At 36.3% G+C, this 72,089-nt stretch overlaps 2 protein-coding genes across 8 annotated transcripts; one reads left to right on the top strand and one right to left on the bottom strand.

Annotated features, from left to right (window-relative positions):
* The first annotated feature begins 32,271 nt into the window (after positions 1–32,271).
* LOC127134781 (uncharacterized) lies at positions 32,272–52,558 on the top strand. 2 transcript variants are annotated; one of them, XM_051061826.1, is made up of 2 exons: positions 32,272–32,924; positions 52,516–52,558. In XM_051061826.1, exons 1-2 carry the CDS (start codon positions 32,465–32,467, stop codon positions 52,533–52,535), a joined length of 480 nt encoding a protein of 159 aa, XP_050917783.1. In that variant the 5' UTR covers positions 32,272–32,464; the 3' UTR covers positions 52,536–52,558. The 2 variants fall into 2 exon arrangements, with proteins under 2 accessions (XP_050917783.1, XP_050917782.1); XM_051061825.1 differs by lacking the exon at positions 52,516–52,558 and adding an exon at positions 44,324–44,366.
* A 1,138-nt stretch (positions 52,559–53,696) lies between these two features.
* On the bottom strand, positions 53,697–59,549 carry LOC127134715 (uncharacterized). Of its 6 annotated transcripts, none has more exons than XM_051061821.1 (13): positions 59,284–59,549; positions 58,203–58,391; positions 57,935–58,004; positions 57,199–57,395; positions 56,134–56,209; positions 55,959–56,042; positions 55,791–55,870; positions 55,558–55,684; positions 55,024–55,083; positions 54,863–54,913; positions 54,600–54,758; positions 54,367–54,499; positions 53,697–54,182 (listed from the first exon to the last, which is right to left on the bottom strand). In XM_051061821.1, exons 2-13 carry the CDS (start codon positions 58,358–58,360, stop codon positions 54,019–54,021), a joined length of 1,359 nt encoding a protein of 452 aa, XP_050917778.1. In that variant the 5' UTR covers positions 58,361–58,391; positions 59,284–59,549; the 3' UTR covers positions 53,697–54,018. The 6 variants fall into 6 exon arrangements, with proteins under 6 accessions (XP_050917778.1, XP_050917780.1, XP_050917779.1 ...); XM_051061823.1 differs by having other exon boundaries at positions 58,203–58,367; XM_051061822.1 differs by lacking the exon at positions 59,284–59,549 and adding an exon at positions 59,155–59,268 and having other exon boundaries at positions 58,203–58,367.
* Positions 59,550–72,089: the final 12,540 nt, after the last annotated feature.

Genomic DNA, 72,089 nt, shown 5'->3' with positions numbered 1-72,089 from the left:
TCCATTGTGGATTGTTGTCGATGTTGCATTGCTAGATGATTAGTGTGCATAGCATAGCCCTTGGGGTTGTAGCTAATTCCCATGGTGAGGAATTAGTGAGTGAATCATTGTGGATTTGTTGTTGATGTTTGCATGCTAGGTGATTAGTGTGCATAGCATAGCCTTTGGGGTTGTAGCTAATTCCCATGGTGAGGAATTAGTGAGTGAGTCACTAGATCTCAAATGAGTGGGACTAGTGAGCTTAGTAGCCGTATCTGGATTGATCGGTGAGGTTGAACTATATGTTCAAGAATAGTCGGTACCGCATGTGTGGAGTCTCATTGCATAATGTATGTATGGCATATAATATGAATGGATGTATTCCAATATTATACGTGTGGTTGTGTTGACATTGAGTATGAGTATGATAATTGGGTTGATGTGCCGTTACTGAACGTGTGATATGATTAGGGTGATTAATGTGTTAAATTACTTAACATGACATGATATTTTATAATGCTTATTATATCGATTGAGGAACTCACCCTTACAACTATTTTTCAGGTAACGAGCTGTGATTGAGTAGAAGCTAGTGCTTGGAGTCTAGTGTAGTCTCCTTAGTGGGTCATGCTCTGATAGATGTAACATCGGGACGGGATGTTTTAAATGTTTTATTGTTGGTTGTGAACCATTTTACATGTAATGTGTTACATGTTTTGAATGATCGATTTGATCTCTATCCGCTGCGTATTGTGCAACTGTTTTATTTGATAAATAAATGAGCATGACAAGCTATTTTGATGAATAGTGTGAAATATTGTGTGACACCCTTAATTGCATATTTACTCTGATATATACATATTTGTTGTTTTAATTAAATATTTGGGGTATTTTAGAAGGGTGTTACAAAGGTCGTCATGTTTCTGAAATTGATCACACCTCTTGATAAAGGTGATGTCATCTTTCATCAAGGTAGGCCAATAATACCCCGCTCTTAACAGTTTGTGTGTGAGACCTTTTTTTTTGCCTATTTGGCTACTACATGCACCCATGTGTACCTCTACAAGAACTAGAGCAGTTTCATGCTCACCCAGACACCGTAACATGGGGAAGACCCTCCCATTTTATATAGTTTTCTAGATAGCAAAGTGTCCTTAGCCTTAACCCTGTTTTTGGATGCGTCTTGCCTCTCCCTTGTCTAAGGGGAGTTCTCTAATCCGTAGAGAGAGCAGTATAAGCGACATTCAACTAGGTTTTGGGATAACCTCTAGGGAGTACACCTTGTCTACCTCTATGATGAGGGAGGCAAAGGTTTCCTAGATAACTATTCTATTGAACCCTGCTATTTTTTATGTGGCTAGCTTGGACAGAAGGCCTGCCCTGATGTTTTGTTCATTGAGGAAGTGTTCCATTTTAAAAGAGGAGAAGCTAGAAGGTAAGTTCCGTACCTTTTGTAGATATCTGTAAGACCCCAATTTTGACCCTAAGATCCCTCATGTAATTTCATCATAAGCACTGGCATTGGGATCACACCTTGGCATCCTCCTTACCCTTCCTTCATTGGGTTTGTTTTGGGAGAAATCACCAAGCACTTTGTAATTATATCATACTTGTATTTTATCATTTCATTAACCAAAATACCAAAAATATGTCTTTGCATTTGTCTAACTCTTTTGTAGGAAGGGCATGATTCCATTGATTCATCAAGTTCACATCTAGGGTTTGAGACCCTCATGGACAAAGAGCACAACCAAGAATTGATTCAATAATGGTTATGAACATCATATATGAGTCCCAATGTTCTCTACATATTATATTGATCAAGTTTTCTTCAAGAGTTTGAGGGTGATTTGCCTTGGAAACCCTAGTTTGACTAGGTATCTTGAGTAACTTCTCCAACAAGCTATCTCACCAATTGATCAAATTTCTCAAGGGAATCTTCAAAATTCACCATCTTATGCATATATTATCTACCATGAGCCAAGAAAGTCAAGAGAATTGGAAGTTAGCAAGTTGGTTGATGGTGGTTGGCCAGATGAATTCATTTGATCAAAACTGGGTCTCCCTAGACCCTATCTCCTACAATTTCCCCATATTAAAATGATTCCAAGAGAAAACTTACTCAAAATGACATTCCAAACAACTTTCATGTTGATATCTAGAGCTAGTTTTTCCTGGAAAATCATTTTCTATGTTGAAACATTATAGGTCATTTTGTCTAAACCCTAATTTGAAAGTCAACTTCCCAAGGCCATAACTTGCTCAATTTTTATGAGATGAAAGATTTATAAGTTACACAATCAAATTCAATGTGTCTACTTTAACTTTGATGTTTTGAGTGGGAGCTAATTCAACTTTTTGAGCATGTGATATGAGGTTACATTATAGGTTACTTTTGACCTATACCATTGACCAAGTGATTTTTCCAAACTTCAAAAATGTATAACTATATCATTTCAAATCCAAATGACATTAAATTTGTGACCATTTGAAGGTCTTTGAAAGAGATACAAATTTTATAAAGACACTTTTCTCATTTTAAGCTCATATAAAAAGTTAAGCAAGGAGGAACATTGAGACATATGACTTGACACTTAGAAAATTTTTGATATGTCAAAATTTTTCAAACTTCCACCTCGAATTTCTCCAAGTTCCAAGATCCAAATGAAAAAGTGTTGAAAATGAAATTTGTTCCTCTTGATCTCACCTTTCTAAAGAGCTCAAATTCATTCATTTTGGACAAGGAATGCATGGGCTGCACATGGCATGAACATGGTGTCATCACTTGGCAAAGATCAAACTTCAAATCCAAATGCACACTTGCCTTGCAATCCAAGCTGAATTCAGACTATCTAACATTCATTTGTGGACTTATGGCAATGATTTTATGGGCCTATGCGCGCCCATGCACCCATGCATCATCAATGACCAAATTTGGAAAGTGATTTCAAGTGTGCCAATATCAATGGTTTCAGCTATAAATAGAGCCTCATATGCTCAGCAATCAAGACACATTCGCGTCAGCTTTGACCCCCCATCTCTAACCCTCACTTTGTAAAGGATAAACCTGAGAAATTCATTTGAATTTGAGGTTGAATTTCCACTATTTTGAAATTCAAATCTCCAGGAATCCACAGCCTTGTAAGCATTCAATCCTTCTTCTGCAAGCAAGTGGAGTGAGATCAAGCACAAGTAAGATCAAGAATAGTTGAATCCAGACCTCCATTGAAGGTATTTTCCAGAAATTTTGATCTCTTTGATTCTCTCAAATTCTTGCTCAATTCTATTGATTCTTTGGTTATCTGAAGTCCTACCAGTGTAGGCAAGAATATTGAGTTGCTTTGAGGTCAAATCGAAGCAACTCAGTTCATGTACCTCAAATTTCAACTCCATGTATCTCTCAATATACTTGGAGTTAGAGTGAATTGAGGCCAAATTCGAGCTCAGTGCCATTTTTACTTTGAAATCATGCCCTTGTTTTTAATTTTAGTGATGGTTGATGGTGTACCAGTCCGATGAGGTCCACCGGAGAAGAAGACTAGAGCTACAACTCCGACCATGCGCTGGCATGTCTCACAACCACATGATCCTCTTGTTTTGTTTTAATCACGATTGTCCCTTTTAAATACCAATGCTATGGCACGCTGACTCATGTGCACGGTGGAACGCGTGTTTCTGGCCACTTGATCTGCCACCTCAATTAATGAGGGAGATCAAGTGGTCCACGTTTTTTCTGATATTTTAATTTTCATCTTAATTGCATTATTTTCAATAATTCATATTAAATTCAATATTGATCCAAAAAAAATATGGGACTTTCACCAAATATTTTCAAATATTTTTCTCTTTCATATTCTGAATTAAAATTATTTTTTAGATCATTATTAACATTTTTCATGAATTAATTGATTTTGCATTTGTTTTTAATTGTTTAAAAATATTTTTAAATGTCCAAAAATTATGAAACTTTTTCTCCAAGGTCCTTTGACCTTGTTTGACCTATGATAAATCTCATGGCCATTTCTTTGGTGTTTTGATGAGATTTTAGGAATTGGACAAACCATATTTAATTTAAATGCACTATTTTAGTATTTTAATTTGAATAAAATGCCAAATAAATTTGTTGACCAATTGTGATGACTTGTTTATGTTTGACTCTTGTTGTTGGGCCTTGGTCAAAGTTTATTTGACTTTGTCAAATTAATATCATTGGATTTAGGGGATTGATGGAATGTACATTCCATCTCCCAAAATGAATGGATGATATTAATTTGGTAAAAGTCCTCCTTTGACCCATTTGTGTTTTGATCCATTCCCCTCCCAATTCATCTTATTCCCCTTCTTCATTCATTCATCTCCTTTGGCCTATGATATCTCAAAGTCATAGTGCTAGTTGATTGAAAAATTGACATGAGTATGGATGAGATTAGGCCACACCTTTTGCATATTCTTTTTGTGTGTGGTATGTTTCATGAGCATAGTCCATTATACTATGTCTCTAACATGCATTAACACCAAAATTCTATTGCCCGACCTCAAATAGTTGTGACTTCTACATAAGTCCAACTACGATTTCTTAACATAGCGCTAAATTTGTGACATAAAAGGCATAAGCATTCTAGTTATTGAGATTGTAAGTCTCCCCTCTTTCACGGTATTGTATGGAAACTTGGCCTTCTTTCCTTCCTTTAGAAGATGTTTTTGGCACAAGGATTCATGCTTGTGATAAGTGGGTTGAGTGTTCTCCAAAGAATGTCTTGAAATGAAAAGCAAAAGCAAAACAATACTAACTTCTAACCAATTAACTACTAACCTTTAATTTCAAGCTTTTACTTTAATGCAATTTGCTTTTAGCACTATATTTCATTTGCCATTGTTCATATCATTCTAATTTTTTATGTTAATGCAATTTTCACTTTGTCCATTTGGACCATATTGTGTGATATATTTTTTTGTGTATACTTTGCTTGTTTGTGTGGTCTTTGACCATTAATGTACATAATAATAACAAAAACCCTAAAAAATGTTTAAGTGGACTGTTGGCTTAATCTTGGACAAATGGACTTAGAATCTAGGCAACCTTCCTATGCTAAAGGACTTGGCCAATGCCAACTTGCTGAGAAATCAAGTGCTTGCAATTTGAACTTCATCTGATACATCTTTGAAGATATCTCTAAGTTCATCTGCAACATGATTATTGTGAAGCTGTTATTTTGAACCTGTGACTTGTGGAATTCATCTCTTACATGGGCTATTTTGAAGAAGATCATGGAATGGATAAGCTTGGATGTGGCCATCTTTATTTGATGCCTTTCTCTTCAAGATAATATAATTGTGCATTTGTGTGTTTCTTGATTCTAAAAGTCCAAGGGAATTCTGGGTTTCTATTGACATTCTTGTCTATTGGATTGCTACCCACTTGGTTAGATCTTTTCAACTTTTAACTTTTAATTTAGTGCATAGGATAGTCTCTTCATCTTCTCCCCATCTCTTTAATTTAAAAATCTCTTCCTCCATTTTTCAAAATCTTCTTTGTGTGAACTACTTTTATTCTAAACTTTGACCACTTTTGCAAAAAGATAGAAACTTTGGCCTTATGCCATTTTATTTTCAAACTTCTTTTCTTAAATCAAACTTGTAAATAAACTTAACTATAATTGACTTAAACTTTCAAAAAGTCAAAAAGAACTAACTCATTCAAACCATTTTAGGCCTTTGTGTCTTTCAAACTTAATTTTTGTTAAAAGTAATGCATCCATTTTGAAATTTGTATCACGAACTACGAGGTTTTGATCCCTCATTTATATGTTGGTACGTAGGCACAAGACCGAAGGTCTTGTCAAACACAAAAATATAATTAATGAAATCTTTTCTCATCCCCCCATTCTATTTGTTTGTAAACATCACTTTATACCAAGTACATATGCACACAAAAAGGGCTCCCTAGGAGTACCTAGGACACTTTGGGTGCTAACACCTTCCCTCTGTGTAACCAACCCCCTTACCTGTGATCTCTGACTTTTTATTAGTTTTGATTTGAAAACTTCTTACTTTTGGGTTTTGTTCGTACTTTTTCCCTTTTCCCTTGGAAACAATAAAAGCGCTGTGGCGACTCTTGTTATTTGATCTCTAGCTTGTCAATAACTTGATGATCATGAATTTCCCGCTACAATATCATATCAACTAAGGCTCATTTGCTTGATATTTCCCAGAGACTTGGTTGGCGACCAATTGGGAATCAATTTTGGCCTTCAATTTGAAGGCTCTCATTTCTAAGGCGAGGATCATTTCGGTGATGAGAGTTTCAAACTCTGTGTGGTTATTCCTGGAAGTGAACTTGAATTTTAAGGCTTTCTCAATGAGTATATCTCCAGGTCCTTCTAGGTATATTCTGGAACCACTCCCTTTTATGTTGGAGGTCCTATCTAAAGATATCACCTATTCATATGGCGTTTCTTCATCCACTGGCGAGCTGAATTATGCCCCAAAAATTTCTAGAGCTTATGACTTGATACTTCCCCTCAAAATGTATTGGATGTCGTACTCCAAGAGCTCCACCACCCAGAATACCATTCTTTATGCTAGATCATGCTTCTTCAAGACTTATCGAACATGATAGTTGGTTTTTACTAGGATTTTGTGACCTTGAAAATATGGTCTCAATTTCCACTCCGCTATGACGACGACTAGCACCAGTTTCTCAATATCCTGGTAGCGCTCTTCGGCGCCTCTGAACACTTTTCTTACAAAATAAATAGGTTTCTCCGCTCTATCTATTTCTTGGGCGAGGACTAAGCTCATTGCCCGATCAGTGACCGAGATATAGAAATGGCATTATAATTGAAAAATGACAAAATGGAAAATTGTCGTTAATACAGTCATACAAAAACAAAATAAGAAGTCAAAAAATTAAAGAGGAAATTTAACCTTAATTCTTTCAAGATGTTGCCTTGCTAGTTTGAGTTTAGTGTCATTTATGGTATCTTCAAACTTCAATGTTTGCTCTTCCTTATCCAACATACAAACAACAACATGTCGAAGACCAAAGTTGACTTCCTGAACTATCTTTTTGTCAATAAGGGCCAACCTTGTGGTTTCTATTTCAATTTTCTTTCGTCTCTCTTCTTCAATTTTCAATTGTAACTCTTCCACCTGTTTTGTCCAAATGGAAATATTTGCATTGCAAAGAGCCACCCGATCTTTTTCCTGTTTGGCATGTTCCTCCACCTTATTGATTAGACTCTGAGACTGAGTGATTATGGTCCATTTTCGAGACATGGAATCAACCTATAGTTTGATTTTGTTAGCATAGTCATTCTTCAGTTTGATATTCTAAGAGATTTTCTCAAGAAATGGATCAAACTTAAGGATAAAGCCGACAATAGAATCAGGAGTGTTTGGACTATTAAGTTGTTTCAACAAAGTCTTCATATCATAGATAGCGACAAAGTTTTTTTCAATGGACTAAAATAGGCCCACATTGGAAACCTTCGCTTTTAGTTGTTGAAACAACATAGCAGAAGAGTCACTAGAAGTCTTATGTCCTAAATCAATTGAAGAGCTACGTTATTTGTCAACTGAAATCTCTTGATTGCTCATGAACTTCTTTAGTGCCTCTACAGTTTTTCTCTCTCTCTGATAGCCTTCAATTGTTCTCGACTGAGAGGAGTTTCAGAAATGTTACATGAAGAATCCTGAGTTAGAGGATGGAAAATATTCACTGTAGTCGAGAAAGGATTATCATTGGTTGCTAGCAAGATTGTTGAAGTATGATCCACTTATGGTTGATTTTATTTGACAATAGAAAATTGAGGTTCCTTTTGGACTTGGTCTTTTTGGATTCGACCAACATTTGCCCCCTCTTGTGTTTGAGTGACATTTTGGTCCTCTTGTAGTTGATCACTGTGCTCTGGGTTTTATGGTATTGGAATGGTGCTGCCTGGACTATCTGATTGAGGGTCATGGTTATAAGCCTCTCAAACAACTTATTTTTGTCCATGATTTGGGGTCCCTGGAAGTGATTGGTGCTTAGAACTCTAGTTTAATGGGTTGGACAGTTGGGAAAGATTTTTTCATTCAACCACTTTTTATGGTTGTTCAACAACTATTTCCTTGACTGGGGTGCCAGTAGTTGGTTGTGGTGTTGGAAATATAACAAAAATAGGTTGTTGTTATAAAGAAGAGAAAGGTTGAATGATACAATAAAATTGTGAGATGTGAATTGAGAAATAGAGGAAAAGAAACTCAAAATACCTCCATTGTCTAGAACCCAGGGCTTGAATCTTCACTTTCTGAGCTTTCATCAGGAATGGATGGCTTTGGACGATTTGTTATCTTATTTAGTGGATTGCTTTCTTCTTCTTCTTCTTTGCCATCATCCTCAATAGTGACAACATGTTCCTTCCTTGGTTTCTTTGAACTGGCCCCATGAGCTTGGTGTTTTGTTTTCTTTTTCTTCTTGATTTGTCGAAGTGTTAAAGTTTCAGCAACAACTTTTTTATTTTTTGCTAAGGCTTCAGCATCCTCTTGCAAGCTACTATGATACTTGGGAGGCATAGGTTTATGGGCGACCTCACTTTAATTACTTTCATTAGTGACTTTGACTTCTTTACTTTTTTCTTAAATTCTTGGGTCAGACTAAATCATTTATAATTATTAGTATAATAAACAATGAATGTGAATACATAAAAGGGAGTCATAAAGTAAATTAGACATGTGTTCCTTCACTATCAGGAACAAGTGCCTCTTTGTATTTCCTTGCCTTCTTTTAAGTATATATGGCATTGGTAGAGCCACTTCCTATTTTCCGGCCCTGGAAAAAGAGTAAAACTAAGTAAGGGAGAAAGCCCGACCTATTGGCAAAAGAAAAAGCAAAGTTTCAGAGAATCAAACTATTTTACTTCTTTGGGTTGGCTAGGTTCTTCATTGTCGACCGATTTAGCTTCTATCCTTTTCTTCGACCCTTTTGGGACAAGAGGTAGAGTTGCAGGATTCTGATACAGATAAATAAGGTGAAAATATAAAGTGGAGTTAGTGAGTTCTGCGAGTCCTTTTGTTTCACCTTTTTGGATGTGTTGAGGATTTGAACGTGATCAAGATCAATTTGTTAAGATTGTGGAAAGTTGTGTATATTGCACTTCTTAGAAACTACTCTTTAGATATGTTTTTTCAATTCATTGTTTAAAGATGACAAAGACCCATAAGTGAACCAGTTTGGAATTGGCGGTCGAAAAGCTAAGCCAAATTTGCAAGTTGGTAATGGTGGGTACTTGGAAAAATAAAATTTTAAAGCAAAATGATACCTATCTTTTATGTAAGGAGGAAATTTAAGTGTATGGAATTTGTCAGTAATTTTTTGTTTCAAAGTAGAAGTCGCGTCATAGATAGTTTCACTATGTTGGCAAGGATTATACATGGTTTCAAAATAACATTGAAAAACTTTAATTTCCTTGACGTGCGTACCTCGACTTTTCTTTCATTTATTATGCAGAGAGGAAAAATCATATATCAAATGTTGTAAGAGAGTCGAGTGATCCATAGAAACTTCAAAAAGATAAGCTGACCACCATTCTTCAAATTGTTATGCGCATAAATAAGAAGCTTGAAATTCAAAAGAGGTTAGAGTAATGACTTTTTTGGCATGAGAGTTTAAACATGTTTGATAACTTTCCTCCAATAGTACACTGTTGGCCAAACATATATCATCTTTATGATATAAAGAGACTTTGTTAAAAAATTGTCTAAAGCCCAATTGTCTAGTTACCAAGTTTGGTTGATAACCAACATGTCCCAGACCAGCATTTCCTGTTGAAATTTTCGTGGATAGGATAGTATGTTTGAGGAAAGTTGTCCAAATGTCGAGGGCTTTAGAATGGTGTTAAGATGAAAGAGTAGGAAATTTTATCTTAAACCAATCTGGCCCATGACTTTGACTAACGAATGAGGCCATGGAATAAACAAATGTAGCATAGTTTACGTACATGAAGAAATAGTTTTTGAAGGATTTTTCGGTCGAACAATTGGTAAATTGTGGAGCAAGCATAATGAGCCTAGTGCCTTCAACACGTCTATCTTCGATCTATCCTGTTAAGTCAGATGGGATGGTAACCTTCGGAGAAGGTTCGAAGGTGACAATAAGCCAAAGTTGCAGGAACCACATAGGAGTAGACATCAAAAGTTTATGTTCAAAATTGGTTATAGATTTTAGGTCAAAAGAAACAAGTCGTATAGATTCATAAAGAGAACCTAAAATTAGCTTGTTGAGACAAATGTTTCATCCCTTATGGATCTGAGTTGCTAAAGTTATGAACTTATTGGCTATCTGTAGAGAACTTGAGAAAAAAATGAAATGGGGTAGCCAAAGGTGTAAGACCCCAATTTTGTCCCTAAGATCCCTCATGGCCCATATCATATCATATCATGGCCTCAAGGATCATTGCATACCCTAGCTGCCCTCCTAGTGGGTGGGATACCTTGTGAGTGTGGTTCCTGATCACCAAGCATGTATTGCATTTGTATATCATTGCCTTTCATATGTTTACTAACCAAAAGTACAAAAATATTGTCATCTAACCATGTTTCTTGCAGATGAAGCAAATTAGGTCAAACAGTCAAAATCAGGCCTTGAGCAATAGATGGTGGCCATTCTTGAAGAATTTGGGCACCATGATCATTCATAAAGAGTTCATATAACTTGTGATATCATTTGGAATCAAGATCTCAATTGAAAGAGGCTTGGAATTCATCAGAACATGGCCCAGTCCACCAAAACCCTAGAAAAGTCAACAAAAGTCAACTGTGGTCAACTGTGCATTTAATCAGGGATTGGAAGGTGTGAGATGGTTAGAAAGACCTCATTCATGTCCATACAAGTCTCATTTGACATTTCAAAGATCAAGGTTGAAGGATTTGAAGTCAGACAAAAAGTTTCCAAAAATGGAAATGACCTGTAATTCTCACCTGCCAAAAATGGAAAGTTTTTCTCCCCAAAATTACTTCATCATAAAAGCTTCAAATGAAATGTTGTCCAACATGAAAGTTGAAGATCTTGTTCTCACCTTTTCAAAAAGTCTAAGAACATTCAATTCCCATGTGTGGTTGACAAGATATGGTCAAATCATTTTCAGAAAATGCCCGAATTCAAAGTGGCATAACTTTCACATGGAATGGCCAAATTGGATGGTTCTTCTTTGATCAAACCACATTTGATATGTACTTTCACAATCCATCATCACATTTTGCCAAAAAGCTTCACATAAAAAGGTCATTTTTCAAGTGTACTAATTAAAAACCAAAGGCAAAATGGTCCAAATCTCAAAGTACATGGAATTTTGACATGGGACCAATTCCAATAGCTTCCAAATGAAATTTGTGACTTGTTCAAAGTGATAAATCACTGTTACATTGCTTCTAATGATCCAAGGGCAAAAAGGCCAAATTGCACAAAAGAAGCTTCATTTCACTAATCACCAATTTTTGCTAATCATGATTAAAGCTGTGATTAAGAGCACATATAAAAGCTTAATTCTAACAGAAAAAAGGAGAATAATCATTTTTTCAGATTCATCCAAAAAACTCTCAAATTCTCTCACTTTTTCTCCAATTTCCACATACACTTTTTCATCAATTCTTCAATAATTCACTATTGTTTCTGCGAATTCTTGGTTGAATCTTCATTTGCAGGTAATCTTAGAGTTCTCTTTGTAGCAAATTGAAGCAAAAACCGTCCAAAACTCCAACTGTGCAAAGCTTCTTCTTCAATGGCCGTTGGCAAGATCCATTGATTCGTGCGTTCTTGAGCTGAGAGATCATCACCATACACCTTCCTAAGCAACATACTTCATTTGTTTTCATCATTTAGAGTCAAACTCACGCGGATTTCACAGTTGGTTCATCAAGAGGTAAGATTTCAATGTCTTCGATTCTTGCAATTCCTATATGGATCTTGTAGATCATGGCATGTAGGTCACGTTAAACTTCGAATCGCGCGATTCCGTTAAGTATGGAGCTAGATATGTTGATCTGAATATTTGTGTGTGGATTTTCTTTCAATCGGTTCTTTGCGTGCGTTAACCTTTAGACAAAAGCGTTGCCATATCCGTAATCTACATGGAGAGACGGTCACGACGGTATGTAGTTTGTTCATTTTGGTGGAGAAACGGTCCTAACCGAAGCTGGAAGTGGTGAGCTTGAAGAACGCGGACGAAGCGTTCAGTTTTCTGGAAAAAATCCCGCGGTGGATCCATTCCCGTGCCTGGCGATTTTCAAATCGCGTTTACCGCCAAATTGGACCAATAGGAAGCCGCCACGCCATTAAATGCTGCTGTGCGTTTTGGCTAGGCTGGTGGTAATTACGTTAATGCCACTCGCTGCATAATTAAATTCATTAATCCATAATTCCACTTAAATAAATATTTCAACATATTAACAAATCTTCTAAAAATCATAGAAAATTCAATATTAATCCAAATTAGGTGGGAGTTTTTTTGTTAGATCCCAAATTTTCTCTAGAATTTTTTAGGCATAATAGTTCATGTTGTGCTTGGTAGAATTTTGGAATGGTATATTGATCTTTATCATGTGTGCAATATTCATATGTTTTACCATTTTAATCACCAAATAATCATGCCTTATCCAAATTTAATGAAATTTCATATGATGATTCTTGACTCATGCCTAGAGATTTTGATGTATAATTTGTAATTTTTGGATCTCTGGATTGGTAGATATAATTTATTCAATTTGAGTGTGACAATATGTGTCACACTAGGCTATGCTGTGTTCATGATTTAATTTTCCATGCTTTCACTAGGCCTATGGCTCTGATTTTTTGCATGAATGACTTTTATATATTAGGTTTCACCATGATTTTTTGTGGATTTAATTGATCCATTTTCTAATTGATTGACATTTTTGATTGCTGTATAGCATTTTTGGATTGTTTCTTGAGTAGCAAACTTACATGTCTTGTTAAATACTCATCCCTTATCCTATGAATATGAAATTTGGTGGAGTGCTTCCTAACATGTTTAGCTTTAATTTGGCTTTGGTCCCATTCATTTCCCATGTGATATAACTGTTTTACAATTGATTGAAGTTGGCACTTGTTTTGTGACCTAGTTTAGGTTGATTTTTGCATACCATGACATGTTGAATTTAATTTCCCTACTTCCACTAGTCCAAATGGCATGAAAATTGACATGTAGCTCATTGAATATGTTCTGTTTAGAATAAAATTTTTGTGGAATTTATTGAGCTGTTTTGATATTTGTTTGGTTGTGATCTTGCTGGTTACTCATTTGTGATTCATACTTGCTTATATTGTCTTAAATTGTGCATGAAATGAAATTAGTGCATAGTTTGGATGTGAGACCAATTGGTCCCTCTTCTTATTTGACTTATATTGATTTTGATCATGTTTTACTTGCTGTTTTAAGATTTTTCCATCCTTTGGACCCTAGGCTTGTCCTAGTGGTCTTATTACTCATGTTTGAGTTTGACTTTGACTTTTCAGGTTAAGAAGCAAAGTGCTTAAAAGGAACTAATGCAAGTTGAATTGTTTCATTTGACTATTGTGAACTAACCTATTTGTGTTGTAGGGGGCTTGGTTCACTTGAGCTTTGTGCTATGCACATCATTGTTTGATTGTACATTGTTTGTTGATCATTATGTTGTTGTTTTGTTTATGTTGGGATGCTGATTATATTTGATTGATTTCAGGTACCCATAGTTGCTCAGTTCTCTTAAGAACTTGCATTGCTTTGCTTGTATAGCATTTGCATTGAGGTAGACTCTCTTGTCTCCATGTAGTCTGGAAGACCTGGCTTGTTATTTAGCCAGGCAACTGTCTGAAGTCCTCCTTAAGAGGTGATGTTTGTGATTGTTTATGTTTGTCCTAAGCAGGAAAAGTCCTTTAAATAAGGCAATTGGTGGATATAAGAGATATGTAGCCTATCTCCCACTATTCTGTGAGTCTTCTCCTTGCTCCCATTACATGGTTGTAGCATTGAGATCCTAACCCAAGATCTATCGAGTCAATAAAATGTGGAGAGAGTTCCATCTTTCTGAACTCCCACACCTTCTAATATTCAATACTCTCCCTGACCAGGGATAAGAGTGATGAGGCACATCCCTCATATCCTTTCATCTGCTTCACCTTAGCCCCTCAATGGCAAGGTTAAGAGCAACATTAACCCTATTCCAGTTGGCTTTAATGCCTTACCTTTGATTGAGCCTCCTTGTTTGGTTATTAGTGGGTGCTAAATGACTTTGTTTGCTTGACATTGATTGTTGCATTTGTACATGCTTACTTGCCATTGTGCATTCATCATTATTGATTGTTAATTCTTGTATGATCATTATTGTATACCCTTTGTGGTTTGTTTGTTTGCCCATTGAGGACCATTGTAAGACCATGTTGATTGGCTTTTGCTCCCATGATATGGAAGGATAGAGTGTAAGACCTCATTGGTCACTCATATCTCCTTTGCTCTTGTTTGTTGTATGAGAGGATGCAATTGTAAGTCCCTGTGATGTGGCATTTGTATTCCTATGACCATACTTTGGAGGTTGGTTTAAGTCCAAATAGATTGGCACCCGACTTCCAAGTTTTGTTTTACTTTAGGAGGTTGGTGTAAACCCAGTTATTGGTATCCGACATCCGCTTTTTGCTTTTGTGAGATTGGTATAAGACCATTGATGGCATCCGGTATCATTGTTTTGTTTTAGGAGGTTGGTGTAAACCCAGTTATTGGTATCCGACATCCGCTTTTGCTTTTATGAGATTGGTATAAGACCATTGATGGCATCCGGTATCACCTTGCTTTTATTTTGTTTTGCTTACTTATTTTGTTGCCTCATTCCTAAGGACACCCTTGAATCATCTTCTATATGATTTCAAGAGGTGAACTTCTAGGAAGTTTTACACTTCATCCATACCCCTTTTTTTCAAACTCCTTTTCACTTGTTGACTTTTTTAAACTTGTAAATGCATGTTGTGCAAACATCTCACTCTTTTCAAGTTAGAAACTTGGACCCTAAGTCCATGACTTTTCAAACTTCTTTTCATAACACTTCTTTGAATCAATCTAACCATACTTTGACCATCCTTTTGTGAATAATCATAATCCATTAATCCAACTCACTCAATTGTTTTGTGGCTTTGTCCATGCTTGTTAAGTTTTCATACATTAGCCATAGGTTTGATTTATCCTAGTTGGTTGATGTTAACCTCACCTATTTGTCCTTAGTTGATCGAATTGTAAGTCTTCCTTGCTTATTATAGGGTTAACCCCTCACTAGCAAGTGGAAGCTTTTCTCACATGGTGGACTTGTTGTTTCATAAGGTTGAGTTTTCTCCCGTGGATAACGTAAAGCCTTAGTGCTATTGTTTTAAAATGAACTCACAAATATTTTGGAAATCTTTTAGCCGAACTACGGCGTTTTGATCCTTACCTTTGATGGAAGGTACGTAGGCAACGGGTTCATCCGTTCGAACACAAAAATAACTAACTTGTACATTCTTTTCTCATCATCCCATTCATGTTTGCACAATATGTCAAAACAAATAAACATTTTTATACAACAAGTGTGAAAAGGGCTCCCTAGGAGTACCTAGGACGCATTGGGTGCCTAACACCTTCCCTTTGCGTAATTTACCCCTTACCCAGACTCTCTGATCTTTTTATTAGTTTTCTACGTGTAAAACTTCTTAGGTTTTTGTTCGCTTTTTAACCAGTCCTTAGGATAAATAAAAGTGCGGTGGCGACTCGAATTCATTGTATACTTTGCTTATGGTTTAATCAATAAATCATATAGCGACGAATACACCGCTACAGAAAAGTGGCGACTCCACTGGGGATCTTTGCTGCTTGGCGGTATTGCCTACTTTTCACCCTTGTTGTGTGATATATTATTATTTGTTATTTGACATATTTTTGTACAATTTGGGATAACTGTATTGATTGTAATGTTTGAATTGCTTGATATACAAATGCTGTTTGCTTTGGTGATCTCTGTGAGATGAGTTCTATACTCGAACTCGAGTGCACTCTAGGATAGGAGAATGGCGTAGTCTTGTTGACTGGTGTGGAGTATTCCTTAGCCAGTTGACTCGCGAGTCCATTCACTTGGTGGAGGTCATGTTGGATTAATAATGTCACACAAGTCATTTGTGGTTAGGCATTATTCGTTCAATCATGTGCCTTAGAAGCCAAGGACCTTAGTTCACCAAACCCATCTTGGCCTATTTTTAGGACGTAGTGCGGAGGTCGTTCAGATGTAAGTTCTGATGCGATTGTCACGCGATACTACACTCATAAGAGTTTCTCTTGAGAATATTTTTGGAATACGAGTATTCGTTCCTCCGATAATATCCGAGAGATGGGACGATGATTATGGGAACCTCTGGTAGAACATGTCTGGCAGGTTTAAACCCTAGTACACTCCCTTTGGGTGGTTCTTAACCGAGACTCCATGCTCGTGACTCTCAGCAAACCCGTGATTCGTGGTTGAGTCGTTCAAACATCGTTAATATCAATGGAACTTGGGCGTTGATAAGGTGCAAACCTAAATCTACCAAGAAGGATGGTTGATATTAAGGATGTCAGAGCCGGTTCATGTACCGTTAATATCAATGGAACTTGGGTGTTGATAAGGTGAAAACCTAAATCCACCAAAATGGATGATTGATATTAGGGATACAATGAGCTTTCCCACGACCTTTGTTTGGTGTGCTTTGCTTGATCCTTGAGTGTGATTGTTGCATTCATGCATTCATACATTCATCTGCATCCATATCATCAGGTAAAAAGAAAATTTTCAGGGAACTCAAAGGAGTTTATTTGCAAAAATTTTCAAACATGGAAAAACCGGAAATTTTTTTCACCTGATATATCTGATGAGATATTCTCATATACGATTAAAATGCTTAAATATTTCGAAGTTTGCAAATAAAACCCTCGAGTTCCTTTGAAATAAAAAACAAGCATATGCACAAACACTTCATGCATCATTTTCATAAGCGGGTGTTTTGTTCCGGTCTCCCGTCCTGTGGTCTGACCCTGCGATCTTCATTTATTTTGAAGACGCACTTTGCCGGTACTACATTGGGTTATCTCTGCCAGAGTGATGGATCATCCTGAGTAAGAGAGTTGTGAACTCAGGGGAGGAATTTGCCAGACTAAGTACTGTTGATGGATTTATTCCTGGTTAATCGATCCCGGGCTGGCATTGGCTATTGTTCTGGGGCATATGATGATCAGCCAGAAGAGGAAGCTGTTGCTATCATTGAAGAAGATGCAGAGGATGTGAACAATTTCGTTATTCCTGGTGGTGTCTGCCACAATTGGGTCGCTGTAGATGTTCCAACAGTTATCCATAGATCAGAGTAATTGTTCACTTTGTCCAAAACCCTTCTCCCATGCCAAAAGGAGAAGTGATGACATTATTGGCAGCATTTAATACAATGATGTTTTCATTCAATTAATGCATTGCTAAAACATTCGTTTTTCCATTTGTTTTCACTTTTTGCCTTTGCATGAAATCAGTGATCACAAAAAACCCTGAAAAACAAAAACAACATTTTCATCTGCATAAATGATTTGCTTGTTTAAATTCAAAAAGCTTTTCATTATCCAGAATCGTTATGCAGGGATTTCTAAACCCATTGAACATAATGATCCAACGCCATCTCCCAATCTTGAATTCCTTGTATTTGAGGCAGAGGAAGATGATGTTGAAGGGGAATCCTGATGAGATCACCCGCCTTCTTGAGCACCAAAAGAGGCTCATTCATCTGTATCGTGAGAATCAGCAAAACAGTCAAATTGGGGCATTGCAAATGCAATCAAAAGCAAAAAAAAAAATGAATGAAAAAAAGAGAGAAGAGGGTGAAAAAGATGAAAAAAATCAAAAACCAGGAAATTTTTTTAAGATTTTCCAAAAGAAAAAAGAAAAATTATACCCTCAAGTCCCTAGTTGACTGATGCTGAATGGATTCAAGAGTCGTTATGACCAGCTGAATTTGATTGAAGAGAAACGATTAACTGCCATGTGTCATGGTCAGTTATATCAGCAGAGAATGAAGAAAGCATTCGATAAGAAGGTCAAGCCTCGTGTATTCCGAGAAGGTGACCTCGTGCTCAAGAAGGTTTTGTCTTTCGCGCCCGATTCCAGGGGCAAGTGGACTCCAAACTACGAGGGTCCATATGTTGTTAAGAGAGCCTTTTCAGGCGGAGCTTTGATGCTTACAACAATGGATGGGGAGGATTTCACTCGTCCTGTAAATTCAGATGCAGTCAAAAAATACTTTGCCTAAAAAAAAAAGGTATATGCAAATGAAAAACAGAATAGCTCGCTGAGTTGAAAACCCAAAAGGGCGGCTTAGGCAAAAATGAGCGTCTCGGTGGAGAACCCGCAAGGGTAATCCAGGCAAAAATTAGAGACTTGAAAAAAAAGTATATTTGCATCCCGCTAGATTGAGTACCTCACCCTGGGGCAATCTAGGCAAAAATTAGGGATTTGGCAAGTAACTGCATCCTGACAAGACTTTCTGTTCCATCAGCTGTCATTTCGTCAGAGGATTCTCGATTCGTCGCCGACTAAAGCTTCGCATACATCGAGATTCAAATTGGTAGAGAAAGGATCATTATGTTCAATGTAGCACTCTTCCAATATATATCACTGATTTCAAATTTGTACAGATCTATGGAGTCGTGCCATTTGCAGGCTACCATTCCATCAAATCAATTTGAGCTTTTTATCCAATTATTTACACTCTTATTTGTTTCAATTCAAAAAATGTTTTTGCATGTTTTAATTGATAAAAATATCATTGTTTTAAAAAACAATTTTTTTTTCAAAGATTATTGTTTTAAACAAAGTGAACATTCACAATGATAAAAGGATACTCGACGAATTTCTCAGTGCTCTCCCAAGGGTGGCATGGTTTCCAACAGGTAAGACGTTTGTTCATACTCCTGGTTTGGTTTGTATCCTTCTTCTCCAGATTTGGTTGTTGGGGTTGATCCCCAAACAGAGATTTGGTTGTTGGGGTTGTTCCCTAAGCAAGGCTTCTGTGGATTTTGACTCCCCGAAGCAGAGTGGTGTATTGAAGACTCAGTCTGTTCTCCAGCAGTAGTCTCTCCCCGGCTTGATTGCTCAGTTGTTCAGAAAATTTGTGGTTAGTGGGTTGGTATCCCCGTATCCCGTATTTCTCCCCGAGTGAGTTGCCAGCGTAGCCAGAGCAGAGTGTTGTTGAAGGCTCAGTTTTCTCCAGCAGCAGTTTTCCCCTCGCATGGATAATTTCCGTAGGGAAGATTCGGTGATTGATGGTTTGTCATCCTGGTGCCCTGTCACTTTCTCCAGTGGGTCGCTATGCCCAGACTTTATTTGTCTCCTCGGCACAGTCACAGTAGAGCTGTTATTGATATCCCCACCGAAGTCGCGAGCAGAGTTGTTGTCACTCCTCCCCAGCGCAGTCGCGAGCGGAGTTGTTTACTTTCTCTCTATCAGAATGGTTGTTATTCTCAGCAGAGCAGGATTTATTTTCCTACTCCGTGGTTGATTGGGTTGATATCCCAGTATTTTCATCCATCTCTCCCCAGCATTTGTCTGCAGAGCGGTTGTTGTGGCAGTATTGCCTGTTGAACCTCCTTCAATCCCCGGTATGGTCGGTTGATAGCTCCGTCATCCAGAGATTGTATTGATTTCCTGATTACTTTTCGATCCTCAGTAGAGCGGATTTTGTTGCAGAATCTGCTGATGTGATCCGTCAGATGTGTGTTCGCCCCGAGTAGAGTGGTTTGTTGCAGAATCTACTTGTTTGGTGCTTTCCTTCCTCAGTGGGTTGTTCCCCAAGAGAGTAGCTGACAGTATCCCCAGTAGAGTTGCTTGTGCAGCCAGACTCTAGCCGGGTGACCCTTTGCTCCCTCAGCGGGTTGTTCCCCCATGGAGTTATGTTGGATCCGTTCCCATAGCAGTGTTGCTAGGATCCCCTGTGGGACTTGGAGATTCTCTTGTTCCCCAACAGATTTGTCTTGGTGGCTGTTTTCCCGTTGTGACTTTCTGTGCCCTAGTTAGGGTGACCGCTGATCCATTGCTCAGATTTGGTATTCTCCTGATATCCCTGATTTGCTTCTGCTTCCCTAGCAGTGCCCGCAGATCTTTGCTTTATAACATATAGATCTCCAGCAGAATTGGCTTTCCAGTTGGTTTTCCCCTGGAAGTATAATACCGGGCGGTTGATTCCTGGGCCTGTTTGTGTCAGATATGTCTGTTTTGTCAGCATTCATCAAACATAAATCACGCATATTCATGCATATTCATAAAACATTCAGATATTCATGTTGCATTATTTGCCATATATCTTTTGTTTGTTGTGTCCTCCTGCTAATGGGTGATATAGATCTCTTTATAGATCTTCCTAAGCAGATGTCGGGTGTTTAAAATCTCTCCATATAGAGTCAGCCCGTAAGCAGAAAGTGTCTGTCTTTCCTTCTGCCGTTCCCCACTGAGATATACCCTCGTGGATGACGGTTTCTTCCGTTTCCTCCCAACATATATATTGGGATGGAGTTTTCCTATTGAGTTATATCCTCATAGGACGTGTCTTGATTCAGTCTGTCTTTTCGGAATATTCCCGAATTGGCGTTTTGTCAACTATATTGTGCTTCCCAGTGGGTTGTTCCCCAGCGGAGTTTTCGGGCTTCTACCCTCATACAGGTAGCTGTAAGTCCTATTTTCCTGGCTTTCTTGGCGGGATTTGTGGTTATACACCTTTTATTCCCCAGCCGGAGTTGTTGGTTTTCTACCCCATATTCGGTAGATGTAAACCCTAATTTGTGGTTATCTCCACCAGAGTATGGCTTCTACCCCGTATTCGGTAGTTGTGAGTCCTATCTTTTTCCCCCTAGCAGTGGTAACCTTCGCGGTTCGATCTGTTTGTTGGTGAATTCTTCTGTTGTTGTGGTTTTATTCCCTAACAGAGTTGGTATCTCCCTGTGGTGATTTCTATCCCCAGTTGAGTTTGTGGTCTTCTACCCCGTATTCGGTGGTTGTAAATCCTATGTCGCTGTGATTTTGTTACTCTCCAGCGGAGTGGTATCTTATGATACATGTGGATAATTGCCGGTTGCTAGCAATTCTATCCTCAGCTGAGTCTTTGGTTTCTTACCCAGTAGTCGGTATTGTTAAACCCCTCGTTTTCTCAGCCAGATTTTGGTCTTCTGCCCCGTATTCGATAGATGTAAACCCTAATTTCTCCGTCGTGGTTATCTTCATTCAATATTCGATGTTGATATTCCTCTTTGCTTCTGGGCAATTGCCGGATGCTAGCAATTGTTTCCTCAGCAAGTCAGTCTTCTGGATCATTGTCGGATGCTTGCAATGTTATCCTTCTGAAGTCGCCAGTGGGTCTTTTCACCGTTTGCTAGTGATTTGTTCCCCGGATCATTGATTATATATCAATGCATCCCCAACTTTTGCGGATAATTGCCGGATGCTTGCAATTCATTCTCAGCAGATCACCTTTCATTTACCAGTTGTTCGGTAATGATTGTTGCTCCTTTTGATTGGTCATCATTATATGCCTGTTGGGTATCCCGATGCCTTTCTTTTCGGTCGATTTATCCTTTGTTAACCCAATAACCGGTTGTGGATAATCTGCCATGCGAGTATACTATCCACGTTCTGACGGTAATGGATAATATATCTCATGCACTCTTCAGTTGAAGCCTTTTGTGTTTCCCTGGTCGAGTAAGATTCGTTATTTCCCTTTGCGGAATCGAATATTCTTTGTTGTTGGATAATTGCCGGATGCTTGCAATTTATCCTTTGAGTTGTCTTTCGTTTACCCGGATGCTTGGTATCGATTGTCTCTCTTTTGGTTAGGCACCTATTATATACTTCGGTATCTCTGGTGTCTTGTCCTTTCGAGGATGTTATTCACGGTCTGCCGGTAATGAATAATATGTCTCATGCGCTCTTTAGTTGGAATCCTTTGTTGACTTTCCCCAGCTGAGCAAGATTCGTATTCTTTGTAGAATCGAATATTTCATCCTTTAACCAGTTCGCGTTTCGGATGTGTGTTTTGGCATATATACCAATTCACGTTTTCGGTAGATCACCTATTATATACTTCGGTATCTCTGGTGTTCCTTACCATGCGAGTATATTATCTACGTTCTGACGGTAATAGATAATAGATCTCATGCGAGTATTCTTATCCACGGTCTGCCGGTAATGGATATTGTATCTCATGCACTCTTTGGGTTTGTGTCCCCAGTAGAGTAAGATTCGTTTTCCTGTTTGCGAATTCGAATATCCATCCTGTAAGTCGATTTGCTTTTTTAAGCCCTCCTTTCGGATGATGAGTGTTTTGGCATATATACCAATTCACGTTCCGGTCGGTCACCTATTATATACCTCGGTATCCCTGATGTCCCTTCCTTTATACTCCCTATTATGACCTTGGTCCCCTGTGGAGTCAGAGTTTCCTGAGTTTATGTACCCTTTGTTGGTTTTCTCAGATGTTGGTTGATTGATATCTCTCACCCTTATACCGGTTTTAGATATTCATTCTTCCCGAGTTTGTTACCCTTATACCGGTAACACCTCAATTCTTTCGTGCTTCCCCAGTGGAGTTTCCTGTTGCTTCCCCCCGGGAGTCAGCTTATGTCTTCCCAATGGATTTGTTTTCCTATGGAATTCTTTATTCCCCAGTGTGAGTCCTTTGCTCCCCCAGCAAGTTCTCCATCCCGATGTCTGTTATCCCCACTCAGGGTCGTGTCTGGTTCACGCCATGTCAGTTTTGTTTTCCCTAATTCAAAGTCGTGTCCTGCTCACGCATTCTTTTCCTTTACTATCCCCTAAAAGAGTCCCAATAAGAGTCTTGTTGGAATCTCTGTTCCTGGTGAGTGTATTACTCCGATGGATCGTCTTTTCTTCTGTGTGAATCATATATTCCCCACAGAATTTGCTTTTGCATGCATACATCTGCATCATGAGGTCTCTTAGGGACCAAAATTCGTCTCATTACTATTATTTAAGCCCATTCTACTGCGTCGAGATGAAGATTTCTAAACTTCACTTCTCCGGCTAGAATGACCTTAAATAGGGGCATCTGTAAGACCCCAATTTTGTCCCTAAGATCCCTCATGGCCCATATCATATCATATAATGGCCTCAAGGATCATTGCATACCCTAGCTGCCCTCCTAGTGGGTGGGATACCTTGTGAGTGTGGTTCCTGATCACCAAGCATGTATTGCATTTGTATATCATTGCCTTTCATATGTTTACTAACCAAAAGTACAAAAATATTGTCATCTAACCATGTTTCTTGCAGATGAAGCAAATTAGGTCAAACAGTCAAAATCAGGCCTTGAGCAATAGATGGTGGCCATTCTTGAAGAATTTGGGCACCATGATCATTCATGAAGAGTTCATATAACTTGTGATATCATTTGGAATCAAGATCTCAATTGAAAGAGGCTTGGAATTCATCAGAACATGGCCCAGTCCACCAAAACCCTAGAAAAGTCAACAAAAGTCAACTATGGTCAACTGTGCATTTAATCAGGGATTGGAAGGTGTGAGATGGTTAGAAAGACCTCATTCATGTCCATACAAGTCTCATTTGACATTTCAAATATCAAGGTTGAAGGATTTGAAGTCAGACAAAAAGTTTCCAAAAATGGAAATGACCTGTAATTCTCACCTGCCAAAAATGGAAAGTTTTTCTCCCCAAAATTACTTCATCATACAAGCTTCAAATAAAATGTTGTCCAACATGAAAGTTTAAGATCTTGTTCTCACCTTTCCAAAAAGTCCAAGAACACTCAATTCCCATGTGTGGTTGACAAGATATGGTCAAATCATTTTCAGAAAATGCCCGAATTCAAAGTGGCATAACTTTCACATGGAATGGCCAAATTGGATGGTTCTTCTTTGAGCAAACCACATTTGATATGTACTTTCACAATCCATCATCACATTTTGCCAAAAACCTTCACATAAAAAGATCATTTTTCAAGTGTACTAATTAAAAACCAAGGGCAAAATGGTCCAAATCTCAAAGTACATGGAATTTTGACATGGGACCAATTCCAATAGCTTCCAAATGAAATTTGTGACTTGTTAAAAGTGATAAATCACTGTTACATTGCTTCTAATGATCCAAGGGCAAAAAGGCCAAATTGCACAAAAGAAGCTTCATTTCACTAATCACCAATTTTTGCTAATCATGATTAAAGCTGTGATTAAGAGCACATATAAAAGCTTAATTCTAACAGAAAAAAGGAGAATAATCATTTTTTCAGATTCATCCAAAAAACTCTCAAATTCTCTCACTTTTTCTCCAATTTCCACATACACTTTTTCATCAATTCTTCAATAATTCACTATTGTTTCTGCGAATTCTTGGTTGAATCTTCATTTGTAGGTAATCTTAGAGTTCTCTTTGTAGCAAATTGAAGCAAAAACCGTCCAAAACTCCAACTGTGCAAAGCTTCTTCTTCAATGGCAGTTGGCAAGATCCATTGATTCGTGCGTTCTTGAGCTGAGAGATCATCACCATACACCTTCCTAAGCAACATACTTCATCTGTTTTCATCATTTAGAGTCAAACTCACGCGGATTTCACAGTTGGTTCATCAAGAGGTAAGATTTCAATGTCTTCGATTCTTGCAATTCCTATATGGATCTTGTAGATCATGGCATGTAGGTCACGTTAAACTTCGAATCGCGCGATTCCGTTAAGTATGGAGCTAGATATGTTGATCTGAATATTTGTGTGTGGATCTTCTTTCGATCGGTTCTTTGCGTGCGTTAACCTTTAGACAAAAGCGTTGCCATATCCGTAATCTACATGGAGAGACGGTCACGACAGTATGTAGTTTGTTCATTTTGGTGGAGAAACGGTCCTAACCGAAGCTGGAAGTGGTGAGCTTGAAGAACGCTGACGAAGCGTTCAGTTTTCTGGAAAAAATCCCGCGGTGGATCCATTCCCGTGCCTGGCGATTTTCAAATCGCGTTTACCGCCAAATTGGACCAATAGGAAGCCGCCACGCCATTAAATGCTGCTGTGCGTTTTGGCTAGGCTGGTGGTAATTACGTTAATGCCACTCGCTGCATAATTAAATTCATTAATCCATAATTCCACTTAAATAAATATTTCAACATATTAACAAATCTTCTAAAAATCATAGAAAATTCAATATTAATCCAAATTAGGTGGGAGTTTTTTTGTTAGATCCCAAATTTTCTCTAGAATTTTTTAGGCATAATAGTTCATGTTGTGCTTGGTAGAATTTTGGAATGGTATATTGATCTTTATCATGTGTGCAATATTCATATGTTTTACCATTTTAATCACCAAATAATCATGCCTTATCCAAATTTAATGAAATTTCATATGATGATTCTTGACTCATGCCTAGAGATTTTGATGTACAATTTGTAATTTTTGGATCTCTGGATTGGTAGATATGATTTATTCAATTTGAGTGTGACAATATGTGTCACACTAGGCTATGCTGTGTTCATGATTTAATTTTCCATGCTTTCACTAGGCCTATGGCTCTGATTTTTTGCATGAATGACTTTTATATGTTAGGTTTCACCATGATTTTTTGTGGATTTAATTGATCCATTTTCTAATTGATTGACATTTTTGATTGCTGTATAGCATTTTTGGATTGTTTCTTGAGTAGCAAACTTACATGTCTTGTTAAATACTCATCCCTTATCCTAGGAATATGAAATTTGGTGGAGTGCTTCCTAACATGTTTAGCTTTAATTTGGCTTTGGTCCCATTCATTTCCCATGTGATATAACTGTTTTACAATTGATTGAAGTTGGCACTTGTTTTGTGACCTAGTTTAGGTTGATTTTTGCATGCCATGACATGTTGAATTTAATTTCCCTACTTCCACTAGTCCAAATGGCATGAAAATTTACATGTAGCTCATTGAGTATGTTCTGTTTAGAATAGAATTTTTGTGGAATTTATTGAGCTGTTTTGATATTTGTTTGGTTGTGATCTTGCTGGTTACTCATTTGTGATTCATACTTGCTTATATTGTCTTAAATTGTGCATGAAATGAAATTAGTGCATAGTTTGGATGTGAGACCAATTGGTCCCTCTTCTTATTTGACTTATATTGATTTTGATCATGTTTTACTTGCTGTTTTAAGACTTTTCCATCCTTTGGACCCTAGGCTTGTCCTAGTGGTCTTATTACTCATGTTTGAGTTTGACTTTGACTTTTCAGGTTAAGAAGCAAAGTGCTTAAAAGGAATTAATGCAAGTTGAATTGTTTCATTTGACTATTGTGAACTAACCTATTTGTGTTGTAGGGGGCTTGGTTCACTTGAGCTTTGTGCTATGCACATCATTGTTTGATTGTACATTGTTTGTTGATCATTATGTTGTTGTTTTGTTTATGTTGGGATGCTGATTATATTTGATTGATTTCAGGTACCCATAGTTGCTCAGTTCTCTTAAGAACTTGCGTTGCTTTGCTTGTATAGCATTTGCATTGAGGTAGACTCTCTTGTCTCCATGTAGTCTGGAAGACCTGGCTTGTTATTTAGCCAGACAACTGTCTGAAGTCCTCCTTAAGAGGTGATGTTTGTGATTGTTTATGTTTGTCCTAAGCAGGAAAAGTCCTTTAAATAAGGCAATTGGTGGATATAAGAGATATGTAGCCTATCTCCCACTATTCTGTGAGTCTTCTCCTTGCTCCCATTACATGGTTGTAGCATTGAGATCCTAACCCAAGATCTATCGAGTCAATAAAATGTGGAGAGAGTTCCATCTTTCTGAACTCCCACACCTTCTGATATTCAATACTCTCCCTGACCAGGGATAAGAGTGATGAGGCACATCCCTCATATCCTTTCATCTGCTTCACCTTAGCCCCTCAATGGCAAGGTTAAGAGCAACATTAACCCTATTCCAGTTGGCTTTAATGCCTTACCTTTGATTGAGCCTCCTTGTTTGGTTATAGTGGGTGCTAAATGACTTTGTTTGCTTGACATTGATTGTTGCATTTGTACATGCTTACTTGCCATTGTGCATTCATCATTATTGATTGTTAATTCTTGTATGATCATTATTGTATACCCTTTGTGGTTTGTTTATTTGCCCATTGAGGACCATTGTAAGACCATGTTGATTGGCTTTTGCTCCCATGATATGGAAGGATAGAGTGTAAGACCTCATTGGTCACTCATATCTCCTTTGCTCTTGTTTGTTGTATGAGAGGATGCAATTGTAAGTCCCTGTGATGTGGCATTTGTATTCCTATGACCATACTTTGGAGGTTGGTTTAAGTCCAGATAGATTGGCATCCGACTTCCAAGTTTTGTTTTACTTTAGGAGGTTGGTGTAAACCCAGTTATTGGTATCCGACATCCGCTTTTTGCTTTTGTGAGATTGGTATAAGACCATTGATGGCATCCGGTATCATTGTTTTGTTTTAGGAGGTTGGTGTAAACCCAGTTATTGGTATCCGACATCCGCTTTTGCTTTTATGAGATTGGTATAAGACCATTGATGGCATCCGGTATCACCTTGCTTTTATTTTGTTTTGCTTACTTATTTTGTTGCCTCATTCCTAAGGACACCCTTGAATCATCTTCTATATGATTTCAAGAGGTGAACTTCTAGGAAGTTTTACACTTCATCCATACCCCTTTTTTTCAAACTCCTTTTCACTTGTTGACTTTTTTAAACTTGTAAATGCATGTTGTGCAAACATCTCACTCTTTTCAAGTTAGAAACTTGGACCCTAAGTCCATGACTTTTCAAACTTCTTTTCATAACACTTCTTTGAATCAATCTAACCATACTTTGACCATCCTTTTGTGAATAATCATAATCCATTAATCCAACTCACTCAATTGTTTTGTGGCTTTGTCCATGCTTGTTAAGTTTTCATACATTAGCCATAGGTTTGATTTATCCTAGTTGGTTGATGTTAACCTCACCTATTTGTCCTTAGTTGATCGAATTGTAAGTCTTCCTTGCTTATTATAGGGTTAACCCTTCACTAGCAAGTGGAAGCTTTTCTCACATGGTGGACTTGTTGTTTCATAAGGTTGAGTTTTCTCCCGTGGATAACGTAAAGCCTTAGTGCTATTGTTTTAAAATGAACTCACAAATATTTTGGAAATCTTTTAGCCGAACTACGGCGTTTTGATCCTTACCTTTGATGGAAGGTACGTAGGCAACGGGTTCATCCGTTCGAACACAAAAATAACTAACTTGTACATTCTTTTCTCATCATCCCATTCATGTTTGCACAATATGTCAAAACAAATAAACATTTTTATACAACAAGTGTGAAAATGGCTCCCTAGGAGTACCTAGGACGCATTGGGTGCCTAACACCTTCCCTTTGCGTAATTTACCCCTTACCCAGACTCTCTGATCTTTTTATTAGTTTTCTACGTGTAAAACTTCTTAGGTTTTTGTTCGCTTTTTAACCAGTCCTTAGGATAAATAAAAGTGCGATGGCGACTCGAATTCATTGTATACTTTGCTTATGGTTTAATCAATAAATCATATAGCGACGAATACACCGCTACAAAAGGGAGAGGAAATCAATGTGCTCATAGTCAGAGACCTGCTAATTATCCTCGTGATGGTCTTCAATATAGTTACTGGAGTTGGGCAGGTGAAAGAAAGTTGGGTTTGGTTTTATGTTTGAGAGTTAGGTCAATGATATCCCTAATCTACTGAAGACCAGTGATAGCAGCCACGTTAAAAAGAGGATGGGTTATCATTCCAGAATAGAGTTGAAAGATGTTGGTCGAACATTCCCAAAAGTACAGTGTTGAGATTAGAATATTGGCGTTATATTTGGGACATGTTCTGGACATTTGAATCAAGTCATGTATTCCTTATTTTCCCCTGGATTCGTTCTTTCTTCTTTTCTATTATATTCAATCAATTGATATAAGCTTCATTATTGATAGCAGGAGAAGAGCATAATACATGTTAGGGTGAACTCATAAAACCCAACTCATAGGGTTTGTCCTAAACTGCACGAGGTTTACAACGGTGATAACAAGGAAACATTTTCTTTAACTTGTCAAGTTTTGCAGAGGATATGAGAAATGGACCCAAAAGTGCGTGAACATTACCCGAGATTGAAAAAGGGATAACCTAGGAAGCTCATATGAGATTTTTTTTTCTTTCTTCATTGGTGGTTCAGGGATATAGGTGCGATCTCTAGGGAGAGTAATAGTAGTAACATCGACAACATCCGAAATCAGAAGTTGTTTTTTCAGACCTGGAGCGGAAGTCATTGTTCTTAACTCTGAGGAAGAAAGAATGGTGAAGTTCGTAGAAAAGATTAGAACTTTTAGGGTTCAAAAGAGAAGAAATTATGAAAATAAGAAAGGAGCAAATGAGGATCTATAATTAGATTTTTAAGTGCAAGAAAACTCTTTAGTTTTCCCCCTTGAGTTAAAAATCCACTAACATTTGATTTTCTAAATTAACATTAATTAAAATGATTTCTTTTAATGCAAATTAATCTTGTGACCCATGATGGGCTAGGAAACCAGAATCATGATGGCTGAGTGCAAGCACGTTCGCTGAAGTGACGATTTGGTGAAAGTAGTCATGATGACAATAACGTATGCAGACTGTTGTGAACAATGTCAAAAGTTGCTAAAAATGTCACCTTTGTTCCATATTACAAACATGACCGAAAGTGACACTTTTGGGGGCATCTGTTAGCTAGTAATTTTCTACTCCAGCTGCGGTGAAATTCATTAAGCCTTATTTTAAAGAATCTCAAGAACAAATCTAAAAGATTAGGACCACCCTCTCTTCAAAACATGTTCAGAATCTCGAAAAGGGTTGTCGTGGTTTAACATTTCGACTTGAAAGTGTAGTATAAAGGTGGTGAGTTCGACTCGCCTATTAGATTTTAGGACTTAATATATTCTTAAGTCCCATGAGTAGGTGATCTAGAGACATTTCGACACTACACAACATAGGTTCGATAGAGAAGTTCTTCGATAGAGATAGTTAGAATTTGTAAATCAGTTTCAATAATAAGCAGTTTAGAGGCAATTCAAAGACCAAAGCCACATATAAACTTATCAGGAAACAATATCCCACATAGTAGGATATGTGTCGAGTTCTAGAGAAGTAACTATTATCGACGATTATTGTTGTATTTAGTATACAAGTCAATTTCATTCATGTAATAAAGGTTCATAATTTTTTATTAGTATTCTCTATAGAACTCGAGTATAAAAGTCATAGAGAGAAAAAGAGTTTGTGAGAAATATACGAATTTGCGTCACTCTTTTAATTCTTTAATTCAACCATTGTATTCGATTGATCTTCACCATTTATTTTCATTTACTTTACTATTTGAACAATTCTGCACTTTGATTTTGAAGCTTTTATCTAGTTATCCTTTGTCGTTATGGATTTCTAACCCATTTCTTTATATCAAACCATCAAATATCCAAGCACAAACGTGTTTTATCTAAATGTTTTTTGTATAATATGTCGTAAGATTTTTTCGAGTTTAATCCTGTAAATGAATTAAAACTTGTGATTGTTTACGAAAAATAACAATAAACAATAGTAAAACTTCAAATCAGTATGTAGTCAATTGTGGTCCAAATTATAGAATTTGAGTGCATGTTATGCGACATGTTTGATTTCTATAATTCAAAATCATGCCCTGACGTGTTTCTAGATCGTAGAGTCCAAACTAAACCAATAACTGAAAAGAAAGGATTCACACATTCAATTAAATAACCAAACACATATATATTAATTTATTTTGAAATATGAAGATACGTGATTATCAAATAATATTTAATTCAAAATGAAGCATTGTTAGAATTTTTCAGATTTGAAGATTTAAGGATGAAAGTGTTTTACATGCAGAAGTGAAGAGAGAAAAAATAAAATTTTATCTTTAAGAAAATTTCAAATTATAAAATTTAGAAACTTAAAAACGCGCTAGGAATTTTAGAATAAGAGTGATATTTTTATAAAAACAAAGGTTTCTTAGAGATTTAAGGGACGAGAGAATAATTAGTTTAAAAAAATTAAAATTGCAAAAAAAAAATTGCTAAATATATGATTCTATGTGATTTTTGTTCAAAACTTGTGAACTTTTATGAAAGTTCATATGTTATTCCTCTTCTCATGACAACAAGATATTACCAAACTATTTTGGAGAGAGAGAGGAGATTATCATGAATTTCAAATTGGGAATAGCATTCATACCATTCCCATTCCTTAGTATATCCTTTCTTTCAATGATTTCTCTTATCCCAAAAAAAGTACTCTTTCTTTCAATGGCTCATTGGGAATCCTTCATACACAAACATAGGTGTGTCATCTATGTTACTAAAAGTTAACAAACTTACCCAAAGCTAGCAAAATATTGACTTCTTACTAACCTACCACAAAAAATATAACCCCCAAAATAATAACCATAGGCATATATCAAGGAAAGTTCATTTCATCTAATACACTATACATTATTATTGGACCATATATTTCAATTCTACTTTTTCTACTCCCTTTCTAACTTACCATATGTTTGCGGCAATAGAAAAACATTGGTTGAAGAAATGATAAATAGATTTAGCTTGAATGATCCTTAGCTCCCACTGCCTCTGAAAACAATACAACCAACTACTCTACATGGGTTTAGATCTTATTCCTCTATACTTTTTCAATAAAGGAATGTTTTCATTTGATAAGAAACAACATTTTTATTTGTCAAATATGTCGATTTAAATCGATACTTAAAAATCCGAACTTATCAATTAGTTCAACCAACTAATTCAAAAAAATTATTGGTTAATTTGATCTCAGTTGCATTATAGTCTGACCATAGAACGAGGTTAACTAAAGTTAAAATATTTGAATAATATTTGGTTTATTTGAACTTCTATTTATTTGTCAGATGGTTAAACATAAACGATAGTTTTATGGATTTAATCAATTGAACTATGATCCGAACTTCCTCAATCTCCATTCCAATTTTTAAAATAATGATTTAAATAGATTAACATTATGTGAAAAGATAATTCTTATAGTAAAAGAATCCTAATCTAGAAAGAAGCAAATAAATCAACTATAGGTAAAGAAGACTAATCAAACATAGAGGTTGAATTTGGACCCAAAATGGACCAACCATAGTCTATTCCTACATGAGTCTACCACAAGCCCATTATTAAGAAATTGCCTAAAGTTTGGTGACACTTCCCTCAAATTCATTTCCTTCAACTTCATTAGCATTGGAGAGTTAATCTTTCAATTATCATAGATTGACATTTCACCTTTTTGAAAGCCCTCTAAACTAACTCCTTTGGTTTGCTCTTTAAGAAAGTGAAAAAAATTTCTTTCTCTCTAATAGTTACAATCATGGTTTCTCTATGAGAGGTTTCTAAAAAAACCAAGCAAAAACAAAACAAATTTCCCACAAACATAGCAAATGGAGGTTCAATCCTCGGCGGCGAAACGTCACTATGACATAACCATGTCAAGAAGAACAAGGAAGCAAAATGAGAAACCAATCTCAAAGGATGTCTCAACAACAAAAGATGTTGTGTCTCATGAGGCAAAAGAAGGTAATGAGAATAATAATAATAACAATAATAATGATCACAAGAGCTTGAAGCAATTGATTGGTGGAGAAGAGAAAGAGACAACAATGAAGAGTAGTAGTAGTGATGAAGGTGATAATAGCAAAGGAAGAAACTCACTCGGAGAACATTTTTCTGAGGAAGAGAAACAACTTCAACTTGTTAGGATGCAACAAAAGGACAATCTTCAAGGTTTGAAGTTTAAGAAATTGGTTCGTCGTTATGCTAAAGTTTTGGGCCATTTAATAAAGGCTAAACGTGATCCTCATTTAGGTGATGCTGGAAAAAAACCTGTTTTCAAGTTATCAGGTTAATTAGAGAAAATTTTAATTTTGAGTTTTATCTACTTATGATTTCTTTCATCTACTTTCTATATGTATTTGCTAGCAAAAATGCCTTAACTTTGCTCCATGTTCTTATTATTTGTGTATACTACTTATTCATGCATTTTGCATATATGTGACATTATGCTATGTGTTTGTAATTTTATCACTCAAATTACAAGTTCTTGAGTTTTAAATTTTAGTAGAGCATTTAATTTTGTTTATATAATTGCTTTGAATTTTTTTGTTATATTTAGAGATTTGTAAGGTTAATGATTGTTTGGATGATATGATGAAGAGAATATACATAGCAAAAAATATTAAGAGGTATAATTTTTTGTTAAAATAGGAATTAGAGGAAATAGAAAGTATTAAAAACTAAGAAATTTTGATTAATAGTTTCAACCACCAATAAGAGTTAAATGGCCATTTGAGCTACCATCTAGTTATAGTCTAGAGAAAGGTTGATAATAATGATGATAATGCATGAATAAGTGAACATGCAGCAAATGTGAAAGTGATGTTAGTTTGCCAGTGAAGGATTGTATAATGTAGGTGGTGGTTTAAGTTTAACAATACTCACACACATATTTGAAAAGATTATGATTGTTAAACCATTTTTTAGAATAAAAATAATACTAACTTATAGAAAATGCTAGCATATATTAAAAAATATAGGAGTACATATTAAATTATATGTATAATTGTTAAATTTTTTAAATATATATATTTTTTAATTTTTACATGTGTCCTTAATATAATGGACAAGATTCTAACCTTATTCATTAAATTTTCTTTTACTATATATATTTTTCAAATATATTTCATAAAAAGAAAAATTTTAAAGAACAAAATAGCAAAGAAATAGATTCTTTTACACTTCTTTTAGTTATTATTGAAAACAAAACAAAAGCTTTAATTTTTTTTAATTATTATAAATAAAAGTAGTTATTTTTAATTCATAAAAGTTTAATTGATTTATCAGTATTAACTACTTATTTAGAGTATTATGTTATGAAAAATATTAAAAAAAATGTTGATATCAAAAATTGAACTTTAGATCAACAATTCACAATCATCTTATTAATTATCAGAAATCAATTGAGCTAACTTACACATGCTACTTTTAAATTATTTAATTTTATCTTTTTTAAAATAATATTTATTTAATTCAAAAATATTTAATGTGGATAGTAGAGTCAATTTACTACTAAATATAAGAATGATAGTAAATTAAATATAAATTTTGCATGACATAACTCTTTTTTGTGCATTCTACAAGTTGAACTTGAATTGTTGCAATGCTTTGTCTCAATCCCTTAATTCTTGAGCCATTGCTTGTGTCTCCCCCTATAAGAAATGTACCACCATTGATGGTTTTCTGCCATAGACCACCTCAAAAGATGTAAAACCAATAGAGACATGAAAAGTGGTATTGTACCACAACTCTTCCCACTGCCACACACTATAACAACTTTGGAAGGATCAACAGCTACCCATGTTCGAGAGATAACATGCCCTATCTATTCAACCATCTCTTGACCAAAAGCACTCTTACTCTTATTATCCACAAACAGGTGTTGTAACACCAATGCTAAATGTTCCAAATTAGTATTCCAATTAGAATTGTAGACCAAGATATCATAAAAAAATTGTAGTGATAAATACTACACCTTTGTAACTTGGTTGATATTACAACCAACCAAATCTTAGTTTAAGTGTCTATGTCTAAAATTATTTGTCCTTTCTTCTTCGTGTCATTCCCTTTTATAGCTCTCTAGCGATGTCTACTATTTATTGCCCTTATGCCAATCAATGCCATTGTCTTTTCATCGGATTGTAACCCATATAATAGTTAGGACAATTATTCATTGCTCTCCCTTGTGTATGTTTCATAAAGGTTATTTAACTAATAAATTCTTAGTATACTTATTTTTTCCTCTACCAACCCTTTCTGACCTCCTCTGTATATGTATCTTCGAGTTAGGCCATCATGAATGGAATAGAAAAAGTCGGTATAAACATATCAGTACATAGTCCTCCGAGTATGAGGCATGTAGGGGCGAAGTGTTTTAGCTTAAAAGAAAATTAGACATATCGAAGCCAATATAAACATAACAATATACAATCCTCCAAACACAAGACCTAGGAAGCGAAGTGATTTAGCTCATAAGAAAATCATCCATATAGAATTATGTATAAATATTGTCCGTGCACAAGAGGAAGATGATGAAAATGGAAGAGAGAGAAATATTTGTAACAAACTCTAACAGAAAATTTGAAATTCTATAATGGATCAAAAGTATATTACAATTGATTCTCGACATTACTTATATACACATGTTTAATACTAAATGAAATTCAAATCAAAATCAAATTAACTCTAAATACAACATAAATGAATTATAACTAACACCATCCCTTAATTCATATTCAGCTAATCAAAATCAACAACATCAATTTCATCCCTCAGTTGGATAAAGTGTTCAGTCTTGATTGCTTTTGTTAGAACATCTATCAGCTGCTTCTGAGTGCTATAGTGCACAACTTCAAACACCACATTCTGAACCAGATTCCTCAGAAAATGAAACTTCGTGTCAATGTAATTTCTTTTTCCATGCAGTACTGGATTCTTGGAAAGACTTATAGATAACTTGTTGTCAATCATCAACTTCACAGACTTGCTCACCTTGATCTTCAGATCCTACAGCAAGTTCAGAATCCATACAGCTTGACAAGCAGTCAGAACACATGCAATATACTCAACTTCATAGGTTGACAATGCAATCATTGGTTGCTTCTTGGAGCACCAAGAAATAGGACCTCCTAGATACATGAAAAAAATCCAAAAATACTTCTTCTGTCAATCCTATCTCCACACCAATCAGAGTCTCAATAACACATTAACTTTGAATCAGTTTTAGCGCTAGAAAAGGAGCAAAACTCCATACTTCAGAGTCCTTTTAATATACCTCAGTATCCTGACAACAACTTGGTAATGTGACCACTCTAATTTGTTCATAAACCTACTTACTATTCCAACTGCATATCAAATATCAGGCCCGATATTGCAGAGATATCTCAATAATCCTACCAACTATTTAAAATTTATAGCATCTACATCATCACCCTTAACATCAGAATATAACTTGTGATTTGTCTCAGCATGTGTGATTGCAGACTTGCAATTTATCAACTCAAATTTCTTCAGAAGCTCAAGTTCATACTTCAACTGATGCAAGATTATACCATTTTCAGAGTACAAAATCTTCATCCCTATAAAATATGTCATATTTCCTAAATCATTCATCTCAAACTCATTCATCAACACCTTCTTGAACTTAGCTATCGCAGCTGAACAACTCCCTATTAGCAATATGTCATCAACATAGAGACACACCAGAATCATATTGCTATTAGATGCATGTTGAACTTAAAAACCATACCCCATCTCACATTTTTCAGAATCCTTGAAGCTTGAAAAACGAATCAATTTTCAGATTCCAAGCTCTAGGAGGTTATTTTAGTCCATGCAATGCTTTATGTAACTTGTACACCATCCTTTCATGATTCTTTTTCACTAATCCAAGAGGTTGTGATACAAAAACTTTATCTTATAAAGTACCATTTAGAAATACATATTTCACATCTAAATGCATCAGAGATCAATTCCTGTTAGAAACTATAGCAATCATCAGTCTGATTGTTTCATGTCTAGCTACATGAGCAAACACCTCAAAATCCAATCCAGATTTCTGTAAAAATCCTCTAGCTACTAACCTTGATTTGTGTTTGCCAATTAATCCATCTAGCTTTAGTTTCACCTTGTAAACACATATGACACTGATGGATTTATTGTTCTTTAGAAGCTCAGTCAACTCCGAAGTCTTGTTTCTTTCCATAGCCTCAAGTTCTCCTTTCATGGCCTTCATCCACACTTTCTTCTTGATAGCTTCTTCTATAGTAATTGGTTTAGAGTCTTCCAACATGGCATACTAAATGACTTTCCATTCAGAGTCTATCTCAGTATCTTGTAACATGTCAAACTTAATAAATCTTCTTGGTATTCGTCTGATTTTTTGTGGTCTATGAACTTGTTCAGGATCTTCTTCAGATGCTGAAACAGTATCAGATGTTGGACTACCTGTAGAGTCTTGAATACCTTCATAGGCATGATTACCACCAGAGTTTGTATCATTATCAAAATCTGGATCATAATCATATTCACCTTTAGATTCAAATTTGCCTTCAGACTTTTCTTCAGAATCAGAGTCACCTTCAGACTCTGACTAATCTTTAGACTCAGAGTTTCCTTCAGAGTTTTGAAATATATTCAGAAGTTAACTCATGTGTTAACATTGCATCAGAGTTGGATTGATACGTATTCTGATCTCACGCTTCTGATTCTTTCATAATGACATGTCTGTTGAATTCAACTTTGTTAGTGACAGGACAATAAAGCTTATAACCACATGTATTGTGGTACCCTAGAAGTAACATGACTCTTTTTATGTTATCCAACTTCCTTCTCTTAACATCTATGACATGTTTATAACAAACAAAACCAAACACCTTTAACACCTTTTGCACTAAGGCACTTAGTTTCAGTTGTTTCCACATTCACCTTGAATATTCTGCTGCTTCCCTGTTCAGATTGCATAATCAGCTTCTGATCAGAATCATACAAATTCAGAAGATTGTCCTTTATAGTAATTGAGAAACCTTTCTCAATAAGCTGACATACACTCATCATAATGATTTTCATGTTAGGAACATGCCAAACATCCTTGATCAAAACAGTTTTTCCATTATTCACTCTGATCTTGACATTTTCCATTCCTTCAGCATTTAGATACTTATCATCAACACATCTGATTTTTGTCCTCTTTCCAGAGTCAAAATTAATCAGCCATTTTTTGTTTCTAATTAGGTGATTTGAGCAACCAGTGTCGATATACCACTAGTGTACCAAATATCCACCATCAGATTGAGAAGCCATCAATAACACAGGTTCATCATCTGATTCTCCTCTAGTTATGTTTGCTTCTTCTGATTTCCTTTCCTTGTTTGACCAACAGTCATCAATAAAGTGACCGAACTTCTTACAACAATAGAACTGAACCTTCTTCTTGTCAAACTTCTTCTTTCCCTTATGATGTTTCTTTTCATCAGAGTTGGAGACTTCCGACTTCTGATAACCACCACCATGTCTCTTCTTGGCCTCTGACCAAGACTGCTTCTGATTCTTCTTACTAGAAGACACCTTCAGAGTCTGCTCTACCTCTCTTTCAGAGATTCTCTCAGTCAGATGCAAATCTTGTGCTTATAGACTGCTTTGTAACTCTTAATTCTCATGGTGCTTAGATCCTTAAAATGTTGAATTTCTACAACAATGTAATCAAACTGAGGAGTAAGTGATCTCAATACCTTTTCAATGATTATTTTTCAGAAAGAGTCTCTCCACAAGATTTCATCTCATTTATTATCAGAATCAATCTGGAGATGTAATATGGTATTTTCTCATTGTTCTTCATGTTGATATTCTCGTACCACTTACACAGAGACTGAAGCTTCATTTTCTTCACTGATGCATCACCTTCATAGTAATGTACCAGTATCTCCTACGCAACCTTCACCGTTGACAAGTCAGAGATCTTCTTAAACACATTCACATCGACACACTGATGGATGTATAATAGAGCTTTTTGATCCTTCTTACTTAACTCTCTATATGTGTTCCTTTGTGCTTCAGATGCATCTGCTACAACCACTGCATAACCATCGTTGATGAGATCCAGAACATCTTAATCTCCAAATAACACATGCATATGAAATAAAATCAGTTGAATTGTCAAAAAACGATTCTGGATGAAGTGAAACGAGAAAATGGACCTCTTTTTATAGGCCAGAGGTTGGCTCAAAAAGGAATTTTTAATAAATGCATTTTATCACTTTTCAATCGATTGGAAAGTTATCACAACCAATTAGAAGCATGAAACATAATCAGTTGTAAATTCAAAATAGGAAGAAACAAATATCTATTTGTTGCACATTATTAAGGCGTTGTCCTAATCGTTTGAGACTCAATTTTAAACTGATCCAACCAATTGGGAAAATGCTTCAATCGATTGGAGAAGTCAAAATTTTACTTATAACTATTTTGACAACTCCCAATTTATCTAGCACAACTTGAATATATTTTTGAAGATATTTTCTTTGGTAAAACTATTTTGAAAAAAAATTTAGTGTGTGAGCTTTTAGCTGTCGCCACTAGGTTTTAAACAACCCCAATCCAAACATATCATGACTTAAGTAGATTTCATTAGTCCTTAACTTTAAGACTTCAAAAGTCCATCAAAAATAACCCAAATGAAATAAAACAAGTCACCATTAAATTCTAGAGGCAAAAATAAAGGGTGTTTATGTTCAACACATTTTCAAAATAATAAAAACGGAAGGGTTAAAAAATAAAATCAAAAGGATAATAAAATGGAAAGTAAATAAATAAAACAACATAAGGTAAAAATAAAATGGTTAGGGTGCACACGTTGGGGGTCGAACCCTCTAACCTTGGGGTCATTGGGGGATCAACCCCCTCACCCATTAGGCCACAAGCCTAGTTATGTCAAGCAAACACACTGAGGTAATAAAATAACAAAACAATGTTTAAAACGGATATGCGCGCTAAACAACCAATCACAACCAAACACGACTTTAGTTTGAATTTGATTTTGGTCTGAGGCAACGACCACTGTGTCGTCTTCAACCTCAAGATTTTTGAATTTCGAAGGTTGGAAATAAGAAAAATCAATGGGATTTTCTTATGGAATCTCAATGCTTAAAAAAAATAAAACATTCTCCACACTTATGAGCCATTAATTGGCTCTGAGTGTGAAGTTCTTCCTTAAAAATCAGAAGAACTGACTTAACCTAAAATAAAACTAAACTCTAAAAATCAAGTAATCAAAGGTGCAAAGTTGGGGGAAATGGTCAGTGAGTGATTTTGAGTCAAGTAGTAACTTGATTCAGAGGCGGAGGTGAGTGAAACTACCTGATCAGAAGTTGCTCAGGGGAGTTTTCTGACGGTTTGGATCAGGTCATATAAGGCTTGGGGTATAGTGGTTAAGTGTTTGGGAAGCTTGAATGATGTGTGGTGAGTGTTTCTAGGTGGTTATTTGGGGTTGAAGAGCTCTCGAAATGAAAACCCGATGCTCTACTAATGGTGGTTTAGCTCAAATGTTCTGAATGTGTTTGGGGCCTTTTTTAGCGTAGTTGGGCAGTGGAACACCTTCACTTATTTATAGGGAAGGTGTCTGGATGATTTTCGGGGGAGTTTGAAGGGGTTTGAACAAAATTGGCATGTGAGTTGAAACATGTTTGGTGTTGACTTAGGGAACACTAAAATAGACACCTTCCGTGGTTGTTTGCACTGCAGACAAGTTTGTTTTGATCTATAACATGGAACTGGAGCAACCAAGAGCAATGAGGAAGCCTGCTGCAAAATCTGCTTTTTGCCATTTTGGGCAAAAGCTGATTTTTGCACATGGCATTGGGTTTTCTACTTGAGGAGGATTCCATGTGCAAGTTGACTTCTGAACCTACCAAAATACCATTTATAAAGTGTTTGTGGAACATTGGGATCATAAGGAATATTTAGAGTACTTGGTATGTTGAATTGCAAAATCTAACTATGTGCATTTGACTTGTGCACCATGGCAAGTCAACAACTTTGAACCAATGACAAATAAAATTGGCTCATGCATTTTGCTTCAATTTTGGGTCATTTGTTCCTTGCCATGAACTTGATTGAATGAAAAAAGAACCAGGTCAAAAAGGTTTGTGGTCTGGAAATGGAAATGTGTCAAAGTGGTGGTCATTACATGATTTTAGGGCATGATGGGCATGTTGGACTGGCTTGGCCAATAGCAAAATTGAACCCCTTGCTCAGTGAATTAGGTCATGGACCTTGAAACAGAGTTGGATATGAAGTTATTTAGAACATTTGGATAGAAGTGGAATTTAAGAATCTTGAAAAATGAGAGAGTTATGGACTTTGGAACTTCCCATAGGTCATTCTTGCCAAAATGTGACCAACCAACATGACCTAATTTGGTGATTTTGTGATTTCTTGATTTACAAGGTAAAATGATGGTTGTTTTGGATTCATATGATCATATCATGATGGGAAATGAAGTTTGGACCTTTTTGGAATGATTTTAGGTCAAATTGGTGGGTGAATCAAGTCATGGAAAGTTGAAAAATCATGTATGAACCAACTACTTGTAACATGAACTGAATGGATGTTTAAATGGTTGATTTTGATTGTAATGGACATGAAATTATGTTTAATGAGTGGTAGGGTGATTGGATGGAAAAAAAGAGCAAACTCAAAGGTCAAGAGGTCCCCAAATTAGGGTTTCTTGAGCCACAAGTTTCATCAAGAACCATGGCCAGATGAATTAGGGTTTGAGGTGTAGGAATTAAATTGAGATGTTTAAAGGACATGGGACATGAACAAACTTTAGAATTGAGGGGTACTCAATGTCATGACCAATATACATGGTGAATCATGACTTGTACCAGGCAAAATGAGTGTCAAGAGAGGGTTTCGTCCTTGGGTGACCAGATGAACTTGAAACTTCTTCAAAGGGGACTCACCACCCAAATTGGACTTGGGGAGTGAGTGAGATGTCTTGAGTGTTCTTCCAAGCTTTGTGGGATGCTTTATGATGAACTTAGGGTTAAGGTGGGTTGGGCACACCTCAACATGATCAGAGGATCTTGGGGCTTTGCAGATGAATCTCATGCCTCGAGCTTATGGATTATTGTAATCATTAAGTACAAATGCATATGAGATGATATGTATGAGATGTATGCTTAGGTTTTAAGGTTTAAGAAGATGATATGGATAGGGAAAATTTGAGGATATGACATTAGCCATGCGCTTTTACGATAAAACCATTTTGCTTTACAACTCATTCACTCACTACTAAAATAGAAGGTACCATACTACTTCAAGATTGTGCCATATGCTTTTTCTTATGTCAGCACTTGCATGAGTAGCTGATGAGGTTTTAATTTATATTCCATTTAGATTGTCATCATCAGATAGTCAAGTTCATCAAACTTTATGTTTGCATCTTTATCTGCTTAACTTTTCATTCTTGACTTATCATATTAGTTGTCATCATTAAAAGTATATGACTTTATTAAAAGCATATCATCTGCAAAACAATGTATCACATAAGACAGTTCCTGCACTTTTCCACCTATACTATCATACCCCAAAATTTGCCCATTAATATTTCAAGACATTTTTCAGGGGCATTCCGACTCATTTTATGGCACTGATCTTAAAGGGACAAAGGCCCAGCTCACGAATGGCCCAATCCAGAAAATGGCCCAAACTGGCCTGTTCGCTACACGCTCGCCTAGCGAACGTTACGTTCGCTACACGCTCGCCTAGCGAACGTTCGCTACACGCTCGCCTAGCGAAGCAAACGTTCGCTACCAGCTCGCCTAGCGAGGTTGACAGACAACAAAAAATTTCGGGCTTCGTTCTGAGCCCATTAGGTCATGAAAAAGGGCATTATAAATACCAACACTTCAGTAATGAAAGGGAGGACGAAAAACGGAAAAAGGGACGAAAGGAGAATCCTAGCAAGCAAACCCTAGCGCTCACAGACGGAAAACCCTGAAGGAAAAGCCGGCGGCCGCAAAGCTACCTCCGTCCAACTCAATCCGGCTCGCCAACTCAAGGTTGCAATTCGATTGCAAACAGGTTTGCATTACTATTATCGCTTCATTTTCTTAATTTGCATGTGATACCGCTTTATGTTCTTAACTTGCATGTGATATTATAATTGAATTCATAAATATAGTTGAGGTTTTGCATGTGAGTTTAAGTATGCCAGCCTATCCTGAATGTTTGACCATATTATTTCTGTAATTAAATACCATAAGACTTGCCGCATGCTGAGATTATACTGTTCTGAAACTCCAAACCCGTGGCCGCTCGCTAGCTCATCGCTAAGCGAGCCTGCAGCGAGCCTTCGCTGAGCCTTCGCTAGGCGAAGCAGAGGCGAATGGGACAGTGGCTGCTTTGTCCCTTTGCTGTTCTATCTTATGTTTATCTAATTGCGATTTTTGTATCACCTGGCCTGAACTCATAACTGTTATGTCTATTTTATGGTGCAATTGTCAAATCATATTTTATCTTAATGCTCTAACCCGTGTGTTGAATGGTGTAAGTGCTTCCATATCCCCAATGAAGCGGCCGGCTAGGTACTCCACTTTACGTGTGGGAGACCTTCGTGGAGATGGATTCTAAATTACTTCACTTTAATGTGAAGATTCATATTGATTGCCTAATTAATTTTAATGTATTAATTTTTAATGTATTGATTTTAATGTGTTGATTTTAATGTGGAGATTCATCATAATTACCCAATTAATTGTTAAAATATGGACTTTAAATAAATAATATCGGACTTCTCTTTGTTACCCCACGATTACTAATACGGTCATGTCCCGCGAATGTGGGGATACACTTAGCAAAAACCCTTCGATTAAATCATCATGTCCCTATAAAATAAATCATAGTCCCTCGGATGTTGCCTTCGAATATACGATTTTTGTCCCTCGATGTCCCTTCGGTGTAGCCTACGGTTAAATGATGATAGTCCCTTCGAATGCTAAGGTATCCTCACAACTGTTGCCTTCGATGACCAATCAATGACCCTTCGATGACCCTTTTACATCCAAAGGGTAAAACTACTTACTTCTCAATAGTAAGGACAGTTTTACCCTCATAAGGAAAGGAAATGCCCGGAAAGACCTCGGACAGGTATAACCCTTAATTGCTCATTCATAACCTAAAATACTTTTCACACCTCACACATTTCCAAACTACTTTTCTAAACTATTTTCAAAACTAAATGAGATAACCACTTTGTATACATTCATTCAAGGATCATTACAAAGTTAAATTCTCCTTTTCAAAACATTTCCTACACCTTTCTCAACCACTTTTTCAAACTAGAAAAAAAACATAAATGATTGAGCAATTAAGAGCCCATGGATAACCATGGATACAAAGGGTGCTAACACCTTCCTTTTGTATAATGTACCTCCCGAACCTAAGAATCTAAATTAAGGTCTTTCCTGTTCTTTTCCACCTTTCCTTATTGGATAAAAGAAAAGTCGGTGGCGACTCTTGCTAACCGCGACATTGCGATTAAAAACACATTAAAGTCAGTTCACCGTATGACATATACAAACAAGAAATTCACTATCATCTCTTTCTTCATCGTTTTATTTCAGATTATCTTTTAACAATATTTTATTCCTCGTAAAATGCTATAATATAAGTGTCTTGATTTGCAGGAATTATTGCCATCAAATGAAGTTCATATTTTTGGTCATGCAAACAAATTGCACATGTGAGAATCTTTTTAGAAAAAACATGCTAGATATAGTTTATGCAACATATTTATGGATCTTGATTTTCGATCCCTCCTTCTTTCACAAAAGCGTCCGACAACATGATTTATTGTATAGCATGACATAACATTTCATAAGTTAAATTCCAAAAGGCCTTGAAAACATTTCATACATTGCATAGCATGACATAACATTGCATAACAGGTACTCTAAAGGGATCAATGTTCTCACGGTTTTCCTCCAAACAGAAAAATGGACCTCGAACAAACTGTCAGGGATCTCCATGCTCAGAATGCTCAACTCCAGAAGATGATCTTGAACTTATCCAGGGGGCAGGAGGAACTGAAGGCTCTCTTGCTCGAGAAAAAGAAAGACAAGAAACCTGTGAGGCACACCAACCCGGGAAGGAGGCAGTTTACGAAGATCAATATGACTTTAGCACAAGCACTGCAGGGTATGCTAAAAGCAAATTTAATTACCCTCAGAGATCCTCCTGCAAAACCCAACGTTACTTCTCCTAGTTATAATCCTAATGCCAGGTGTGCCTATCACTCCGATAGCCCCGGGCATGATACAAACGATTGTTGGTCGTTGAAGAATAAAATTCAGGATATGATCGACGCCGGAGAATTTGAATTTGATCCGCCTGAGACTCCTAATGTCATCACTGCTCCTCTGCCTAATCAGGACGAGACTGTCAATGCTGTGGAAGATACTGATAACGATTATGACTTGGATAGCTGGATTTTCCCAACAATTGGTGACAGACTCGACAATTGGAAGGCTGAAGACACTATCCCGATTTCCTTTAGTCGAGAGTAATTGTTATTGCTAGTTTAGTATTTCAAAAGCATTGTGTCTATACCCGGGGCATAATAGCTAATTTTAAGGGTTTGTCATTTTCATAAGCATATTCATATTCAATAAATCAATGGACTTTTTGCATTCAAATATTGCGCTCTTTATCTTTCCTGTCATTTTTCAAACAAGCTATGTTTTCTTGCACACACTCACGTAACAATTTGCCGATCCATATCCACTCTGGATCCTGTTGGTAATAACTCTGCTACTGTTCATTATGACTTTGAAAATCCGATCTACCAAGCCGAGGATGGAAGTGAGGAAGATTGTGAAGTCCCTGGAGAACTTGCCAGACTGGTACTACAAAAGGAAAAGACCATACAGCCGCAAGAGGAATCAATTGAAATTGCAAATCTGGGTACTGAAATAGACAAGAAAGAAGTCAGAGGTTTCTTGGGACACTTGAATTACATTGCCCGATTCATTCCACACTTGACTGCTACCTGCAAACCCATCTTCAAATTACTAAAAAGGAAAAATCAAGAGATGGTATGGAATGATGAATAACAAAATCAAGAAATATCTCCGAGAACCTCCAGTTCCGATGCCACCAGCTGAAGAAAGACCTCTAACTATGTATTTGACCGTGTTAGAAAATTCAATAGGGTGTGCTGGGGCAACATGACGAGTCTGGTCGAAAAGAGCATGCCATATACTGCCTTAGCAAAAGGTACCGACTGTGAAACAAGATACTCACAGCTCGAGAAAGCTTGCTGCGCTTTGGCTTGGGCTGCTCGCCGACTAAGACAATATATGTTGAATCATACCACTTTATTGATTTCTAAGATGGATCTTATCAAATATACATTCGAGAAACCTGCTGTCTCCTGAAAGAGTTATCACTGATAATGGTACTAAACTGAACGCTGCATGCAGTTCAAAATAAAACACCATAACTCTTCTCCGTACCGGCCAAAGACGAACGGCGCCGTGGAGGCTGCTAACAATATCAAGAATATAGCAGTAACATACAAAGACTGGCATGATGTTACCTTCTGCTCTTCATGGTTACCGCACTTCGATAGGGGAAACCCCTTTCTCTTTAGTCTATGGAATGGAAGCCGTTTACCAGTGGAAGTTCAGATTCCCTCTCTAGGAATCAGGAAAGAGATAAGCTCAGATGAAGATGAACGGATTCAGACTCGACTCGATCAGATAAATTTGATTGAAGAGACTCGCGGCTGTTTGTCATAGGCAGATATATCAGAAGCGCATGACCCAAGCATTCAACAAAAAGGTCAAGAGACGAGTGTACCAAATCGGCGACTTAGTTATCAAGCGTATCATTCTACCGCAAGGTGATCCCAGGGGCAAATGGGCTCCCACATACGAAGGGCCATGTGTAGTTAAGAAGGTATTCTCTGGTGGAGCCATGATACTTGCTACAATGGATGGCGAAGATTTCCCGCACTCCGTGAATGCAGACATAGTCAAAAAATATACTACGCATAAAAGAGACCCGCTAGGTCGACGTACCTAGGCAAAAGTAAGGGCATCCCGGCGAACCAAAAGGGTTCGGGCAAAAATTAGGGATAAACATATAAAGACATACACCCGGCAAGTCGAAAACCTGAAAAGGCGGCTTGAGCAAAAAAGGATATCCCAGTGGACTGAAAACCTGAAAAGGCGGTCCAGGCAAAATTTAGGGATTAAAGCGTATGACTATACCCCGTTCTCTGTCTGCTTCGACCAAGTTCAAGGGACTGAACAAGCCAATCACTTCTATCCGACAACAGGAGATGAGATGCTTGAAGACATAATGACAGTAGTGGAGTTAAAATCAACAGGGTTTTTTTTTCCTCATAGCTTCTCTTTGTTCTCTTGACAATTTCCTCTTACTAGGATTTCTGTCTCCTTGTACTCAAATCGCCTATTTATAGGCCCTCTTTCAAAATCAATACAATTTCATTTCCAAAAAGATGCTTTTGTTTTACTTTCTCTGTTTTGTTTGCGTAAACGTCCATTGATTTAATTTGAATTGATTTATGCATTTGAATATGATCAATGTTTACAAAAAAATGCATGCCTAAAATGGCAATAGCAATTACGAAAGGACTTTAGGATCGAGGAGAAGGTCTAATCACGCTTCCCAATGAATCCGTTGCCAATTCTATTCCCCGGCTAAGCCAGTTATTCCCCAGAAGAACTTGGCATCACTAGACTGGTCATCTCTTCTACCCCCAGCCAGGCTCTGTTGAATATCTCTGCCATCAGATAAAGGTCAAATACCCCTAGCTAAGGAAGGGTCATCAATACAAATATCTCCGACCAGAAGACTGAGATTTATTTCCCCAGTAGAGTCCCCTGGAAGAACGTTTCAGACACATAGTGCATTCATTACATCATTTCACATCACATACCTACATACAATTTTCGTTCCGCATCATATACATTACATCATTTCATAACATATACATGTATACAATGCTCTCATTTATTCCAGACGCATAATTCACTCATTACATCATTTCACAGCATACGCATGCATACAACATTTGCATCTCATGCATCATGACATGGCATGAAGCTAACTTTATTTTTCAGATCAATTATCCTCCTGACATAGTCAAAACAAAGGTCCATTCAGACAGACATCTTTATCAATTACGTTCAAGATGCAACTATATCCCTCAGATACTGCCTAGCGTACGGTACATTCCGAGCTCATCCCAGACATTCATTGCCAATACAACATATACAAATACTAGCAGATATAGCCTAGCGTACGGTTCATTCTGATTCAGCTCAACATATGACTCCTTCAACTCAGATACGATCTAGCGTACGATCCATTCTGACCTTCAACAACTCAGATGCGATCTAGCGTACGATCCATTCTGACCTTCAACAACTCAGATGCGATCTAACGTACGATCCATTCTGACCTTCAACAACTCAAATACGGTCTAATGTACGACCAAGTTAGACCTTACATTTCTGAAGCGTAGTCTAGCGTACGACTACCCCTTTCAGCACCAGATTCAGCCTAACGGACGACTCATTCCAGTCATCAACTACAGTCTAATGTACGACCAAGTTAGACCTTCTAGTCATCAAATACAGTCTAATGTACGACCAAGTTAGACCTTCAAGTCAGATTCTGCAAATACAGTCTAATGTACGACCAAGTTAGACCTTCAAGTCAGATTCTGCAAATACAGTCTAATGTACGACCAAGTTAGACCTTCCAGTCATCAAATACAGTCTAATGTACGACCAAGTTAGACCTTCCAGTCATCAAATACAGTCTAATGTACGACCAAGTTAGACTAGAAGCTGCTCAAATACAGTCTAATGTACGACCAAGTTAGCCTAGAAGCTGCTCAAATACAGTCTAATGTACGACCAAGTTAGACCAGATGCCGCTCAAATACCGTCTAATGTACGACCAAGTTAGACCGTCAAGTCCTCGGATTCTGCCCAGATACAGTCTAATGTACGACCAAGTTAGACCGGATTCTGCTCAGTGACAGTCTAATGTACGGCCAAGTTAGACCGTCAAGTCCTCGGATTCTGCCCAGATACAGTCTAATGTACGACCAAGTTAGACCAGATTCTGCTCAGTGACAGTCTAATGTACGACCAAGTTAGACCTTCGTCTCCTCAGATGCTACCTAGTGTACGGTACATTTCTGAAGTGTAGTCTAGTGTACGACTACCCCCTTTTATCATCAGATTCAGCCTAATGGACGGCTCATTCTGCTCAGATACGGTCTAATGTACGACCCAATTTGACCTTCGATGCTACCTAGTGTACGGTACATTTCTGAAGTGTAGTCTAGTGTACGACTACCCCCTTTTTATCATCAGATTCAGCCTAATGGACGGCTCATTCTGCTCAGATACGGTCTAATGTACGACCCAATTAGACCTTCGTCTCCTCAGATGCTACCTAGTGTACGGTACATTTCTGAAGTGTAGTCTAGTGTACGACTACCCCCTTTTATCATCAGATTCAGCCTAATGGACGGCTCATTCTGCTCAGATACGGTCTAATGTACGACCCAATTAGACCTTCGTCTCCTCAGATGCTACCTAGTGTACGGTACATTTCTGAAGTGTAGTCTAGTGTACGACTACCCCCTTTTATCATCAGATTCAGCCTAATGGACGGCTCATTCTGCTCAGATACGGTCTAATGTACGACCCAATTAGACCTTCGTCTCCTCAGATGCTACCTAGTGTACGGTACATTTCTGAAGTGTAGTCTAGTGTACGACTACCCCCTTTTATCATCAGATTCAGCCTAATGGACGGCTCATTCTGCTCAGATACGGTCTAATGTACGACCCAATTTGACCTTCGATGCTACCTAGTGTACGGTACATTTCTGAAGTGTAGTCTAGTGTACGACTACCCCCTTTTTATCATCAGATTCAGCCTAATGGACGGCTCATTCTGCTCAGATACGGTCTAATGTACGACCCAATTAGACCTTCGTCTCCTCAGATGCTACCTAGTGTACGGTACATTTCTGAAGTGTAGTCTAGTGTACGACTACCCCCTTTTATCATCAGATTCAACCTAATGGACGGCTCATTCTGCTCAGATACGGTCTAATGTACGACCCAATTAGACCTTCGTCTCCTCAGATGCTACCTAGTGTACGGTACATTTCTGAAGTGTAGTCTAGTGTACGACTACCCCCTTTTATCATCAGATTCAGCCTAATGGACGGCTCATTCTGCTCAGATACGGTCTAATGTACGACCCAATTTGACCTTCGATGCTACCTAGTGTACGGTACATTTCTGAAGTGTAGTCTAGTGTACGACTACCCCCTTTCATCATCAGACACAGCCTAACGTACGGCCCTCTCTTCAACTCAGATACGATATAGCGCATGATCCATTCTGATCCTTTATCCCCAACAGCATATGACACACTCCGACTCCCCAGCAAAGTCAACAGCCTAATGGATGACTCATTATTCGGTCTAACGTACGACCCAGTGTGGCGCCCATGTCTTCAAATTGGCCTAATGTACGGCGTAATCTGAAGCTTTCATCATCAAATTTCCTGGATGGCATCTTTAAGCCCATCTCCGTCAAGACTAATTGACAAGTGCAAATTTTTGGGGGCATTCTAGTGTTCAATAATCTTCCACCTCCAGACCACGAATGGCATGCACGCCATCCTAACTCTCTCGGTTCAAGAATATTGAACAGGGGCAGCTGTCATACCCCAAAATTTGCCCATTAATATTTCAAGACATTTTTCAGGGGCATTCCGACTCATTTTATGGCACTGATCTTAAAGGGACAAAGGCCCAGCTCACGAATGGCCCAATCCAGAAAATGGCCCAAACTGGCCTGTTCGCTACACGCTCGCCTAGCGAACGTTACGTTCGCTACACGCTCGCCTAGCGAACGTTCGCTACACGCTCGCCTAGCGAAGCAAACGTTCGCTACCAGCTCGCCTAGCGAGGCTGACAGATAACAGAAAATTTCGGGCTTCGTTCTGAGCCCATTAGGTCATGAAAAAGGGCATTATAAATACCAGCACTTCAGTAATGAAAGGGAGGACGAAAAACGGAAAAAGGGACGAAAGGAGAACCCTAGCAAGCAAACCCTAGCGCTCACAGACGGAAAACCCTGAAGGAAAAGCCGGCGGCCGCAAAGCTACCTCCGTCCAACTCAATCCGGCTCGCCAACTCAAGGTTGCAATTCGATTGCAAACAGGTTTGCATTACTATTATCGCTTCATTTTCTTAATTTGCATGTGATACCGCTTTATGTTCTTAACTTGCATGTGATATTATAATTGAATTCATAAACATAGTTGAGGTTTTGCATGTGAGTTTAAGTATGCCAGCCTATCCTGAATGTTTGACCATATTATTTCTGTAATTAAATACCATAAGACTTGCCGCATGCTGAGATTATACTGTTATGAAATTCCAAACCCGTGGCCGCTCGCTAGCTCATCGCTAAGCGAGCCTGCAGCGAGCCTTCGCTAGGCGAAGCAGAGGCGAATGGGACAGTGGCTGCTTTGTCCCTTTGCTGTTCTATCTTATGTTTATCTAATTGCGATTTTTGTATCACCTGGCCTGAACTCATAACTGTTATGTCTATTTTATGGTGCAATTGTCAAATCATATTTTATCTTAATGCTCTAACCCGTGTGTTGAATGGTGTAAATGCTTCCATATCCCCAATGAAGCGGCCGGCTAGGTACTCCACTTTACGTGTGGGAGACCTTCGTGGAGATGGATTCTAAATTACTTCACTTTAATGTGAAGATTCATATTGATTGCCTAATTAATTTTAATGTATTAATTTTTAATGTATTGATTTTAATGTGTTGATTTTAATGTGGAGATTCATCATAATTACCCAATTAATTGTTAAAATATGGACTTTAAATAAATAATATCGGACTTCTCTTTGTTACCCCACGATTACTAATACGGTCATGTCCCGCGAATGTGGGGATACACTTAGCAAAAACCCTTCGATTAAATCATCATGTCCCTATAAAATAAATCATAGTCCCTCGGATGTTGCCTTCGAAAATACGATTTTTGTCCCTCGATGTCCCTTCGGTGTAGCCTACGGTTAAATGATGATAGTCCCTTCGAATGCTAAGGTATCCTCACAACTGTTGCCTTCGATGACCAATCAATGACCCTTCGATGATCCTTTTACATCCAAAGGGTAAAACTACTTACTTCTCAATAGTAAGGACAGTTTTACCCTCATAAGGAAAGGAAATGCCCGGAAAGACCTCGGACAGGTATAACCCTTAATTGCTCATTCATAACCTAAAATACTTTTCACACCTCACACATTTCCAAACTACTTTTCTAAACTATTTTCAAAACTAAATGAGATAACCACTTTGTATACATTCATTCAAGGATCATTACAAAGTTAAATTCTCCTTTTCAAAACATTTCCTACACCTTTCTCAACCACTTTTTCAAACTAGAAAAAAAACATAAATGATTGAGCAATTAAGAGCCCATGGATAACCATGGATACAAAGGGTGCTAACACCTTCCTTTTGTATAATGTACCTCCCGAACCTAAGAATCTAAATTAAGGTCTTTCCTGTTCTTTTCCACCTTTCCTTATTGGATAAAAGAAAAGTCGGTGGCGACTCTTGCTAACCGCGACATTGCGATTAAAAACACATTAAAGTCAGTTCACCGTATGACATATACAAACAAGAAATTCACTATCATCTCTTTCTTCATCGTTTTATTTCAGATTATCTTTTAACAATATTTTATTCCTCGTAAAATGCTATAATATAAGTGTCTTGATTTGCAGGAATTATTGCCATCAAATGAAGTTCATATTTTTGGTCATGCAAACAAATTGCACATGTGAGAATCTTTTTAGAAAAAACATGCTAGATATAGTTTATGCAACATATTTATGGATCTTGATTTTCGATCCCTCCTTCTTTCACAAAAGCGTCCGACAACATGATTTATTGTAGGCTTATCAGTTCCTGTTAATGCATGTTTGAACTGTTAACATGTAGGTCTGTTTTTGTCAGTGTTAGCAATACCTCCACGACCTCGGCTATAGGAAATATTATTATGCCCTCGACCTCTAACATTTGAGTAACCACCACGATTATCATAATTTTTTTTTTGCAGAAATAAGGAACAATGACAATTCTTGTTGAAATTTGTCTACTTAAGCTTCTTGATCATACAATAAAGCTTCTATATCATAGATGAAATGAGATTTAGGCTTATCATAAATTTGTATCACAAAAGGGATATATTTCTCAAGAAAGTCCTCTAAGATCACATCAATTTGAGTTTCTTCTGTAACTAGTAACTAGGCCATTAACAACAAGAAGGGAATTTGCGATGACTTTGATTCGAAACACATGATAGATTAGATTTCTTGGTGGCTTTGAGTTCTTAACGAAATTGACAAACCTTGAATTTCATCATGGCATTGAAGTGTTTGTGGATTTGTCCCATACTTCATGTGCGTGTTTGCATGCAAAAAAATCAAGGAAGAACAACTTTAGATACTGTGGAGAGCAACTAGAAGAGCAAAGTTTGATCTTACACAATCCAAACGAAATGATGGGATTTGCATATTAACAACAAATTTATGCATTTTGCTAGTGAGAATTACTCCTTCCACCTTTTGATTCTGCCGAAAAAAATAAATATTGTGTAACTTTATTGACAATTTGTGGCCAATTCATGATGTTTAATGAGCTTTATGAGTTTGCATAGACTATTTTATAATGAAAAATAAAATATATTTAAATTATTTTTATACATATTATAATTTTATTCCACAAGTTATCTTTAAAAAATTGAAAAAAAATTGGTATAAAATATCATTAGCTATTTTGATAACAAAATTTATACCGATAGATAGGCTCAAATAGGTCATACAAATATGCTCAATCTCTAAAAACTTCAACTTGTAAGTGTTGTTGCTTCAAAATATTTTCTTTAAAGAAAAATGCAAAACTGTAGCAAGAAATCGCTCTTTATTCGTACTTTCTTTTTAATCTAACACAAAATTTAGTACTCCATTGTTATATATATTTTTTAGTTATGCTATATCTTTCATTTCAATCAGATATTCTGTTACATGAAATACATTTCACTACATCACTACATGTTAGTAAAATAATTAACGACAATTCAATAAATATACACAACTTTGCCAGAAAAGTTAAACTTTTGATGAGTCAAAACAGATGAAATTTTCATGTGTGACTCACACCATTATCTAGGTTGGAGAAGAGATGGTAATTATCTTCATCATCTACACAACTATGTCACTAGTGAACTATGCCACCAGTGGTGCTGTCAAGGAGTTGGAAGGATGGTGGAAATCCATTGTGCAAGTTACTATCACACCAAGTAATGCACAAACAGAAGGAACAAGACCCAAGCCCAACCTTGTGATTGAAGGTGGGAACTGATGAATTACCAAGAGATGTGGAGAGACATCTGCATTCATAATTTGAAAATTTATAAGTGTACATAAGTTGGGCCGGATCTAAACCCGGATTCAACAGAACCATACTCGTGACTCTGACTAACTCTGCGCTAGTGGAGACTTAGTGTACTATGTGTGTACAATAAAATAATTAAAAGCATGATACAATCTATAAAAGGAATTTAAGAAACTTACTTTGATAAGACTGAAGAATATATAAAGCAATCCCGCACGACATTTTGTCCATAAAGCTCAATGATCCAATAACAAAAGCACAGCCATTAAGATTCTCTCCAATTAGAAAATTTTGCATGCTTACACCAGTTACCTATTATTGACAAGAGAAATGGTCTTCAAAACAACCGAAATAAACGATAGAAGATTCTTTTTCTTTATAGACATCTAATCAAGTAAAAATCAGATTATACCATCATGAGGGCATTTGCTATGCCAATAAATACTGAAATTATGTACATGGCATAACTCATATGCTTCGTTAAAAGCATGATCACTGCGCCACACAAAATCCAAAGAATGCATCCAGCAGAGAAGTAAGCCTTGAGAAGTTTGCCTGTCCATGCAATCTCCTACAAAAGAGTAAACAAATTTAATGGCGGAGATCGACAAAATCAAAATATATTGAAGAAAAATATATATCTATCAATTAAGGATAGATATTTAAGACGCGAACCTGTAATGCGATAGATACAATGAAACTGCTGATGTATATGATAGCAGGAACCTATTCAATCATCATCAAATAATGTTATGAGTGTCATCGTAGTTCAAACTTCAAACTGTATAATCATATAAAAAATGAAATGACTAAAATGGACAGAATTTGTTGTGTACCAAAGCTTTGGCTGATTGAGCCATTTGTAGGTCATTGATCACATAGAAAGCAAGGTAGGCCTGAAAAATAACTCATTTTCCATCAAGTTTCTATATACTATCAAATATATATAGTGCATCTTTGAATTAAATTATTTGAACTTATCTACTTGCATATAAAGACTAGTGAGACTGTTTCGGAAAGCTTATGGAAACAGCTTATACTATGTCCATGAACTGTTTTTAACTTATTTCCATAATCGCTCTAGGGTAGTTTATAAAAATTGAAAAATTTATTTAACTGCTATAGAAATTGCTTATTCATAATCACTTATATAATAAATGCTTATGCCATTCGCACTTAATTAAACTGTTTATCTATCTGTTATCTTTCGTTGGAAATTCAACGCAGCCATGAAGTTTCAGTTTTCTTCAAACTGTGTTCCTAAATGTGTCTTCCTCAAACACAATTCAATTCAATTTGTGAAACATATTAAGCCTCTCATCTTCCAAGATAATGAACACATAAAATAAAGAGAGGAAAAATATGGTAACCTGAGAAACGTTGAGAGCTAATCTCGTGAGTACATAAATAATAGCAACTTGGTAATATAAAACTCTCTTGAACCAGTAAGCCCATGAAATCCTCCCACGAGCCTTTCCATATATGTCCATTTGCAAACTAAGAAGAAAACATAAAATTCACTTTCTCACAATAACTTAAAGGAATGAAGCAGCCTATTCTATATGACAGTTTTTATAGCGAAACAATGGACCTCGAAGCACACCTGGGCTCTTTCGTCGCAAGATGAAATATGCCCACAAAGCAACATCCTATAAAAATCGAGACATATGCAATCCAACGGTACTGCTCATTTGAAATTAGAACAAAGTGAGTATACTCAACAATGTATGTTCATTGATAGATCCAAAAAAAAAATACATCGTAAACATACCTGATTCTCAACATTAGCATACGTTTTTCCATTGACGACAGTGAAAACTATCAAAGCAACTGCATATAAACTCAGGTTGGCAACCTATAAAGATATAATTATATGCGTTAGTAATAAATACGAACATGCAACCTATTTCTTTTATATCTATAAATAACTTTATCTAGAAGTTTACCATGGTAAAAGCATTGCGACAGCTAGCCAATGCGACTCTGCTTGTTGCGTTCAGCGTGATGCAACTCACCATGGACCTTCATGAAACAATTCAAGGAAGACCATAATGAACATGACTTTAAATTGAAGGGCTGGGAAACTGTGCTTTTCATTTACTACTCCTTATCTATTCATTTGAATGATAATTCTAAACAAAAAATTTTAAGACAATATCTTGAGACAGAAATCACATATATATCAGATTGGATAGGGACTATTTAGGGCCAGTATGTTTTTGACTTAAAAAAAATGGATTTTTTCTTTGTATTTTTGAAAATGGATTCTACAAAAATGTTTTTCAAAATATTAGAAGTTTTTTTAAATTTGTTTTTTATAAAAGAATTTAAATTTGTCATTCTATAACATAAATATACATTATTGAATATCAAAACATAGTCAAAATCACAATTTTTTCAAAAAGTTATATCTCAAAAATGATTTTTATGAAAAACTATTTGAAATAGCTTCAAAATTAAGTGATTTTTTAAAATTTTGATATCCAAAAAAAGTTTCGATAAAATTATGAAATAGTTAAAATAACATTTTAAGAATAACTATTCCAACCAAATTTTCATTTGAAACTTTTATTAAAAGTTTCTTTGTAAATTTATTTTATATCAAAATATGTAACACTATAAAAATCGTTTTTAAAAAAAGGCAAAACAAACGGGCCCTTAGTTCGAGAAAACTTTTTCATTTTCATTTTAATAACAAATGTTAGAAAACAATGTTTGCTTTCAATTAAAATGAAAATCACATAAATCACAGTTTTGAAAGGAAACACTGATGTTTTCAATTATGTTCTCATAGGTTTGAGAAATTGCTTTTTTTGTTTTTCCTTTTTCCTTTTTAATTGAAAAATGATCCCTTTTTGGTTTTGTGTACAAATCATTAAGAAAATGATGCAGAGTGATTCCAAACACTAAGAGACCAATATCGAAATTAAAAATGAAAACAGAAAGCTTTTTCAAATCAGCTATTCCTAACATTTACAAAAGAAAAAGATAAATTTGAGAAAAGTTATTACATGTGTGAGACCTGAGTAGCAGCCCACCCCAAGTTGAAAATTGCTGCAAACACGCTGTAACTCACGGTTTCAAAAGCAGTTGAATCAGAAGTAAGAATTGTGCATGGTAGACAACGACCAAAAACTGAAGAAAATGAAATAGCCACCAATAAAGATCCGGCACCATGCCATATCTTGAAACGTCCAAATCTGTCTATCTATCAAGCAAGATAACAGAAGTAAGCGTTTCTATCAAAATAAGATCTGAAAAGCGAAAAAAAACAGATAAGGAAAAAGAGAGCAGCACCAAAACCAGACAGAGTGACAAACTATTAAAGTTTCTTAAAATCATAAGAAAGTAAAAGCTAGATTAGCATTAGCTCAATCAAATGGTGTTCAGTTCGTGTACATCCAAACTAAATGTTGAAACTCACAAAAATTAAAATAAGAGTGTTTGGATGATGCAATTGAAGAATTTAAGTGAACATAACGATTTATAGTTAAATTTTACACAATAGTTATGGTTTTATAACTATATTTGAGCCAGAATTTTATGCAATAATTAAGGTTTTATAAGATGATATCATGTAGCTAGAAAACATTGGGTAAACTCAGCTTAAACTCCAAAACAAATATCTGTTACCTATGTTATAAAAGATGATTATATTAGGAACACGCGAATGTTCTTAGTGACGGAAGAATATAAGCATTTCCCTGGTGTGAAAAGAAAAAGAAAAGAAAAAGATTGTTTAAATACCAGTTCACCAACAAATACAGTGGCAAATGCATCAGCCACTTGACCTGAAAGCATCACAATAGCTGCATTCCTGTGAAATGGTGAAAATGAAGAAAGAAATGTAAAGGTAACTCTATGTGGAAGCCACAAACAACAGTAAACGTTTTCTCGAACCCTCCATTTCAGTATTACATTACCTCAATTAACAAGCAATTGCACAAAAGTTAACTACACTAGTCGAGAACAAGTGCAAAATCTTAAATAGAAACAAGTTGAGCATATATTGCACCTTGGTGAAAATCCAATATCCGTTAAGAACAATAATAGATAGGTGAACCAACAAGCAGCAGTTATGTCATTGAGCATGTGTCCCATGCCATAACAAAATATAGGCCCTCTTCCAAGGGCTTTGGTGAATGCAGCTTCTTCTTCAACAACATTATCCATCAACGCCCTTTAGATGAAAACAAAAACAAACCTATCACGTATCAATTAAAGATTTTAGCTAGCAATCTTTCTTGAAGAATGAGCATTGTTTATGTAGCAAAATACAGAATAACCAGTATTGTTTAATAGCAGTTATGGAGGTGCTATTGCGTGGCCGAATTTGAACAGATCGCTATTGTTCAAACAAATCAACAGTGTGCACTGATTTTGCAAAGACATATCTGAATTTCAACATATTATGCATAGCTTTAACTCTATTACCAAGAAAAAGAAAAGGTATCATCGGAATCAAAATCAAGAATGAAAAGCATATGCATAACCAGGCATGCATGAAGTGTACCAACATTAGAGCTAAATGCATCCACTATCATTGAAGTTTTTATTCAGGTTATTCACCAAAACTGAACTTCTTGATGCCATATTGGTCAACCAATTAGGAAAAAAGTGAAATCACAGAGATTTATAGCATAAAACATTAAAAATGTCACCTAAAATCATATCATATCGCATATTTATAGCATATAAAACTCAAAATAGAAAGCTATCCACGTCGCTCAAATCGGTCCAAATTACAATTGCTAGGTTCAAGAAATCTCTGGAATGGCATAGCAACTGCAAATGGGGGTCATGCAATACAAAAAATCACAGCACAACGGTGACAACAAACACAATTTAGAATCTTTCATTTAAAAACCTCTTTTGAGAAGAAAAAACAAACACATTGCATGCATAACCAATGAAAAACACTAACACTAACAATATCCAATCCAGAAAAAAAACCATTAAACTCAAACCTTTTTCAGTACCGAGAATCACAAAACGTTAAGCACACAGAATTCAACACATGCAAAAGAAAAAAAAAACAAAAACAACAAAAGAATCAAAAATAGGCAAGTTCATGAGAAAGATTTTTGATCACATACAGTACAAAAATAGGAATTTAAGACTTGAAAGCTACGCAAAGCGAGAATTCCGTCCAGACATCACTCCATGTTGAAATTGAAACGCATCAAAGGGGGTCCAAACAAAAAGATGTGCATAGAAAAAGAAAGGAACATAAAAATGAGTTTTCAAAAATCAGTGGCACACTTTTCAAAAATAAAATAAAATAAAATAATAGCGTTGGAATAAATATAAAATAGTATTATAGATAGATAGAAAGATTCAAGAGTTTGTTTTTGTTGATATCAACTCAATTTTGATAGACTATTGCAAGCGGTTGGGTGCAGTTGTAGGATGCATGGTATTGTTGACTGTGACCAATTTGGTTTAGTGGGATTCTGTCGAATGACAATAATGTCCCTCATGATTTCCTGCGTCGTCCAATGGACACGTTATCATTCACGTTGACAAGTGGTACTTTATTTTTTGAACGACTACCTACTTGTCAATGCATTCCATCCATTTTAATTTTGCGTCATGATAAACATTACACCAAACAGGTAGTGTGCAGATTTTTTTTATAAGAGAAAGAGAACATGGAATTAAATAGAGACACGAGAAGTGGTCACCCTTTTATATCCAATAAAAAAACAAAACGATTCAACGATAAAACTCAAGTAAGAAACGAGAATTACCGTCTACTTCCAACACTCTAGGGAATTATAACACCAATCCGATCAAAAAATTTCCTATTTTTTCTAAATAAAACATTGAACCATTTCCATCTTTATCATGCTCATAACATCCAAGTTCTTACGAAACTCCCTTTAAAAAAGATTGTATTCTTATAAGATCAAATTGACCAACAAAAACTTAAACCAAAAAATCAAGAAGAATTTGCGGAGTTAATACCATAGAGTCTATGCAACAAAGAACCCATAGGAAAAACATCGCCCACTCCAACCCACTCACACAACTTGGACCAAATAAGATTAGAAAAAAGGGTAAGAACCAAACAAATGATCAATGTCCTCTTCTACCACAAAGCATAAAGGGCAAACCACATTGTGTGCATCTTCAATAATATCTCGTTTCGCCAACTCCATTCTCATGGGCAATTTGTTAAGAAGTAAATGCCGCCCAAAAATATGAATCTTACTCGAAACTTTAGATATCAATAAACAAGCTAACGCCTTTGCTTTCGAAGGATCCACATAAGGCACCACAACACTAACTTCAAAGATCCTCTTGTAACTCACTTTAACCTAAAAGTCATTTTTATCCCTCCACCACATGAAGCGATCTTCAACATTATCAATAAGCTTCACTGAAGGTTAGAAAAATACACAAAGGGAGGGGGTGAATTGTGTATGCTAATTTTTTTTTCTACTTTTGATGAACAACTTTAGAATCTGAACAGGCTTAGAGTCTGAACACAAAGTTAGGTTGCAGCGAAATAGTAAACAGTCATAAGAAAAAGTAAATCAACACACAGAGTTTATCCTGTTTCCTCTCCTAAACTAAGAGTAGTCTAGTCCCCTTGTCCCACAAGAGTTTTTACTGTACTCAATCCTGATTACAACTTTGATCAATCAAATCAAAAAGAGTCTTCAATTGCTCAATCAATCTAGAAAGAGACTTCCGCTCAAGCAATCCTACAAGCGACCTCTACTCAATCACACAAGAAAGATACTTCACTACTCAAGCACACAGGAAAGAGATTTCATTGCTCAAGAACACAAGAAAGAGGTTTTACTCCTCAAGCAACCTTGCAAGAGACTTCCTCTACTTTAAACAAATAATTTAGTAGAAATTATTACAAATATACTTTGATACACAATTAGAAGTATAGAAGTATTACAACAATCACATTGATACTTAACACTTAAGATTTCTAAGATATACAAAGATAAGAAATCTCAAGAGCTTGTGCAAATAAACAAATGAAACTTTAGCTCAACGTGTTCTGTTAAGATGTTTAATGATCGTAACCTTTCTTCAAATCTTCATATCCCTTTTATATAGGCAGATAAAAGAGTCATTGAAAATTTGTTTGCACATGTGAACCTTTTGAAATGCAGCAGCTCCAAGAAAGAGTCGTTGGAGGACAAATCCTGTTAAGATTTTCAACCATAATGTAATAACATAGTCCACTACATACTAGGTATAAACTAGACGAGGAAGGCGAGACTAGACAAGTCACATAAACTTTTCTTGAGCCTTGCACTATGGGACTCTAGTTGAGTTTTACCCTAAGTATGGTGTTGACAAGATAGGTTTGCTATGGGGTCATAGTATAGACTAGAGGCTGAGCTTTTTAGGCCGAGGTCTCCAGAGTCAGAGTTGCCACCAAAGGTAGAAGAATCATAATCAGAGTATGAACCTTCAGAAGTTGATCATTCAGAGTCATCAGATTCTGATCCATCGAAATATGAGACATTTAGCTTTTCAACAAATGCTTTCAACAAGATCAATTCTGAGTATACTTTAAGCTTTATGATCCTGCACACTTGAACATATGTTAGTATACCCAATTGTCATTTATGTACTCTATTATCATCAAAATCTAAGGGAAATGAACAAATATTGTTCCAACAATCTCCCTTTGTTTATGATGACAAACAAATGTATTTAAGAATAATGGTTAGTCAGTTTAACTAACTTGACAACATCAGAGTCTGAGGTTTGTAAGCTCCCCATGAGTCTAATAGTCCAAAGGTCGAGTTTTGTAAGCCCCCCCTAAATCCTATCCAAGTTAATTAAACTTATCTTGATAGCATAAACATATATGTTCTAATTTAAGTAATAAAATATGTCCTGATGAGGATTGAGGTAAATAAAAGCATTTTAAAAATACTTAAATCCTCTTAAATACTCCCATAATTTTCTCCCCCTTTTACCATCAACAAAAAGTGAATAAATACATGTCAATATATATGTCAATATATATATAAGGAGAGAGAGAGAGAGAAGATATTTGAGAAAAAATATGTGGGAAGAATTAAATTTTGTTTAAAATATTTAAAAATAGCTTTTGCACTTCCAAAAAATTAATCACAATTTTCAAAGGAAAGAGAAATGGCTTAGATTGGTTGAAACTTTTTCTCCATTTCTCAAGACGGACAGACTCACGTCTTTCAGTTTCCAAGAATATGAACCATCAAAAGTAAATATTGCAATAATGAGCTAGAAGACGTAGAGTTTCATTAAGGAGAATATGTGATTTAACCTCCATAAGCAACTTAAGAGACACTCAAGATCCTCTATAAAATCACACTTCTATAGTCTGAATTCTCACATCTTCATCCAACTCTTTTCCTTCTTAATCAATATGAGTGCTCCTTCTAAAGCAGCCAAAGTCACCATCTCAATAGAGACCAAAATTGTGAGAGAGATCAACACGGGTGTGGAGCACCAGCAACTGATAAATGAAGAAGCCCATCCTTCTGGGTCAACCACTGTTAAGGGGGCGCTCAGGGTGAAGAAGGCTTCCAAGAAGAATAAGAAGGTGCCAAAGAAAATTGTTTACTTTGACTTTGATGAAAGTTCTAAGAAGCGAAATATAGAATGGTAAACGTCCTTATGTGCTCAAGGATAGTGTTCAGATTTAGATAAAATTATGTAGATCAATCCTCTTGTACTCTTCTTTCAAAATTAATAAAATATGAATCTTTTTGCAATGATACTTACTGAATAGTCATTTTATTCCTTTTCAATGATCCAATCGTCAGAGAAGAAAAAAGGTTTCAACCAATTGAGCACAAATTAAAAAGAAGTTTTAATTTTATCAGAAGACATAAATATTCCCAAAGAATATAGCTCATAGTATAACACACATAAGAAAGTGAGACAGAAAGCAAGAACATATATGATTTCAAAGAAGTATTATCATTAATAAGAATCAGTTTCAAGAAGATGAAAACATAAAACACAAAATAGGTTCTAAATCCTAAGCCTATGGTTTCTTCAGAAGATCCAGAATAACTCTAAGATCAACATCCATGATGTCTTGTCTGGTATCCATAAACTTCATCCTCTCATCCATTTCATCTTTCTTGATAGCCATGGCTTGTTGAGTAGTAGCAACAAATGAAAACTTTGCTTCTAAAAGCCTTTATCTTCTACTAAAGAGGTGACAGATTCTGAAGTGGCATTCTTCTGATTCTGAATAACTAATATAACAAAGGTTTGGAGAGAATCCCACTTAGCAGTATAAGTTGTCGGGTCAGAAGTTGAAGTTTTCTCATAAACTAAATCCTGCACTTTATTAAGAAAGATAGATTTAATTTCTTCCAAGATGGTTTGGATAACATGTGGAAGAGATGAAGTGTTAGTTTGTGAAGGGCCTGAGGATTGGTTATCTTGGACAATTAGGTTTAGTGAAGTTTCAGGATGAAGAAGGTCAAAGGGGATTTTTTTAGATTCAAGTCTAGGTTCAGATGCAAATTGAACTAGAGATAGATCCTTAACAATTTGTTCAATTTCAATCTGAAGTTCATATGTAATTTGGACTTGGATTTGAGCATGAACGTGGCTAGGTTCTTTATGAGGTGTGGATTTAGGTGATGGTTGAGGTGGTTGAGTTTCTGGTGGAGAAGTAGGTTCTGGTTGGGTTAAGGTTACATGTTCAACTTCAGAAATAAAACATGTTTGGTTAGATGGTAGGTTTTGAGGAGAGAATGTTTGAATAGGGATGGCTTGAATAGGTTTTATGATCACATGTGAAGGTTTTACAGATTTGAGGTTAAGGTGAGATTTGAACCCATCTCCATCATATTCTGACTCAGAACTAGAAGAAGAAGCTTTCCCACTAGAAACATCTATGGGAGGTTCAAGCATGGTATTCATAGGTGGTGGTTGTTTAGAAGGAGAAAATAGAATTAACTGATTCTGAACTTTAGTGGACACACCAACATGGAGTGATATATGTTTTGGAGATTGATTGGGAGAGGTATTTTATGAGGGTATATGTGATTTATGGTTTAGGATTGAATAATCAAAGTCATATTCAAAGATAGAGTTCAGATTTATACTTGTCATACTAGTATTCAGAGCTTCTGATGGAGCTAGATTCTCTTCCACAATAGCTTCTGAAAGGACTTCTTCAGGAATACCCGAAGCTTGAGTCTCAAGATAATTTAACCCAACAATAACTTCAGCAGTCTGAACCTCAGCAATCTCTAGAACAATTCTAACATCAATAACATCTTCCACCATAGTATTAGAGGTTTCATGATGTTTCTCTACGTGATCCAATAGAGCAGCGGCCAACAATTGGGAACCCCTAAAAATAGGTTCAATAACATTCTCCTGAACTATAACATATGCATTCAACTTCCTTCTCACCAAGGGAACACCAACAACCTATTCTTCCTCTTTCTCTTTAATCTCATCAGGAACAACTATCTTCCTCAATTTCCTCTTCCTTAAAGGTGCATCAGTAGAGACAGAAGAAGATTCCTTTAGAGAAGTTCTTCCACTTCTGGTCTTAGAAGGCATTAACTCAGTAGATGCAATGACTTCTTCAATCTTTTTCTCAATCTCCCTCCTTTTTAGAAGGATTCTAAACCACCTTCTGAGATTCTAAGACAACATACTTTCTTTTAATAGAGGATTTAAGTACTTCAGCAGGTTTCTCAGGTAAGTCTTTGTATCTTATAACCACTCCTTCTTTAAATGCTTGTTCGATGTATAATATGATTATTTTAGGATTGTCCATCTTGGTGATGATAGGATAATCCTCAAGATAATAATAATTAGTACATCTAACTGAGAGAGGCACTTTTAAAGCCACCACTTCAATTTTCTTCAGAACCTTCATGTTTGCAAGAATAGAAGCATACATAATGTTCCCATGGATCTCCTCCGAATCCTCATTATCAAGAAAAGTTTTAAGGGCATCAATTAGATGACCCTGATAAAATAGTTCAAACAATAGTCTTGCATAAGGCACATTCTTCTTGTGATGCTTAGTGCTCTCCTTGATAGACTCACAAAGATGGTTGAAGGTATAGGTAGAGAGGTTGATCTTATCTTCATTCTTCAGGTAGAATAAGAAGTACTTCTGATCCCATGAAATCTGACCAGTGTTGCCTTCTCTGGGGATCAGACGACTAATAAGAATTTTGACTAAAAGCTTAAAATCCTTTTTCATGTTCTTAACCTTTCCAAAGTCAGAAGAACACAAATCTCCATATCATTCAAATAAACATATTTTGATGGCTTCAGCTTCAAGAATATTCTCTTTAGTATTCAAAACAAACCTTTCAGAGTTTGGTGCTTTTAAAAGCTTAGCAATCGTATTATGAGTGATGATAACATTAACACCCATCATTTTTTATCTGATTTTTATTTCTTCAAACTTCTTCAAACCCATTACTTATCTACTCTTTCCTTTCAAAGAACTGTCATTATGTACCAATAGACTTAACTCCACAAGCGCAACATATTCATAAAAAATTCCAGCTTTTACCCAAAAATCTTTTACTAGATGAGGGTAATTAGTTCGTTTAACATATCAAATACTGAAGACCAATCTTGTACTATGAAGTAGCTCCATAGGTCAAACCCATTTTTATTGAAGGAGTTGAAGTCAAAAATTTGTTCCACCAAAAGCTTATATCATTCTGATTAATATCCATAGTCTTGGGCTTTATAGTCATACTTTTGTCAGACTCGAAAATCATGTGAGCGTATAGAGAAGTAGACGAGGATGCCATTGTAGAAAGAATTTTAGGGTTTCTAGGTTTTCTTATAAGGGTTTTTTCATAGGAAGTTAGAGAGAGAAAAAAGTGTGGGAAGTGATATATATATATATATATATATATATATATATATATATATATAGATAGATAGATAGATAGATAGATAGATAGATAGAGAGAGAGAGAGAGAGAGAGAGAGAGAGAGAGAGAGAGAGAGAGAGAGAGAGAGAGAGAGAGAGAGAGAGAGAGAGAGAGAGAGAGAGAGAGAGAGAGAGAGAGAGAGAGAGAGAGAGAGAGAGAGAGAGAGAGAGAGAGAGAGAGAGAGAGAGAGAATGTGTGCGTCTGATATATAAAGTGATTTTGAGTGTAAAATAATTTCTAATTAAAAAATAGAAATACATAAACAAACATGCAAGAAGCATATTAACTGAGACAAACACAATAAAGATCAAAAGATCTTTTACCCTCGACAATAATTCAAGTGTCAGAAGACATTCCAGATTTATGACATGTAAGAGGACATGTACTAGAGGTATATACAATAATTTTGTCCACTTGTGTGCATATTAGAGGTAGTTAACCTTATATTGTTTTTCAGAGGTTGAGATGGTTCATAGGCGATACATCAAATGTTGGTTCAGAGCTTATGATCATAGTAGCTTTTGGACATCATCAGACGTTATTATTCCAATCAAGTGTAAGCACATATTAAGGTGCATTGACATTGATGAAGTATAAAATTCTCTGTCATTCTGATAGAAGTAGAATTCACACAGTGAAATGTAATTCTTCTTTCATAAAAAGATAAGCTCCTCTAAAACTGATTAGAAACTGCTGCATAAAAAAACATAGATAATCATACCTTTCTTTACTCATTTTATGTTCTGCTATTGAGATTGTTCTTTAGAAACAACCTTGTTCCAACAATACTCTTCACAAAACCATCGGGAATCTTCTTAGATTCCAAAGCAGATGGATGAACTTCAGAAATGAATCAAGAGTATAAGCACCAACACTTTAGGACAACCTCGGTCTTCCTAGTACCAGTAATCTTTCCTTACTGGTTTCTTCCAGATTCCACAATTCCTTCCTCCTTCAGAGTCAGGATTTGGAATATAGGTATTCTTTTTGTTGTAAGTTGTAATCAACCACTGTCCTGGAACAACGGTTGTTGCTTTGCTTTTTCCCTTTAGCATATTTGCAACAAAAATAATTTCACTCTTTGGTACCTGTAGCGGGAAATTCATGATCATCAAGCTATTGACAAGCTAGAAATCAATTAACAAGAGTCGCGACCACGCTTTTATTGTTTTCAAGGGAAAAGGGAAAAAGTACGAACAAAACCCAATTAGTAAGAAGTTTTCAAATAAAAAACTAATAAAAGTCAGAGATCACAGGTAAGGGGGTTGGTTACACAGAGGGAAGGTATTAACACCCAAAGTATCCTAGGTACTCCTAGGGAGCCCTTTTTGTGTGCGTATGTATTTTGTACAAAGTGATGTTTACAAATAAATAGAATGGGGGAGGGGGGGGGGGGGTGAGAAAAGAATTCATTAATTATATTTTTGTGTTTGACAAGACCTTCGGTCTTGTGCCTACGTACTAACATAAAAATGAGGGATCAAAACCTCGTAGTTCGTGCTATAAATTTCAAAATGAGTGGGTTGATTTTTAACAGAATTTAAGTTTGAAAGGCATAAAGGCCTGGAAATGATTTGAATGAGTTAATTCTTTTTGGCCTTTTGAAAGTTTAAGTCAAGTATAGTTAAGTCTATTTACAAGTTTGATTTAAGAAAAGAAGTTTGAAAAGGCAATGGCATAAGGCCAAAGTTTCTATCCTTTTTTTTTGCAAAAGTGGTCAAAGTTTGGAACAAAAATAGTTCACACAAAGAAGGTTTTGAAAATGGGGGGAGAGATTTTGAAATTAAAGAAATGGGGAGAAGATGAAAAGACTATCCTATGCACAAAAATTAAAAGTTTAGAGTTGAAAAGATCTGACCAAATGGGTAGCAATCCAATAGACAAGTATGTCAATAGAAACCTAGAATTCCCTTGGATTTTTAGTATCAAACAACACACAAATGCACAATTATATCAAACTTGAAGAGCAAAGGCATCAAATAAAGATGGCATCATTCAAGCTTATCCACTTCATGATCTTCTTCAAAATAGCCCATGCAACAGATGAATTCCACAAGTCACAGGTTCAAAATAATAGCTTCACAAATGATCAAGTTGCAGATGAATCTTAGAGAGATCTTCAAAGATGTATCAGATGAAATTCAAATTGTAAGCACTTGGTTCTTCAACAAGTTGGCATTGGCCAAGTCCATTAGCAAAGGAATGTTGCCTAAATTCTAAGTCCATTTGGGCAAGATTAAACCAACAGTCCACTCAAAAGTCTTTTAGGGTTTTTGTTATTATTACATGCATTAATGGTCAAAGACCACACAAACAAGCAAAGTAACACAAAACAAAATATATCACACAATATGGTCCAAATTGACAAAGTGAAAATTACATTAACATAAACCATTAGGATGATATGTATAATGGCAAATGATATAAAGTGCTAAAAGTAAATTGCATTAAAGTAAAAGCTTGAAATTAAAAGTTAATGGTTAGTAAGTTAGTAGTTAGCTTTGTTTTGCTTTTGATTTCAAAACATTCTTTGGAGAATACTCAATCCACTTGCCACAAGCATGGATCCTTGAACCAAAACATCTTCCAAAGGAAGGAAAGAAGGCCAAGTTTCCACACAATACCATGGAAGAGGGGAGACTTACAATCTTACTAACTAGAATGCTTATGCCTTTTGTGTCACAAATTTAGCGCTATGTTAAGCAATCGCAATTGGACTTATGTAGTAGTCACAACTATTTGAGGCCGAGCAATAGACTTTTGGTGTTAATGCATGTTGGAGACATAGTATTATGAACTATGCTCATTAAACATACCACACACAAAAAATATGCAAAAGGTGTGACCTAATCTCATCCATACTCATGTTAATCATTCAATCAACTAGCATTAGGACTTTGAGATGTCATTGGCCAAAGGGAAATGAATGAATGAAGAAGAGGAATTAGAGGAAGGGGAAGGGGATGAATGAGATCACAAATTGGTCAAAGGAGGACTTTTACCAAATTAATATCATTCATTCATTTTGGGAGATGGAATGTACATTCCATCAATCCCCTAAATCCAATGATATTAACTTGACAAAGTCAAATCAACCTTGACCAAGGCCCAACAACAAATAATAAACTCAAACAAGTTAATACAAATGGTCAACACAATTAAAATGGCATTTAGACAATTAAAAATAATAAAATAATGCATTAAATTCAAATATGTTTTGTCCAATTCCTAAAATCTCATCAAAACACCAAAGAAATGGCCATGAGATTTATCATAGGTCAAACAATGTCAATAGACCCTGGAGAAAAAAATTCATAATTTTTGGACACTTAAAAATATTTTTAAACAATTAAAAAGAAATGAAAAATCAATTAATTCATGAAAAATATTAATAATGATCCAAAAAATAATTTTAATTCAGAATATGAAAGAGAAAAATATTTGAAATTTTTTGGTGAAAGTCCCGTATTTTTTTGGATCAATATTGAATTTAATATGAATTATTGAAGAAAATGTAATTAAAATGAAATTTCAGAAATTCAAAAATACGTGGACCATCAGATCTCCCTCATTAATTGAGGTGGCAGATCTGATGATCCAAAACACGCCCTCCACATGTTCCTGAGTCAACCGCGTGGCACATATGGTAATCAAAACAAACGCTCCAGATTAGAACATGAGACTTGGATCAAGTGGTTCAGATGCAAGACACATCATCACCGGAGTCAGAGCTCCGGTCGTCTTTGTAGCGGTGTATTCGTCGCTATATGATCTATCGATTAAATCATAAGCAAGAGATACAAAGATTTCGAGTCGCCACCGCACTTTTATTTATCCAAAGGACTGGCTAAAAAGCGAACAAAAGCCTAAGAAGTTTTACACGTAGAAAACTAATAAAAAGATCAGAGAGTCTGGGTAAGGGGTAAATTACGCAATGGGAAGGTGTTAGGCACCCACTACGTCCTAGGTACTCCTAGGGAGCCCTTTTCACACTTGTTGTATAAAAATTGTTATTTGTTATGACATAAGTATTGTGCAAACATGATTGGGATGATGAGAAAAGCATGTACAGTTTTTATTGTTTTTGTGTTCGAACGGATGAACCCGTTGCCTACGTACCTTCCATCAAAGGTAAGGATCAAAACGCCGTAGTTCGGCTAAAAGATTTCCAAAAGTTAGTGGATTCAATTTTAAACACAAGCCCTAAGGTCTTACGTTATCCACGGGAGAAAACTCAACCTTATACAAAGAACGAGTCCACCATGTGAGAACAGCTTCAACTTGCTAGTGAGGGGTTAACCCTATAATAATCAAGGAAGACTTACAATTCAATCAACTAAGGACAAATAGGTGAGATTGACATCAACCAACTAAGATAAATCAAACCTATAGCTCATGTATGAAAACTTAGCAAGAATGGACAAAGCCACAAAACAATTGAATGGGTGAAGTTAATTGATTATGATTATGAAAGTAGGGTCAAAGTATGATTAAGATTAATTCAAAAGAAGTATTATGAAATGGAGTTTGGAAAAAAAGTCAAGGACTTGGGTCCAGGTTTTCAGTTTGAAAAGCATGAAGATGTTTGCACAATATCTATCTCAAATTTGAAAGTAATGTGAAAAGGTTTAGGACACAATGGGAATGAATGGATGAGGATGGATTGTAAAACTTCTTAGAAAGTTAACCTCTTGAGATCATATAGAAGATGATTCAAGTGTGTCCTTTGGAATGGGCAATAAGCAATAACAAAATAAACCAACAAATGATACCGGATGCCACTCAATGGTCTTACTCCAATCTCACAAACAAAAAGCGGATACCGGATACCAATAGATGGATTTACACCGATCTCCTAAAACAGGAATGGATATTAGAGGCCACTCAATGGACTTATACTAATCTCCTCAACAAAGAAATGAAAAGTGAATACTGGATGCCAATCACTGGGCTTATACCAATCTCCAACAACAAAAACAACATTTGGATGTCAGATGCCAATTTATCTGGGCTTACTCTATCTTCCAACATATGATCATAGGAAAACAAATGCCAAATTACACGGACTTACAATTGTATCCTCACATACAAACAAACAAAGCAACATATGATCATGGGAAAGCAAATGCCAACTTACAGGGACTTATAATTGCATCCTCACATACAATCAAACAAAGCAACTTATGATCACAGGAAAACAAATGCCAACTTACAGGGACTTATAATTGCATCCTCACATACAATCAAAACAAATGCATCAAGCAAAGATAAGATGAGTGGCCAATGAAATGGTCTTATACTCACTTCCACATCATAGGAACAATAGCCAATGAATGGTCTTACAATTGTCCTCAATGGGCAAACAACAATGATAATGTCACAAAGACAAATGAGATGATCATGCACTAATGAGCAATTAATGATGATAAATGCATAAAGCATACAAGCAAACATGTTCATATGAAACAACAATCAATCAATGAAAGCGTTCAGCACACACTATAACCAAACAAGGAGGCTCATACAAAAGGGTTAGGCATTGAAGCCAACTGGAATAGGGTCACTGGTGCTCTTAACCTTGCCATTGAGGGACTAAGGTGAAGCAGATGAAAGGATATGAGGGGTGTGCCTCATTGCTCTTATCCCTGGTCAGGGAGAGCATTTGAATATCAGAAGGTGTGGGAGTTCAGAAAGTAGGAACTCTCTCCACATATTATTGACTCGATAGATCTTGGGCTTGGATCTCAATGCTACAACCATGTAATGGGAGCAAGGAGAAGACTCACAGAATAGTAGGAGATAGGTTGCATATCTCTTGGATTCTACCAATTGCCTTATTTGAAGGACTTTTCCTGCTTGGGACAAATGTAAACACACACAAGCATTGCCTCTTAAGGAGGACTTCAGACAGTTGCCTGGCCAAGTAACAGGCCAGGTCTTCCAGACTACATGAATAAAAGGGATTATACCTCAATGCAAATTGCTATTAAAGCAAAGCAAAG

The sequence above is a fragment of the Lathyrus oleraceus genome, chromosome 1 (genome assembly GCF_024323335.1).
Source record: "Lathyrus oleraceus cultivar Zhongwan6 chromosome 1, CAAS_Psat_ZW6_1.0, whole genome shotgun sequence".
NCBI lineage: Eukaryota > Viridiplantae > Streptophyta > Magnoliopsida > Fabales > Fabaceae > Lathyrus > Lathyrus oleraceus.
Note: the sequence above shows the minus strand (reverse complement) of the source record. Positions and strands in the feature narration are given on the sequence as shown.

What these genes read in the sequence shown, in the direction of transcription:
- LOC127134781 (XM_051061826.1), top strand. Translation starts at nt 32,465, where the DNA reads ATGGAGGTTCAATCCTCGGCGGCGAAACGTCACTATGACATAACCATG. An exon ending in ACCTGTTTTCAAGTTATCAG is followed by an intron (nt 32,925 to 52,515) that starts GTTAATTAGAGA and finishes CTTGATTTGCAG; the next exon opens with GAATTATTGCCATCAAATGA.
- LOC127134715 (XM_051061818.1), bottom strand. Translation starts at nt 59,143, where the DNA reads ATGGTTTTTTTTCTGGATTGGATATTGTTAGTGTTAGTGTTTTTCATT. An exon ending in ATGCTAATGTTGAGAATCAG is followed by an intron (nt 55,871 to 55,958) that starts GTATGTTTACGA and finishes TCAAATGAGCAG; the next exon opens with TACCGTTGGATTGCATATGT. An exon ending in CTCAATCAGCCAAAGCTTTG is followed by an intron (nt 54,914 to 55,023) that starts GTACACAACAAA and finishes ATGATTGAATAG; the next exon opens with GTTCCTGCTATCATATACAT.